This window comes from Carassius gibelio, chromosome A18 (genome assembly GCF_023724105.1).
Source record: "Carassius gibelio isolate Cgi1373 ecotype wild population from Czech Republic chromosome A18, carGib1.2-hapl.c, whole genome shotgun sequence".
NCBI lineage: Eukaryota > Metazoa > Chordata > Actinopteri > Cypriniformes > Cyprinidae > Carassius > Carassius gibelio.
The window spans coordinates 15,094,068-15,166,156 of NC_068388.1; the positions used below are offsets into that span (position 1 = coordinate 15,094,068).

Consider the following 72,089-nt stretch of genomic DNA (forward strand, 5'->3'; position numbering starts at 1 on the left):
AAAAAAAAAAAAACAGTTTGATTCAGACGCGCTGTAAATCAGTCGGCTTCACATTGAATCACGGATTCGCAGTATCATTAGCTCCTCGGTTCTTGAAATGGACGTGTCCGAAAGAAACGGTTTTTGGTTCAGTGTACTGATGATCCGAAAACCGATGCAACCGATTCTTGACTCGAGAACGAGAACCGCTCTTACTGGCACGTGCTGCACTTCAGTATCATCAGCTGCTCTACTCGTGTTCCATGTTCTGTTTAATAAAACTCAGTTTGTGAATGTGTCATCATTAACTATAAATACAGTACAGATATTTCATAAATCATTCCTTATTCCTATTAAACATAGAGTCTTAATTATTGTCCAACTTCCTTGAAAACCCCTTGTATAATCAATAACCTTTATTTATATAGTGCTTTAAACAAAATACATTGCCTCAAAGCACTGAACAACATTCATTTGGAAAACAGTGTCTCAATAATGCAAAATGATAGTTAAGGCAGTTCATCATTGAATATAGTGATGTCATCTCTGTTCAGTTAAATAGTGTCTGTGCATTTATTTGCAATCAAGTCAATGATATCGCTGTAGATGAAGTGACCCCAACTAGCAAGCCAGAGGCGACAGCGGCAAGGAACCGAAACTCCATCGGTGACAGAATGGAGAAAAAAACCTTGGGAGAAACCAGGCTCAGTTTGGGGGCCAGTTCTCCTCTGACCAGACGAAACCAGTAGTTCAATTCCAGGCTGCAGCAAAGTCAGATTGTGCAGAAGAATCATCTGTTTCCTGTGGTCTTGTCCTGGTGGTCATCTAAAACAAGGTCTTTACAGGGGATCTGTATCTGGGGCTCTAGTTGTCCTGGTCTCCGCTGTCTTTCTGGGCAGTAGAGGTCCTTTCTAGGTGCTGATCCACCATCTGGTCTGGATACGTACTGGATCCGGGTGACTGCAGTGACCTGCTGATCTGGATACAGACTGGATCTGGTGGCCACAGTGACCTCGGAACAAGAGAGAAACAGACAAATATTAGCGTAGATGCCATTCTTCTAATAATGTAGAAGGTACATGTTATGTGAACTGTTACTGGTTCCGGTTTACCTTATTAATGCAGCCTAAAAATCCTTTAACGGATTTGGATATTAAAAGCATATTAGTATGTTATGTGTATGCCAGGTTAAAGAGATGGGTCTTTAATCTAGATTTAAACTGCAAGAGTGTGTCTGCCTCCCGAACAATGTTAGGTAGGTTATTCCAGAGTTTAGGTGCCAAATAGGAAAAGGATCTGCCGCCCGCAGTTGATTTTGATATTCTAGGTATTATCAAATTGCCTGAGTTTTGAGAACGTAGCGGACGTAGAGGAGTATAATGTAAAAGGAGCTCATTCAAATACTGAGGTGCTAAACCATTCAGGGCTTTATAAGTAATAAGCAATATTTTAAAATCTATGATGTTTGATAGGGAGCCAGTGCAGTGTGGACAGGACCGGGCTAATATGGTCATACTTCCTGGTTCTAGTAAGAACTCTTGCTGCTGCATTTTGGGGTGTACTCACACTAGGCACGGTTGCCATGAACCGGGCCCGAGTACGATTGTCCCCCCTCCCCACTCCCCCTCTGGCCTGCACTCACATATAGGGTTTCAGCATTCGTGCCGGAGCACGCTTACGTCATTATGGTGCGACGGTTTCGGGATAAACAGGAAGAGCGGCGCTCTCTGAACACAATGGAGTGCATCGCTCTGTTTTCTTTGTGGATAATTTTGTGTTTGGTCCACAGCCTGTTGTTAAACAGATGTGTCGCCTTAGTGGCGCGAAAATTTTCACAATCGTGCTGCTCGTATGAGGATGTTTGCAAGGTACCAGATGAAGTGCAGCAAGGACTTTGCAGTTTTTAGTTTTTATGCGTTTTGCACCTCTGCCGTAGACCAAAGCGACCCTTTCCCTGCCATGTTGGTTTTGGAGCGTCGCAAAACCGTGATGCAAAGCGTCCTTTTCTGTGCTCCGGCACGGTTATCGCTCACACTGCATGCGAACCGTGCCCGAGTCCAACTGAACCGTGCCCTGGCCCACCTCCTCCAAGCGGGCCAGGGCCGGCTAATCGAGCCGCGCCCGGGCACGATTCGGAGCACTCACACTAGTCAAACGAACCGCGCTTTGGTGGTCAAACGCACTCGGGCACGGTTCAAACTGGCTAGTGTGAGTACACCCTTGGACTAGCTGTAGTTTGTTTACTAAGCGTGCAGAACAACCACCCAATAAAGCATTACAATATAAATGCATGGATTAACATTTCTGCATTTGACATTGAGAGCATATGCCATAATTTAGATATATTTTTAGATGGAAAAATGCAGTTTTACAAATGCTAGAAACGTGGCTTTCTAAGGAAAGATTGCGATCAAGTAGCACACCTAGGTTCCTAACTGATGACAAAGAATTGACAGAGCAACCATCAAGTCTTAGACAGTGTTCTAGGTTATTACAAGCAGAGTTTTTAGGTCCTATAATTAACACCTCTGTTTTTTCAGATTTTAGCAGTAAGAAATTACTCGTCATCCAATTTTTTTATATCGACTATGCATTCCATTAGTTTTTCAAATTGGTGTGTTTCACCGGGCCGTGAAGAAATATAGAGCTGAGTATCATCAGCATAACAGTGAAAGCTAACACCATGTTTCCTGATGATATCTCCCAAGGGTAACATATAAAGCGTGAAGAGTAGCGGCCCTAGTACTGAGCCTTGAGGTGATCGATATGATACATCTTCATTCACTGCTACGAACTGATGGCGGTCATATAAGTACGATTTAAACCATGCTAATGAACTTCCACTGATGCCAACAAAGTGTTCAAGTCTATGCAAAAGAATGCTGTGGTCAATTGTGTCAAACGCAGCACTAAGATCCAATAAAACTAATAGAGAGATACACCCACGATCAGATGATAAGAGCAGATCATTTGTAACTCTAAGGAGAGCAGTCTCAGTACTATGATACGGTGTAAATCCTGACTGGAAATCTTCACATATACCATTTTTCTCTAAGAAGGAATATAATTGTGAGGATACCACCTTTTCTAGTATCTTGGACAGAAAAGGGAGATTCGAGATTGGTCTATAATTAACAAGTTCTTTGGGGTCAAGTTGTGGTTTTTTTATGAGATGCTTAATAACAGCCAGTTTGAAGGTTTTGGGGACATATCCTAATGACAATGAGGAATTAATAATAGTCAGAAGAGGACCTATGACTTCTGGAAGCACCTCTTTTAGGAGCTTAGATGGTATAGGGTCTAACATACATGTTGTTGGTTTAGATGATTTAACAAGTTTATACAATTCTTCCTCTCCTATAGTAGAGAATGAGTGGAACTGTTCCTCAGGGGGTCTATAGTACACTGTCTGATGTGATACTGTAGCTGACGGCTGAATGGTTGCAATTTTATCTCTAATAGTATCGATTTTAGAAGTAAAGTAGTTCATAAAGTCATTACTTTTGTGGTGTTGGGAAATGTCAACATTTGTTGAGGCTTTATTTTTCGTTAATTTAGCCACTTGTATTGAATAAATACCTGGGGTTATGTTTGTTTTCTTCTAAAAGAGAAGAAAAGTAATCAGATCTAGCCGTTTTTAATCCTTTTCTGTAGGATATGCTACTTTCCCGCCAAGCAATACGAAATACCTCTAGTTTTGTTTTCCTCCAGCTGCGCTCCATTTTTCGGGCTACTCTCTTTATTTAGGGTGCGAGTATGCTCATTATACCATGGTGTCAAACTGTTTTCCTTAAGCTTGCTTAAGCGTAAAGGAGCAACTGTATTTAAAGTGCTAGAAAAGAGAGAGTCCATAGTTTCTGTTACATCATCAAGTTGTTCTGAGGTTTTGGATATGCTAAGGAATTTGGATACATCAGGAAGATAATTTAAAAAGCAGTCTTTTGTGGTAGAAGTGATGGTTCTTCGATACTTGTAACAAGAAGTAGAATTTACAATTTTGGCTATATGAAGTTTGCACAGAACTAAATAATGATCTGAGATATCATCACTTGGCTGAATTATTTCAACATTATCAACATCAATTCCATGTTACAGTATTAAATCTAGAGTATGATTTCGACAATGAGTAGGTCCTGAAACATGTTGTCTAACACCAATAGAGTTCAGAATGTCTATAAATGCTGATCCCAATGCATCTTTTTCATTATCGACATGGATATTAATATCACCAACTATTAAAACTTTATCTGCAGCCAGAACTAACTCGGATGTAAAATCACTAAACTCTTTAATAAAGTCTGTATGGTGCCCTGGTGGCCTGTATACAGTAGCCAGTACAAACATAACAGGGGATTTATCATTAACCTTTTGTTTCTCTGGATAATGTTATATGTAGCACCATTACTTCAAACGAGTTATACTTGAAGCCTGCCCTCTGAGAAATCCTGAAAACGTTGTTATAAATTGAAGCAACTCCTCCCCCTTTGCCTTTTAGACGCGGCTCATGTTTATAACAGTAATCTTGGGGTGTGGACTCATTTAAAATAATGTAATCATCAGGTTTTAGCCAAGTTTATGTCAAACAGAGCACATCTATATTATGATCAGTTATCATATTATTTACAAAAAGTGTTTTCGTAGAAATGGATCTGATATTCAATAAGCCAAGCTTTATCATTTGTTTATCCATATTGCATTTGTTTTTTATTTGTTGAACCTCAATTAAATTGTTAGCCTTAACTTGGTTTGGACGTTTTTTGTATTTTCTAGTTCGGGGAACAGACACAGTCTCTATAATGTGATATCTAGGTGAAAGAGTCTCTATGTGCTGATAATTAACTGACCTCTGTGACCGGAGGCAGCTAGCAGACATTCGGGTTTACCCAGTCTGTCTGCTTCCTGACCTGGGCCCCAGTTAGTCAAGTATAAACACTAAGACTATTTGCCATATTTCTAGAGAGAAGAGTGGCGCCACCCCAGGAGGGATGAAGACCATCTCTTTTAAACAGGTCAGGTCTGCCCCAAAAGCTCGTCCAATTGTCTTTGAAACCTATGTTATTCTGTGGGCACCACTTAGAAATCCAGCCATTGAGTGATGCCAATCTGCTATGCATCTCGTCACCACGGTAAGCAGGGAGGGGACCAGAGCATATTACAGTGTCTGACATCGTGCTTGCAAGTTCACACACCTCTTTAAAGTTATTTTTAGTGATCTCCGACTGGCGAAGTCGAACATCATTAGCGCCGGCATGAATAACAATCTTACTGTATTTACGTTTAGCATTAGCCAGCACTTTTAAATTTGCCAAGATGTCAGGCGCTCTGGCTCCTATGGTGGATGGTGTCTCTGTATTCACGTTCCGTACAATAGAATCACCAATAACTAGAGCACTTTCATCAGGTTTCTCAGTGGGTGCATCACTGAGTGGGGAGAACCTGTTTAATGTTTTGATCGGAACAGAAGAGCGGTGTTTTGACCCACGACTACGCTGCCTCACCGTCACCCAGTTGCCCTGCTGCAGGGGCTCTGTTGCCGGAACCGGACAATGTACAGGAATCCCTGAGCTAGACGCATCCAAAGCCGTATCCAATAATAATCCACAATATACAGATTAGAAACGTTCATAAAAAAAAATAAAAATAAAAAATAAATAAAATATAGTTATTTTATCACACTTTCCGATGTATAACAAAATAATCGAAAAATAACATGCATCCGCAGTTTCATCAGTTCATCAGTTCTGTTCTCAACCGGTTCTTGACTCGAGAATCAGCACATCGGTTCTCAAATCGGACGCGTCCAACAGAAAAGGTTCTCAGTTCAGTGTACTGGTGATCTGAAAACCGATGCAACCGGTTCTTGACTCCAGAATGAGAACTGCTCCAGCAGTGGGAATGTTCGTTCGTCATCTGGCTCTGCTCGGTGTTCATCTTCAGTTCGGTCTACACAGCAGTTCAGTCAGTGTACTGTTTGAGTAAATGAATTACTCCGGGATATTGATTTATTCTGACTCAGAGGGAGTGTCAGTCACATTAAAAAAGTTAACAGCTTAATTAATTTGTGTATTAATTCATTTTGGAGACGCAAACCATTTCAAACGATTCAGTTTGATTTGGTGAACTGGTTTAACCGGTTCACTAAGAAGAACCGGTCAAATTGAATGATTCATTCGCGAATCGGACATCACTACCAATTATGCCAGAATGGGGAGAGAGGTATTGTAATAATGTAAAATATGTGAAAAATAATGTATTTTTCAACAACATATTGAGAAAACCTTTTCTAGTACACTCTCAAAACAAAATCAAGACTTGTAAAAGAGCATATTAGGGCCGCTTTAAGTAAAACACAGTGCAGAATGTGCATCCTTAAAGGAGAAAAGCTCTATTTAAGGACTAAAGCTCTTCACATCTGGAAACAACAAGCATGAATTCTACTGTAGTGAAGATTTGTTATCAATGCAATATAACGGCCAATATCATGACAATTATTTAAAACTAATCGAGAAGGGTGGATATATTGTTGTCAACATTAAAATAAGATTAACCATGCAGCTCTAATCTACGGCTGCTAGTTACAAGTGAAATGTATTATGGCTAGTGTAGTTTGGAGAAATTTGATAACGCAACGTGTGCTCTTGCTTTGGTGTGTAATTCAGAAATGGAGAAATAACATTATTCAGGCCAGTCCACCCAGGGGTTTTTGCACACTCTAACTTCAACAACTTGCTTGACAGCACTGCACGACAGAATAAAATGGCATGCATTAGATAACTTTGTCTGTCTCATCATTGCACAAATATGAATTAATAAGGCAACAAAAGGGGGTGCTAATGCAATCTATTTTTTGCTTATAAAAAAGACTGTTGCCAAGTCTGCAGTTTTCCCACGGAATTGGGCTACTTCAACACTGTTGCCAGGGGTTGTTTTTCATGTCCATAGTAAAATCCCAGGTCCGAGTGTCCACTGTTATTTCTCACAGAGTCAAGACGTCATGGGTTCAATAACCAAAACAGTGACAGGTAACTAGAACATCATTTTAAAGTGACTTATGCGTCACATGAGTGTGTGCATCACATGGTCTTAATCTCTCAATCCTTAATATTTTTATCTATGAGAGTGTAAGTGTGAGTTTTGTGGTTCTGCCCCTGCCATTCCCATAAAGGTTGTAGTACTTTAATTTTAAGTCTGATCCAACAAAGGCAAAGGGCAGATATTAACCATATATGTTGTTTATATTTCTTGTAACTGGGATGAAGTAAACAACTGTTGCCTATTTTAACAAAATATGATTGCGTTAAATTAAAACGTTCATAGTACGTTCATACTATGGCAGTTTTTCAAGCATACCAAGCGGACCTGCTAAAAGAGCTGGATGAGGAAGTTAAATCTAATTACATCAAAGAAATTTGTAGAACTGCTGATTTGTCTCTCAACGCCACAAAGGAGACCAAATGAAATCAGGCGGTCTATGGTTGACTCTGTCTGAAATGAAAGAGGAAGACAGGGTCTTCCCCCTCGACACCCCATTTACTCTTTTAGGTCCTGTCAGTGAAGCCATCAATTCTTTCTTTGACAGGTTTCAGGAGACTCATTAACAAGTGGGGGTGTTTCATCGGTCCTTGCCTCAATGCTCTCTGGCTCATGAGGCTGTTGGACAGGAGCAGCCCCAGCAGTGTACTCTCCCCCTGTACAGAGAGGTGCAGAAAGTGAGCATCTTGACTTTTAAGGCAGTCACACACCGGACAAGAAGTGCCGCGTTGCATCGTGCCACAAGTAGGACAACTCAAGGTATTGCACACCAGACGCACACATTCTATATGCTGGAGCTCAATATCGAATCAAGTCCTGAGCAGCGAGAAGATCTTCCTCCACGTTTATGACTTCCTCATGTTGTCTTTGATTAATCTATGGTTGGTTGCATATAATTCTGGGTATTTCCCTTCGTTGTTGATTAGTTTTTCGTCTTTAGTGGTCTGCTACTCTGCTATTTAAATAACCTGAAGAGTGTTGTGATGGTTGTGCTCTGGTAAATCCACAAGTTGGCTGCCATTGACTTTGAATGTAATCACGACAGGCAAATACTGTAATATTTTGTGCATGTAAAAATGTCTCAAGAGAAAAATAAAAGATTAAAATGACTACGTTGATTATACATTTTATTATATATGTTTACATTTTATTCAAGCTGTAGAACTAATGTAGGTAGTATTTTGCAGCATTGTTGTCTTGGTATAATGTATGAATAATGGTTGGAAAGAAATATGATGTTATTTAATATAAAACTATGCAGATGGTGCTCTGTTTCCCCAGAGAATCAGATTGATTGTAAATGAATGCTATTCCTGTTTGTTCGCCAGCATCAATACATTAAAAGATTAGCTGCAAAACTTTTTAGACAAGTATTACTTAAAGTTAATAAAAATGTCTGGTGAAATGTGAAAGTTTGACGAAATCATTAGAATTAAGCTAGAGAAGCCGCACGGACCATTTGTCGGATCGGACCAGTGAATGAAGATGCTCGAGCGAGCTGAGCTCACATATCAGTCATGTGACAGACAACAGACACCGCGAGAATCGTTTGAATGAATCTGCAATTTGTCATTGAATTTATGATACATACGTTTTCAATTTTACTTGGACCTATGACTTCCAAAAATTATGAAAAAAATGAGGTGAAATAAGTTTATTGACACATTCTGTCCAAAAAAGCTTCCTTTCATTTACAGTGTACTTTTGTTCCTCCCTACAAGTCCAAATCAGTTACAGGGTAAAGGGTGGTAAAATTTACTCACATTAGCCGCAAATACTGCCACAAATTTTCTGGAGGGAGTGAAAACTGGTTTAGTCTGTCTCTTAGTGCAAATTATAGTAGATCCCCACAAAGACTGTAAAAATGTAAACTGTAAGCTTAGTTTTTTTTTTTTTTTTAACTGTTGCTTTTTCTCCACTTTTGTCATTTAAAGGCCTTCGTGCAGAAATTGTCTTTAAAACCCTTCCTGCCATCTGCACCATACCACACAAATGGAAAAATGGTGTGCACATCATACACGGAAATGAAGCGGTCTTTCATTGACATTCAACCTGTAAGTCAAAGCAACACTTAAAATTACAGTGTCCTGTGTAGTCAAGTCACCTTTGTTTATTTTGTATAAAACAAACGTTGTACAATACAAATCATTCCAAGAAGATATTTAGATTAAAAAAAAAAAATTATGACAGAATTTTATTTTTTGGGTGAATAATCACTTTAAAGGGGGGGTGAAATGCTCGTTTTCACTCAATATCCTGTTAATCTTGAGTACCTATCATTAGTAGGTCCTACAGTATATGTTTTATTATTATTACTTGATTTTATGATTATTTTTTGTTTTATTATTATATGTTATGTTCATTTTATTTGAAAGTCGTAATATTTGCCAAGTATGGTAACCCATACTCAGAATTGGTGCTCTGCATTTAACCCGTCCAAGTGCACACACACAGCAGTGAGAAGTGAACACACCCCCAGAGTTCGGGTTACAGGTCCAACCCTGATTTTTTTTTCCCAGGGCTTCTCTGGGCAGCCCCAACTGGGAAATAGTTGTGTGCATCTCCATTACACCTAGCCCATCTCTCCTCAGTGCCCTCAGGCAGCCGAGCTGTTAATGTGTGTTAACCTAGTGTTCCTGTGGCTCAGTGGTAGAGCATTGTGTTTGCAGCGCAAAAAGTTGTGGGTTCAATTCTGAGGGAACACACATACTGGTAAAAATAAATAAATAAATAATTGCACTAGAATGAATGCACTGTAAGTTGCTTTGGATAAAACTGTCTGGTAAATGCATAAATGTTGAACCCTGCCACCCTGTTTCAAAGTCTAATGTGGCCTTGATTCATACTCAATGCATCCGCAAGTTTGCTTGGGTGTGTGCGGAAAATATGACGTCATCGCTGTGCGTGTTAACTCATTTTCTTAGCGTATGTTTCCATGGTGACTCATCAATGTGTCAATCTGTTGAAAATGTCTTTTGTGCTCTCAGAATTACAAATGACATGTTCTTATAATCTGATATAGTGCTACTGGATCTTAGTGCTGGATCATACCTCATGGCTCAGCACCAGGGCTTAGCATTTTGTAAAACTGCATTTTTCCATCTCAAAAATATATCTAAATTACGGCCTATGCTCTCAATGTCATGTTATTGTAATATTTTATTGGGTGGCTGTTTCACATACATAATAAACAAACTCCAGCTGGTCAAAAATGCAGCAGCTAGAGTTGTTACTACAACCAGGATGCAGGACCATATTAGCCTGGTTCTGTCAACTCTGCACTGGCTCCCTATCAAATATTGTATAGATTTTAAAATCTTACTTATTAATTATAAAGCCCTGAAAGGTTTTGCACCTCAGTATTTAAACGAGATCTTATTGCATCATAGTCCTTCATGTCAGATGCATTGTCAAAACTATTTGATAAATTTAACTCCAAGTGGCAAATCCTTTCCTATTTAGCGCCAAAACTCTGGAATAACCTAACAGTGTTCGGGAGGCAGACACACTCTGTCAGCTTAAGAGCCATATCTTTAAGCTATCTTACACTTAACATATTTCTAATATTCAAATTTTTAGGCTGTATCAATAAGGACAACTGGAACTAGGAACACTTCCAATAAAACACAATGTACTTGCTACATCATTAGAACAATGGCATCTACACAAATATTAGGCTGTTTCTTTCTTATTCCAAGGTCACCAGGTCAGATGGTTACAGCAGTCACCCTTATCCAGTACGTATCCAACCCAGCTGGTGGAATGTCAGCGGAGACCTGGACAACTAGATGAGCCCCAGAGACAGATCACCAGTGAAGACATTTTCTCCTAGACGGCCACCAGGACAAGACCACAGGAACCAGATGAATCCTTCGCAAATGTGACTTTGTTGCAGCCTGACATTGAACTGCTGGATTCATCAGGCCAAAGCCTGGTTACAAAGCCTGGTCTTTTTCTCCATCCTGTCACTGATGGAGTTTTGGTTTCTTGTTAAGGTCACTTCTGGACTTGATGGCATAGGAAAATGATGTGTCATCAATGCAAACATTTAAATAGTTTCTATTTAATACTTTAAATCCTTTGACACAATCTTTATTGTTAAAAGCACTATATAAATAAAAGGTGATTTGACTTAACCATGATCATACTCAGAGTTGACTGAAGTTACTTCTTTTTTGGAAACAGCATACCTCAAGTAAGCAAGGTTTGGGTTAATCATCTAAGAATTCATGGCATGTGTGACCGTAAGTTAACCTTGCTTGTTGGGTACACTCTAAAACATTTTGAAATGTGGAAAAAACAGCTTAATTTTACTGAAATTGCAGGACCAGGTTCAGTGTGAATCTTATCAAGGACTCATGGCATTATTATAGGCCAATTCAAACTCTCTCAGCAGATGATATAATAAAATTGTAGCTCCTTAATAATCAATAATCCATTTTATACAACCTACCTTCATTTAGCAAGTGCATTTGCGCAAAAACATTTTTCAAGTTCAACCATTTTTGTTCCTTTAGTTCTGGATGCTGCTGATAGAACAGTTTATTCGCCCAGACCATTTATTTAATTATAATTAAAATAATATTAAATAACAGAATGCACAAGTGTCGGTGACCTATTAACCATTTCAATGGTGAGTTTAAAATATTCTAGCTGTTCCCCAAGAGTGAGTATTACAGTTTTTTTTGCCACCATTCTTTTAGGGTATTTCCATTGTTATTATGTCAATGTGTCATGCTTTTGTGACACACCGCAGCCTCAAAAACACTGTATGTGTCATGATACACTGTTGGAAAGAGCACAGAGAAATGTGGTGTATGATCAATCATCATCATTTAATCATCATCAAGAGACATCAATGGAACATAAACCCAATCAGAACATAATCAGGGGCTAAGCTCCACTCCACACTGTCTGTGGCTTTATCTATCACAATGGGCGTTGTAGCCAGCTCACGCTTCTGGTCTGATTGGTTGGTCTCTGCTTCCGGGGCGATCCTCCACTCAGTCGCTCAGCACTGTGCTTGCTCCTTGATAGCAGCGGGAATGAGCTCTCCGTCATTGGTGGGCTCGGGCTTTAGCTCTGCACAGTGGGGAGATGATGTACTGTGCTCTAGGTCCGGAGTTGCACTGTGCTTTGCCAGTGTCTACTCCACAAAAGATGGCAAAATACTTTCCAGGATCATCTTCTGATGACGGTACACAGAGCGCATCATCCAGGTAGCTGATGGTGTTGGCTAGCAGCAAGAACAATCTAGAATGCTGCTGTGCAAAGGCAAAAGACAATAACTTTAGACAAAAATTAGTTATTGATGTAATTTAGAACATTCAACACATCCTTTAGTCAATTTAGTTGTTTCTCCAAGAAAATAATGGGTCGACTCAATGTTAACTTCGAAAAACATCAGAGAAATCTAAGCAGAACACCATAGAGCACCAAACATTGTTTTGGAAAACAAATGTTTGAGTTACAGCGTCCTGCCTTTGTTTAACCACGCATCAAAATGAAGTTACGTGTCAGTACGAGTTATATAGTGTTCTGCCTTTTTTTTTTTTTACTGTCCATTTAAGGTCTGCCACATTTTAATAAAAAACAAGTTAGATTGCGATCAATATAACAATATAACCATATAACAAAGCACTGTAAAGACTAGATACCTTGGCAGCAATAAAACTGTGAATAACCTATAAAGAATTTTTTTTTTTTTTTTTTTTTTAATCCAGATTATTTACCAGGCTGTCACTTTTATTTGGACGCGTGTGGACTCCAATGCCACAAATTTCATAAAAGTCAATATAAACGCAGTTATGCAATGTCTGGCATTCTTTAATGTTACTGAGCATAGAAAATAAAATGGTATCTACGGCATTTATTACTATTAGTTAAGGTCTTTTGCATTTGTAGGGCCTTGAGAGCTTTGTCCCCCTGCAGCAGGAGAAGGAGGTATTCAGGGTAAAGTAGGGCATCCATAGAGGGAAAATGAAGGAAACAAAGCACTATGTAAAAACAAGAAACAAAACCGGAGGGTAGACATGGGAGTAACTGTTTTTGGTCAGGTCTTTTGTCATGACATGCTGTTATAAAGAGCTTAAGGGAAACGCGGAGTACAGTCAATAGTCTTTATTCCACAGAACACTGGGGAAATCCACACAATAGATGGTGAAGCAAGCACACATACATAATGAGTAGACTTTACAAACACAGACTGAACAGACTAGGATTTTAAACACTGGGGAAATCAGGGGAACACAGGTGACATCATTGGAGCATAATCAAACTAAACGAGGAAACAAACAAGACCAAATAAGGACAAACAGGAACAGAAACCTGGGCAAAACACGTCAGACAGTCCAAAATCCTGACAGTGTTACCAATGTATAACTTTTATTTTATTTTTCCTTTTTTATTCAAATATTTACTGATATCTGATATCAAAGGTTTCAAAATACACCTGCAGCACTTCTGAGATCAAAGAAAAACATAATAACATAAAAATAATAAAATTAATAGGTATCAAAAATCAGGCCAAAAAAATTAAAATCATGGAAAGCAGGGTAAATGCGGTACCTGAATGGGAGTTAGAGTTCGTAGGTGACCTCATAGATCTGCCTCTGTATTGGAAACAGAGGAATGTAGCGGGGACTCTGCTTCTTACAGGGCAGGTGGAGGCGCAGATCTCAGGTGGACAGCTATACTTGTTCTCCTGGATGGTATGTTGGAGTAGAATTACTCAAAGCATCTGTGAAGGTCTTCATCCCCCAAACTGCACATTGTAGTTGGACTGAGTCCAAGTGAGCTGAGTCCCACACTCTCCTAATCACTCAGAACCAGTGATCTATAGCTGTAACCTCCGATGGCTCTCCTATACACAGGAAGAGTGGCGGTTGATTGCCAAGTATGCACTGGAACGGCATGAGGCCGGTGGTGTTCTGTCGCAGGTAATTCTGTGCATACTCTGTTCCAGTTTTATAATGCAGCACATATGTCAGCCAGGGCAGTTTGAAGGAATTTGGAGGCCCCAAGCAAAATGGACATAGAGGCCCCCCGAACCCCTGCATGCACGCAAAGCCTACAGGAACCACAGCATAGCCATACAGTTTAAGTTCACCCACACTTTATATAAATAAAAAAAGGTTTACAGTGCAAATACTGTTTGAAAAAATAGTTTGGTGGGAATTCAATAGTTATTTGCACTGTTTTTGCACTGAGACTCACTGAGACTCCTGGGTCTCTTAAAATGAACAACTAAGTTCCCTTTTTAGAAAATTTTTATTTTTATTTTTAAATGCATAGAATGCAATGCATACATCAAAAATAAACATTTAATTTTTATCCATTGTTTTTCTGTCTGTACTTGTACTGTGAACAATGACAATAAAGTTGACAAAGGAATTAAGTGCATTTAAGTGCATTTAAGGTTTTAAATAAAGCATTTTCTGAGATGCACATTAAACATTAAACACAAAACATTAATTTAATTTATATATTAATTATTGAAAATTAAGCAAACGTAACTTTTTGGTAAACAAAGGGGATTTACTATTAAAAATAAAACATGGAAGACATTTTGTGTGATTAAACCTTAAAAAAAAAAGTTTGATTTTTTTGAGAAGTAGGCTATGTACATTTTGCTGAACAATAGTAATACATCTCTGGCAAATACTTGTCTAAAACAGGACTTTTATTTTGACGGGTTGACGTACCTTTACAGTTCTGGGTATGTGATGTGACGCTCGTTTTATTCAAATCAAATGGTCAAATGCTCATGAAGTGACTGTCAGAGCAGTTCTGGAGATGTTGTTCATGTGTTCTCGTCTTATTTAGTGATTAACACGCAGAACATGCAGGATTCATATTTAAATAGACTGTTCCGGCTTAATATTTACAGATATTAGTCCATATCTTGATTTGATGTAAGTGAAATTACCTATTTTTAATTCATTCATTCAAAATTTGGCAAATTACGTGTCATTCTGCGTTAAACTCTAAATTCCGTTTTTATGACTGGATTCTGTGATTCCCTCCGCGTTTTCTGCATCGCGGAAATCATAGGGCCCTAGTTGTGGTATGATCTATAATATCCTTTCTCTTCTGGCTTCCTGAAGCATAATTCATGACTGCCTAGGAGGTTTTGTATTTTGCCGGTAGCAGAGATCACGTGGTTGGCTGGCTGCTGTCAGCGACTATTGAGAGGGGCCCCCTTGAGGGGGATCCCGATAACAGTGTTATTACACGTTACTGCATTGACGCTCAAACAGTGTCGTTACATTTTATTTTTAACCAGTCGTTGTCTTGGGGCCCCAGGCCATCTCGGGGCCCCAAGCAATTGCTTGGTTTGCCTGCCTTGTCGTGACGGGCCTGATGTCAGCAGTGTGAAAGCATTCAAAAATATCTGAGAATGATGCAAAAATTATTACAAGCACCGACAGTGACAGACTGTTTAGTACTGTATCACATGTCTTCGACGAGAAGAGGTGATTGCTGCTAGTTACTGTATGATGACAGAATCGCAAAATTAACTTGAGCAATAGAGCATCACAGTCCCGCCCACAGCCGGTGCCAGAAGTAAGAATTCAATACAATTTCTGCATTGACAGTTGGGGTATAAGCCATAAAAACGTAACCATACATGGTAGATTTAAAACCAGCTACGGCTGTACTAAGCGATATTATATACTCATATAAACGCCGTAGTTCATGGGGCACTAACCTTGTTTTGAGATAAATGGCTTTTATTTGCGATGTCTTGGATACGTACTTCATTACCCACAATCCTGAACAATTCCACAATCCCACAGTGATGCATCTGATTGCTGGAACTCCTGTAACTGTCTGGTTAAACCCCTCGAAGGTCCGTGAAGACTGAAGATCATTAATAAAAAAAATAAAATAAAATAAAAACCTGTCTTGCGTTTTTGCACGGTAGACTTATCAGTCCATTTATGATCTCCTTGGCTGCCATGATGGCTTTTTTCAAGGAGGAAAACAAAAGTGTTCAAAGGTCATGTAGTTGAGTGTTGCGTGTCCGAGGGTCAGCTTGTGGGTTTTGTAAGTGCCAGCATGAGGGACTCTCTCTCTCTCTCTCTCTCTCTCACACACACACACACACACACACACACTATAATTTGCTGTTATACTCCATATAACTCCATATACAAGCCAGAAACTAAGCCTTTTTTTTTTGCACAGGCCTATCTAAAGGGTTAATGGTCCCACCTATTGATCAACTGTTAAAAATGACAAATGTTACCTCTTCCCAATAGGGAAAACCACCAACAATCAAGAATCTCTCACACACACAAACACTATAATTTGCTGTTATACTCCATATAACTCCATATACAAGCCAGAAACTAAGCCTTTTTTTGCACAGGCCTATCTAAAGGCATAATGGTCCAACCTAGTGATCAACTGTAAAAATAACAAATAGTACCTCTTCCCAAAAGGGAAACCCACAAACAATCAAGAATGAATGATTATATGGAGTGATGTCTTTGCAATCAAAAAATTTCGTTATGATGGAAGTCAATGGGGCAAAAACAGCCACCAACAACAAATGAGGGAGAAAAAAATAAAATTAATACTGCACAAAAACTAACAATGCATCAAAGCCAATCTTGTTACTAATCTTTGACATGCCCAAGACTGTAATAAAAGGTAATATATATATATATATATATATATATATATATATATATATATATATATATATATATATATATATATATATATTCAGTCCACTTTTAATTTTTAAATTGAAAATATGTAATTTTGTGTGTTTTTGTCCCCCCAAATCAGTGACATAATTTATGAACTTGGTAATTAAAGAGTTAAAATTTTGGATTTTTTTTATTTTATTTGGTAGTTTTGATCAGGACTGAGGTTGTTTAATAGATTTATTCCAAAAAAAAAAAAAAATTATCTGATACATTTTTATAGCAGTTTAATTTAATGGATGTTTTCATCCACGAACATAAAGAAAGGGTAGTGAATTTGCCCAGAGTGTACCGTTGAGTTTTTGAAAAAATTCAAAGCATTTTCCCAAAATATGGGTCAAAATAAGATTTGTCACCAAAAATCAATCCATTAGCTCAAACACAGAGAAAGGTGTGGCCAAAATAAGACTCAACTTTACCCCCTAGTGGACGAAAACTTCGCCAACAGCGCATAAGGATTAAATTTGGTCATAACAACATCTGATCACAAGTATCACAATTTCCTGTCGCATGCTTTACTGGTGCAAATTTTATTAAGCAAATGAACTGAGGTTGAATTGCTAGTATTAAAATTTATCTCAGGCTACGGTTTAGGATATAGTGTCAAATGCTGGTGTAAGACTGGACCTGGACCGTCTGGACTGAGGGATGACTTCTCCCTGAGAACACAAAGGACTTTCCTGATAATTAACATTTGATCGTACTTCCGGTTTGGAGATGTAGAGGACAGACGCGTGGGAGCATACCTCCGTATAATTTCGGGAAATTGTGTTAATTACGTCTTTATTTGCATTTGATTAACTCGGCTCTTGAGTCTATCGCCGCTACCGTGGCTAAACATACTTCTACAATTTCAGAGATGGAAACAACTCTCTCAACCCACTCGGATAACATCACCAGCCTAGAGCAAGACGTAGTGGAACTACGCTCCAAGTTCGCCCATCGCCCATCGCAGTCTCGGACCCAAACCTCGTCAAGGCTCCCGCCCTGTGATAGTGCGCTTTCACCGCTACATCTACAAAGAGAGAGTCTTATTATGGGCAAAAAAACACCGCAACATGACGTATCGGGGCCATAACATCAAGTTCTACGAGGACTTCAGCGCGGCAGTGGCGAAGAGGCGAGCTGCCTTCAACCATGTGAAATCCTTGCTTTTTAAGAAAGGGATACGGTTCGGCATGATCTACCCTGCCCGGTTGCGTGTCACTTTCAATGGTGTGACCCACACCTTTGACTCCCCAGAACAGGCGGAGTTGTTTTACGAGGAACGCATTTGCGACTCATGAGTGAGGGAGCAAGTGGAACGAGCACCGACATAGGTGAACTTACGATTTTCTTTGGGGGGGGGGGTGTTTCGTGGGGGGACCATCATTCTAAATTTAATTGTTTCTATTCTGTTGCTGGACTCTTTCGAGGTAAGGCGCGACGACACTGTTGAAATGGACCACAGACTGAACAGTACCACATATCACTCCATGAGACACTCCAGTTAAATGTGGACAGTGCTGAAGATTTTTTAATTTTTTTCATGTATTTATTTATTTATTATTATTTTTTTATTTATTTATTATTATTATTATTTTTTTTTATTATTATTATTTTAGAAAAAACAATTTCTATCTTTGCCTGCATTTTTTAGCTAGGAGATTGCATGGTCAGCTTGGTACAAATACTGGTCCAGTGTCACTCCAGATTGTTTTCATAAATAACTGTTTACAAGGTTTATTTTTGTTATTTTTTTATATATGGCGTATATTCTGGTTCATCAGGAGGCAGGACCTACTGCATGGTAAACCGGTTGTGTGTATTCCAGTCCTGCAGATCGTCTTGTTCTGTTATGACAAGCTTAGGAAGTAACTTGTTGGATGGTTTATGGTCTAAACAATGGCCATTGTGTTTTTGGAGGAATGTATTTTTTTTCTTTATCTACTGGGAGGTTTTTTGTGTTTCTTTCTCAAAGTTAATTTCAACTGGATGCTACTATATTGCTCATTGTGTTATTGACCAGGATGCTCATTTATTTCCTAATGGTTAACCTAAGTATCTCTCAGAGAGGACTGAGTGGGTCTAGTATTCGATTTGTGAGTTGGAATGTTCGCGGACTTGGGGGCCCGATAAAGCGAGATAAAGAGTGTTTTCACATCTCAGAAGTCTTAAGACTGACATCGCTTTCCTTCAGGAGACTCATTTATGTATAAATGATCACTTCAGAATGCGCAAACCGTGGGTTGGGCAAATATTCCATTCAGCTTTCAATAGTAAATCCAGGGGCGCTGCCATTCTTATTAACAAACGTACCCAATTCTTGCCTGATCAGATCATATCTGATCCCCATGGGCGTTATGTTATAGTAAGTGGCAAACTTCAGTTGTATTGGTTAATGTTTATGCCCCTAATTGGGACAACCCCAATTTTATGACTTCCCTTTTCTCAAAGATTCCCAACTTGGATACTCATCGTTTAATTCTAGAGGGGGACCTGAACTTAGTAATAGACCCCAAACTTGACCGATCTCACCCGAAAATACTTATACCCTCTGCCATGTCGACATTATCATCCATTATGAGTCAATTGGGCTGCATAGATGCTTGGCGCCTGCGCCATCCATTTTTAAAAGAATTTTCTTATTTCTCCAAGGTACACCAATCTTATTCCCGTATTGACTACTTTTTTATAGACAGTGCTCTTTTACCTGCTGTGAAATCCACTGAATATTCTGCTATCGCTGTTTCTGATCACGCTCCCCATATATTAGATTTAGCGCTCTTACCTGTCACCACAAAACAATAGAGATTTAACACAGGGTTACTAGCAAAAGATGAGTTCTGTAATTATATTTCAAAGAAAATTGGTGTCTTCCTTGACAGTAATAAGACTGAGTCCAAATCGCCCTCTTTGTTATGGGAAACATTGAAAGCAGTTATTAGGGGAGATATTATTTCATATAGCACACATCTGGCTAGGAAAAATAAACAAAAGCAGCAAGAGCTTATTGATGCAATTCTTAGCATAGATAGAGAATACTCAAGCTCTCCCAACCCAGAATTGTATGCTAAAAGGATCAAATTACAATCTGACTATGACCTTCTCTCTACAAATAAAGCAGAGTACCTTTTAAGACGGACCAAGGGGACATACTATGAATATGGTGATAAAGCCAGCCGTCTCCTTGCCCTCCAACTTAAACGTCAGTCAGCCTCAAATTTCGTAACACAAATATATGACTCTTCTCATTCCCTAACTACCAACCCAGCTGAGATAAACTCCACCTTCGCTTCCTATTATTCTAACCTGTATCAATCTGAACCCCCTGCAAATAGGACTACAATGGATAACTTTCTGGATAACATCGATATACCTACCATAGATCCTCATATTAAAGAGGAGCTGGAAACGCCCATAAAGCTGGAAGAATTAATTTCTTGTCTTAAATTAATGCAAAATAACAAAGCTCCAGGGCCGGATGGATTTCCGATTGACTTTTATAAAAAGTTCTCCCACCAACTTGCTCCTTTGTTATTAGACATGTTTAATGATTCACTGAAACGGGGCTCTCTGCCTTCAACCTTAAATCAGGCTCTAATCACGCTCATTCCTAAAAAAGACAAGAACATGAATGATTGTAGCAGCTGGAGGCCGATAAGTTTATTAAATTCAGACGTAAAACTTTTAGCCAAAGTACTAGCATGCCGCTTGGACCCTTGTTTACCAGATATAATTTCTTTAGATCAAACAGGGTTTGTTAGAGGTCGTCAACTATCATCTAATATTAGAAGACTTTTAAATATTGTGCTATCTCCTAACACATCCCAAGATGCTGAAATGATTATATCTCTAGATGCGGAGAAAGCCTTCGACCGGGGTCGAATGGGATTACTTGTTTTCTGTTTTGGGGAAATTCAGCTTTGGGTCCAAATTTATTTCTTGGATACAACTTTTATATTCTGCCCCTTCTGCTTGTGTGACAACTAACTTTCAAAGGTCTGAATATTTCCCTCTATCGAGAGGGACCCGCCAAGGTTGCCCAATGTCCCCCCTGCTCTTTGCCATAGCATTAGAGCCCCTGTCCATTGTTCTTAAATCTTCTGCATGTTTCACCGGTATTGTTAGAGCTGGACTGGAACATCGAGTGTCTCTTTATGCTGATGACCTGTTGCTATATGTTACGGACCCAGTTAACTCAGTAGATAATATTCTGCAAATCTTGACAACTTTCGGATTATTCTCAGGTTATAAGGTTATCAGTAAAACCGAGTGTTTCCCGGTAAATACTGCAGCCAAACAGATCTCGTCAGATACGTTACCATTTCGATTAGCTTATAACTGCTTTCGCTATTTAGGTATTAATATTTCTCACTCCCTCTCCTCACTATATACAAATAATTTTACAAAGCTGGTTACTGAAATTAAGTCTGATTTTGCACGCTGGGACTCTCTCCCTCTCTCTTTGGTGGGCAGAATCAATTCTATTAAAATGAATATTCTTCCCAGATTTTTGTTTCTTTTCCAGTGTCTTCCAATTTTTTTTATCTAAATCATTCATACAAATGTTAGACAAAATGATCTCAAAATTTATTTGGGCTGGTAAGAACCCAAGAGCGCGTCGAGCAACACTCCAAAGAAGCAAATCATACGGGGGCTTTGCACTGCCTAACATTTTATTTTACTACTGGGCCGCCAATCTTCAAAAAATCCATGCTTGGTGTAATTCTCCCAATTTAGACTGGTGTGTAATGGAAGATGCCTCTTGCCATCCCTCATCTTTGGCAGCTCTGCTTTGTGCCCCTCTAGCTTCTCGTTATCCTAGTTGTATTAAAAACCCAATTGTACTTTCCTCCTTGAAAATTTGGAAACAATTCAGGCAACACTTTAAACTTTCATCACCCGTCTCTTTAAGCCCTATTTGCAATAATCATTTCTTTCCCCCCTCCAACGCAGATGCAGCTTTTACTTTGTGGAGAGAGAGGGGTCTGGTTCGTTTTTCAGAATTATATTCAGACGGCCTTTTTGCCTCATTTAACGACCTCCGTACTAAATGTAATTTACCCCAGTCTCATATGCTTCGATACTTTCAAGTGCGGAATTATGCTCGTACACACTTTACTCCTTTCCCTCACTCTCCAGCGGAATCTTTTATCACTGAGGTACTCTCCCTTCCACTGGCTCGTAGTAAGATCTCAGTATTCCTTGACCTCATAGCATCTTCGAATATGTCCTCCCTTGTGAAGCTCAAGGATAGTTGGGAAAGGGAGCTTGGCTTTGATTTGACTGATGAGTGGTGGAGAGAGGCAATGATCAGGGTCAATTCTACATCTTCCTGTGCTCATCTTAGTTTGATCCAATTTAAGGTTTTCCACAAAATTCACTACACAAAAAACAGACTTAGTAGGCTATTTCCAGGCACAAATGATACCTGTGACAGATGTGGTTTATCTCCAGCAGACCATGTTCATATGTTTTTTTCTTGCCCCAAATTAGTCAATTTCTGGTCATGTTTTTTTAAATCATTAAATAATTCCCTCAATATCAGGTTAGAGCCTTGTCCACTGATATCCATCTTTGGGGTTCCTCGTACTTCAACTAGTCTCACTAAGAAAAACTCTGATGTTGTGGCTTTTGCCTCTCTCATAGCCCGTAGACGTATTCTATTACATTGGAAAAGCCCAAACACTCCTCCCACTACTTCTTGGTTAAGGGATTTAATGTCTTTCCTGTCTTTGGAAAAAATTAAATATTCCCTCAGGGGTTCAGCAACCAATTTTTATAAAAGATGGCAACCCCTCATAACATATGAAAACACCCTCTCCTCTCTGGATTCCAACTGAATCAATGGGACGCATCCAATTTGTTTATCTTATCAAGTCTTTAGTGAGCATGCTGGGCATCCTTTATTTAAGTTTTTTTTTTTTTTTCTCTTATGCCTTCCTTTTGGATTTTATTTTATTTTGTCTTTTTTAGTTATTTACTGATTTATCTTCACCTAACTAATTATTTTTTTATTGATTTTTCTTAGTTTATTTATTATTATTATTCATATTTTTTATCCATGTTTTTTATTATTGTATTTTTCCTCTCTCCCCTCTGTTTTTGGGAGATGTTTCCTTTTTTTTTTTTTTTTTTGGTTCTCTGTTCTAATGTACCACATAAAAAAGAAAAAGGCTGGAAAACAGCTGTAGCATAATTAAGTACTGTATTGATGCTTGTGAATGCTGGTTTCCAATAAAAATATATATATATAAAAAATAAATTAAAAAAACTTTTGATCACTCTCTTGAATACCCTCCATCATAAGTAACGGTGCCATCAAAGACACACAACACCTAGTAGTTCACACCTCAACATCACACTCCCTCCACTTAGTTTCACTCAGAATTGCCAATACTATAATATTCTGCATTAATGCAAGTGATATTTACAGTCATGTTTGGTGTCATTTGAATTGTCTCAGGGCAACTGGTACAATGGTCTCAACCTTAGAAATGGAGATTAAAAGATAATACAGATCCTAAGAGTTAAGAGATATTTTGATTACTGTAACGGGAGTGCCCTTTTCCAGGGTCTTCCATGTAAATTACCTTCTGTTCCCATTGAGGTGTAAACTAGTCTGGGACCTGACCTAATCAAATTCCAATTGTTAGTTTTTGTCTTCATCTCGGGGGATGTTTGTCTTGGTCTGAGGTATTTAAAGGATTGCAGCAAAAGGATCAGGGCGATTCTGTAGCCAGAAAGCCCTTAGTGTGGTGTGTCTCTTCACTTCATACTATGTATTTTCTAAGGTCAGGTATGCATATTTTACTTCTTATTATGTTTCAATTGGATATTTAATTGGCAGAACACATATTTACCTGACTGATAATAAATTGTTACATTTGATTTTATTCTGTTTTACTCTGTGACTATTGACTCTAGTAGATTACGTTGTATCCCTGTTAGCAACATGAGCACCCGAATGAACGAGTTAATATAAGAGTAGGAGTTAATTAGGATAATCAAATGTCAGAAGAATACTAATTAAAAAGGCATACAACCAATTGGCATTTCAACCTAAACTCTACTAAAATGGAGTCAGATTAAATAATAAAATGGAGTCAGATTTGAGTTTAACCTAAATTGAATAACTCTACGCGCTGAAAGACCGAACACGTATAGGAAACCTTTATCCAGCACCGGATACCTTCTTTGGGCCGAGTGCCTGGACCTTACACTGGTTATTCAGGAATCTATCCAACCTCTGTAACTTTTCGCTTTTCCTCACTGCTGTATGAATGTGTGAGTGTGTGTGTGTGTTCGTTAGATTAGTTGTGTGTAGTAGAGTAGTCCAATTAAGTGTTTTTTTTATTTTTCTGACAAGTACCTGGCTTTTGTTCACAAGTCACTGCCTTAAACTGTCGATCCAGTTACCTTGCTCATAATCAGTAATCATAGCTACATTATATTTTTACCGATTGCCATGGTAATAATATCTTGCTGCAGAATTGGTAAAATACAGTATTTTCCGCACTATAAGGTGCACCGGATTGTAAGGTGCACCTTCAATGAATTGGCCTATTTTAGAACTGTTTTCATATAAAGGGCACACCGGATTATAAGGCGCATAGAATGGAACATACTACAGTCAAATGTTTGCTCCGGATTATAAGGCACACTGTTGTTTTTTTAGAAAATTAAAGGCTTTTAAGTGTGCCTTATAGTGCGGGAAATACGGTAACCTACTCTAAACTCAATTTATCAGTGGATGAATCATTGATATAGTGTAAAATATTCTGAATAAAATATTAGTTGATTCCAAGTACTTTGGATTCAATTCCCTTTTTAGTTATGTGACCATAATTTCCTTTCACATATTTGGCTAGACACAGTGACTGAAGGGAGAAAAAAAATCTGTGGCTTGAGAGGTTCAAATTACTGGTGCCAAATGTTTAATCTTATCTACACTCCAATTTTGACCTCCGTTACTGGAACCACAAATAATAAACACAGAGACAAAACTGTGCTTCACAGTGCCATCATAGAAAGCAAACATAAATCTGCAAAATGTATTTTAAGGAATTCTTATCCAGAAAACATCTGCTCTGTACAACATCTGATAAACTCTTGTGCAGTCTGAGGTGCAGTTCTGTTATTGATGTAAATGCAAAAGCACCTCTATGCATGAAAGCTGGCAAGATTACTTGTAAATACCCTTTTTTATATACAGTACATGCAAAATCCAGTCTAGTCACCCATTGGTTGACTTCTAAACGTCTTTTATGTTTTCCATTCTGAATCCAAAATATTTCTGCCATCTTCTGGGGTGTATGTGAGAATTTACAGTGGATATTCCAGGCAGGGCCGGCCCTGACCAATTTGCTGCCCTAGGCAAGCTTTTACCTGGCGCCCCATGCATCACAGCCCATTTCACCCTGTCATATATATACATACACACACACACACACACACACACACACACACACACACACACCCACACACACATTACAGCAGAACTGTTTCCAACACTCATAATAAATCATCATATTAGAATGATTTCTAAAGGATCGTGTGATAGACTGGATGTCACATGTGACACTGAAGAATGGAGTAATAATGCTGAAAATTCAGCTTTGCATCACAGAAATAAATGATAATTTAAAGTATAATAAATTTAAAACAAATTATTTTAAATTGTAATAATATATCACAATATTACATTTTTTTTCTGTATTTTTGATCAAATAAATATGCAGGCTTGATGAGCAGAAGAAACTTCTTTCAAAAACATTAAAAATAGTAACGTTTCCAAACTTTTGGCCTGTACTGTATCCCCCAAAAACTGCACAACTGTAGAGTAAAACATTAATAAAAAAGTGATAATAAAAAATGCGTCTTAAAACTGACATGATTGTACAAAATCACAGTCTGGGGACTCAGAACTCAGAACAACTGCTAACATTAAGTTTAAGGTAAAAATAACTGCCATGAAATTATAGTATCTTACTGCTATGCAATAAATTGTTCTTTCACTACATCTCTTTACCTCCTCTTCTCTTCTTTTTGGCACTGTATCTATCGCAGACTATGCTCATTTATAATGTGTCATGTAAATTCGGCCTTCTGTCACAATCAGGAAACTTTCACCGTGTCTAGAACTGGCGCGAGCTGCCAGGCCCGCTTCTACGAGCTGTGTGTTAACAAAAGCATTGCTGTCTACATTGGATGCGGCGTCGGGCATGCTATACAACAAATTACCAACAACTGATCGTGCGCGCGCTCTGTTTCTGACGCACTTCCAGGCGGCAAGGAACTCGACAGGAAGTTGAAGTCGGGTGGGGGCTGCCATCTTTTAGCAGAACTTCACTTGCGTTAGCATTCCCATTGACTCCCATTCATTTTGGCGTCAATTTGACAGCGAATAACTTTACATATGAGGCGTTTAAAGACTCCGTTTGTCCATTATTTATTTCTAAAGATACACGACAATGTATAAAGGGCTCCATTACCTTCTATGTTACATTATGGCCCCGTATAAACAGTTTTTGTAAAAAATAGGCTAACGATTGCGTCATAACCACTCGACTCTCTGTCGCATTACCGTACAGACAGGAGGAGAAGCTCGCAGGCAATTAACTTAATATGGTGTACTGGCGTTTCATTTTAAAATACTATACAAAATAATTAATCAGAATACTTACTCCTGCTCACTCAGGACAAAGAACTCCCCGCTCAAGCTCGCCGTCTCTGCAAACCCTCATGTACATGATAGTGATGCAATCATTATCATTATTGAGAACGCATTCCTGGCTTTAGAAAGTGTCTGATTCATTGGCTTGAAATGTTGCATAATTCATGGAGACATTGGGCCGATCACCTCCATGTACTGCTAAAAAAAAATAAAAAATAAAACACTTATTTTCAACTTGAGCCTGTGTAGTGGGTTGATGGGTGTGTTAAGATTTGAAGATTTTTTACACCAGCAACAATTTTTTTCTCAACAAATCAAATGGAAGAAAATGTTTTGATTGCTGCAGTGCTGGTCTCTGATGTTGGTGTGCCTGCACTAGGCTTCTCAACCCATAAGTCTAAACCCTTTACACATAAAACACACAGTTCATTTTGAATTGATTTGTTTAAAAGTAGACATTTCAAGCTTTCTGTAGATATATTTCTCAAGTATGTGAGACACACCAATTTTAAGTTATTTCATCATCAGGAAGAAATTCAAGTGATCGAGAGGGTGACTCCCTGTCATGCATGCGTAATAATTTTCACAAAAACACTTTAACATGAATAATAATTCACATTTTGCATATGCATTACAAACTAAATCATTTTACATGCAATTATCCAAAATAAAACCAAACAAGATTTGTAATAGAGATAAAAAATTTAGACAAATATGTGACGAGTGGGGCGGGGCCGAGAGCCATGAGAACAGAGCAAGGCCGGTGGAGTGATTTGGAAATGAGCGACACCTGCACTACTCACCAGTCTTGAGTCCCATGGAGGACATCGGAAGGATAAAAGTTTTCAACTAATGAAGCTCTTATTTACATTGTGTGCGCATTTTGTTGATTATAATGAGAGAACATGAGTGTAAACGTGAGGACGATTTATTAATCTGTCCATTCTTTAGAGTGTCAATGATTTAGCTAAATCTTGGAGTTTTCATTTATTTATTTCTCATGGGAGTGAAATTATACAATGCCTCACATTTTACTAAAATAAAGAAAATAATTTAGAAAACAGGCAACAAATTCTTAATCTTAAAAATTAATGTAACCACAGATATGTGAAGAGTTCAGATGCAAAAGCCTCTAAATGCAATCTGAAATTTTCATCTAAAATTAGGATTTTTATCAGGCTCCTACATTTATGTTCAGTTATTTCACTTTAATAGCCTGGAAAAGGACCTGCACATTGCCATTAAAGTAAAATCTCAACCTAAGCATAGGAGCTTGATAAAAATCCTAATTTTAGATGAAAATGTCAGATGTATTCCCCAAGAACTTATCTGTCTAAATAAAGGACAGGTAAGGAATAACAAAGTAGTGAGTAACAAAATCCATGCTGTTTTATTGAAGGAATTTTAAAATATAAATTAAAATATAGGCCTAATATGTGAGAATATTGACATTTTGCATATAAATCCATGCAGCCTAGCTCACGAAAATAGACCTCTTTTAATGCTTTGATGCAAAGTAAACCACAGTTTCTTTGGAATAATATAACACGGAATTCATATTTTATAAATAATACTGCACACCTATTAAATGTGTCAAATCTAAAATATGGTGTAATACTGTGAAGCTTAGAGAAAATATAAGCACAGGCTCATAGGCTTGACATGTATCCTGTTTTAATTCGTTCTAAGAAATGCACATAAATTCATAAGTATTAAAACTTCCATCTATGAATATTAAATATTTGAAAATACAGTGTTTTTCTTTCAATTTCCCAACTGCAGCCATCAAATTTAGCACATCGGTGAGGCAAAGCTGATTTGCGAAAATGTTGTTTGATAACTTGTGGTTAAAGTTCCACTCAGCGGTCAAAAGCTGCAAATTAACTCTGCAGACGCTGTGGCAGCGGTGGTAAAACCATAATTTTGGTTGGCCACCTACTGTACATTCAGTTGGACCGCTCCCATATCAGAGAAGCACACCGTACCTTCATCAGCCATATTAAGTAATCAAGAGAGCTTGCAAGAGCCTCTAAAGCCGTGTTTCCACCGCAGGAACTTTGCCCAGAAACTAGGGACTTTGGGCTGGTACTCAGTGTGTTTCCACCACAGGAACCAGGAACTAAATAAAGTTCCGGGGAAAAAAATGCCCCTCAGAAAGTCTCTGTTGGCGAGGTAGTACTCAAAGAGAGGTAGTTTCAAAGTTCTGGAACTTTAGGGGCAGGACTTGGGCGCTAATCATGCTGATTGGTTGAGATTATGCAGCATTGTGATTTCAACCACCATTTATTCGGATCATTTTCAAAATATTACTGTTATTATTTAATGAAATGTAATTTTAAAGGTATTTCAGGCAAGAATGTAGTTGTTTAAAACGCAAATATGTGGTTTATTCATAAAGACACCGCCTATTTAAAAATGTGTTTCGCCGGTTTCGGAGACGGTGAGCTCCACGCGATCAGCAGGAGCTCAGTGCTTATGTATCCGCTGAGAGCAGTCTCACCTCGGCTAGTCCTTCTGATATGTGCCGCAGGCTCTGATGTCTCTTTAGTGGTAAAACATAAAATAACATTCGTTTTGGGTAAATCTAACAGATAATCTTTGGTCTGTATTCAATTTATCTACATGTTAAAATGAAATTAAAAAAGGCAAATTTATATAAAATTTAGTTTCATTGTAATGACTGTATATATACACATTTCCTGAACTAAGTACCTTTCTGCATTATGTTAAGATGAAAATGAAAGGAGTCAGTGGTATTTGATATCCTATTTCATTTTATTGTTAATATACAGTGAGGAAAATTGCAGTAGTCAAGACGAGCTGACTGATGTTATCAAGTATGCTGCTGTTTGCAGAATTACCAGATTTTCATCGTCTCAGACATCACACTCTCGAGTCTAATGCACAAAGTCTGAACTACCGAAGAAGCACGTCCAAAATCAGGATACTTTTTATTGAGAAACGCGCACAGACCTACGTCACCAGACTATTTGCCTAATCCTTCTGGTACTTTAGACCGCAGTGGAAACGCAGAAAGCAACAGGTCTGAGGGTAAAAAAATGCTCCTCTGGGAAAAAGTTCCTGGTACAAATGTACAAAACACTAACATTACAGTGATACAAACATAGTTATTGTAATGGCAATTGTACCATTAATATACCATAGTAAAACTACAGTTACTGTGGTAAAAACATGGTAAATGTCCCATTTACTGTGTTTTAACTTCAAATTTCGTTTGTTACTATTGTAAATTAAAAATTAAATTAAATTTGTGCATTTAGCAGACTCTTTTATCCAAAACGACTTACAGTGCAATCAGCCTATCAATTTTTACATATCATATGTTCCCGGGGAATCGAACCCCCAACCTTGCGCTTGCTTGCTTGCGTAGTGCTCTAACAGTTGAGCTACAGGAACACTATTGTACGTGTCGTGGTTACCATGATTTTACTACAAATACAACTTACATCTTTGAACCTGAAATTAATATAAAACGGATCGAAGGTATATGGCACGTCAAGTGACCAACAGTTTAATCACACTAGTTAGCAGCTGTGTTCATTTAGTTAAATGCAATGAAACTCAAAGACAGTCTCGGATGACCGATATAATACAGCGAATAAACATATGGCGCTAATCTGATTAATAAAGAAGACATTTTATAACAGGCATTAAAAGAGCGTATTTACGACTACTCACCCTAAATGTGGCACTTGTAAACTGATGGAACGTATCGCGATGTGTGCTGAATGAGACTTCTTGAACGTGATTTCATAGCAATAAACATCTTATGCACTTGCATCAGAAGATTCATGCTAACAGTTTCCCACTGAAAGCAATGAAGGTCGTTGTGCATCGATATAGTGACACCGAGGGGCACATTTGGCGTCTCCATATGACGCTAGAGGCGCTTGACCATGCTTCAGTTTTTGATGCCTTGAGAGTGAGAATATAAAAATATTATGATGTTAATTTTATGTTTTCTGAGTTGTCCCCATTAAATTAGGAAAATTTGTTAAATCTGAAGAAAAAAAAGAAAATAAATATGTCAATCATGTATTTACATACAGTATTGTTCAAAATAATAGCAGTACAATGTGACTAACCAGAATAATCAAGGTTTTTCTTATATTTTTTTATTGCTACGTGGCAAATAAGTTACCAGTAGGTTCAGTAGATTCTCAAAAAACAAATGAGACCCAGCATTCATGATATGCACGCTGTTAAGGCTGTGCTATTGGGCAATTAGTTGAATTAGTTGAAAGGGGTGTGTTCAAAAAAATAGCAGTGTGGCATTCAATCACTGAGGTCATCAATTTTGTGAAGAAACAGGTGTGAATCAGGTGGCCCCTATTTAAGGATGAAGCAAACACTTGTTGAACATGCATTTGAAAGCTGAGGAAAATGAGTCGTTCAAGACATTGTTCAGAAGAACAGCGTACTTTGATTAAAAAGTTGATTAGAGAGGGGAAAACCTATAAAGAGGTGCAAAAAATGATAGGCTGTTCAGCTAAAATGATCTCCAATGCCTTAAAATGGAGAGCAAAACCATAGAGACGTGGAAGAAAACGGAAGACAACCATCAAAATGGATAGAAGAACTCTCAGCCAATGATCACCTCCAGGATGATCAAAGACAGTCTGGAGTTACCTGTAAATACTGTGACAGTTAGAAGACGTCTGTGTGAAGCTAATCTATTTTCAAGAATCCCCCGCAAAGTCCCTCTGTTAAAAAAAAGGCATGTGCAGAAGAGGTTACAATTTGCCAAAGAACACATCAACTGGCCTAAAGAGAAATGGAGGAACATTTTGTGGACTGATGAGAGTAAAATTGTTCTTTTTGGGTCCAAGGGCCACAGGCAGTTTGTGAGACGACCCCCAAACTCTGAATTCAAGCCACAGTACACAGTGAAGACAGTGAAGCATGGAGGTGCAAGCATCATGATATGGGCATGTTTCTCCTACTATGGTGTTGGGCCTATTTATCGCATACCAGGGATCATGGATCAGTTTGCATATGTTAAAATACTTGAAGAGGTCATGTTGCCCTATGCTGAAGAGGACATGCCCTTGAAATGGTTGTTTCAACAAGACAATGACCCAAAACACACTAGTAAACGGGCAAAGTCTTGGTTCCAAACCAACAAAATTAATGTTATGGAGTGGCCAGCCCAATCTCCAGACCTTAATCCAATTGAGAACTTGTGGGGTGATATCAAAAATGCTGTTTCTGAAGCAAAACCAAGAAATGTGAATGAATTGTGGAATGTTGTTAAAGAATCATGGAGTGGAATAACAGCTGAGAGGTGCCACAAGTTGGTTGACTCCATGCCACACAGATGTCAAGCAGTTTTAAAAAACTGTGGTCATACAACTAAATATTAGTTTAGTGATTCACAGGATTGCTAAATCCCAGAAAAAAAAATGTTTGTACAAAATAGTTTTGAGTTTGTACAGTCAAAGGTAGACACTGCTATTTTTTTGAACACACCCCTTTCAACTAATTGCCCAATTGCACAGCCTTAAGAGCGTGCATATCATGAATGCTGGGTCTTGTTTGTTTTCTGACAATCTACTGAACCTACTGGTAACTTGTTTGCCACGTAGCAATAAAAAATATACTAAAAACCTTGATTATTCTGGTTAGTCACATTGTACTGCTATTATTTTGAACAATACTGTATCATATTTTTACTTATTCCATCATGTAATATACACCACTGTGCTTCTGACACCTGCCATGCACCTGTGGCTTGATCTAAAGGAACTACCTCCCAAACTGCAGATCCATTAAGAGATAGACTAAACATTGTAGAACATGAACAAATTACCCACTCATGTTCCTCAACACAACAGTCTATGGTAGAAATCATCGGTGGTTTCCCCTCAGCCCAATATCCATTTTTCCCTAATCTAATTACTGAATTTCCTTGTCTAATTCCCATTGATTGGAATTTTCTAACTGTCATTATGTTGCGCTTTCCATATTGAGGCCATACCATAATTAAAGGTAGTACTCTAGAACCTGTTAAAGATTTCTCATCTATTGCAATTTTAACTAATGGAATATGGTTGGCAGAAGTTAAATTAAGTTGATTACCAAAAACAAATAACAAAGATTCAGCTATTCGTTCAGGAACTTGACCCATCCGAATAACTTGAACATCTTCCACCATTTGATCCTTTAAATTTTGAGCTAAAAATAAACACGCTGCACGGTGTGTCTCAAAATTAGATGATTTTGCTAATGCATCTGCCAATTCCTTTGCAGCATTATTAAGATGTTGACCCACTGCTATAATATGTATAGAACCCTGAAGAGCTTCAGTAAGTCCTTTCCCTGTCATTTTTCCCACCCACTGAGTATATTTACTTAATTGACCCATTTGAGCAGTATTACTAATTGAATTGACAGAACCAAATACCCCCGTAATATCTCCCCATATACTTCGAGGTTTACGATTTTGACTACTAAGTGGATCTTTGGAGGTACAGTATTGTTCAAAATAATAGCAGTACAATGTGACTAACCAGAATAATCAAGGTTTTTTGTATATTTTTTTATTGCTACGTGGCAAACAAGTTACCAGTAGGTTCAGTAGATTCTCAGAAAACAAATGAGACCCAGCATTCATGATATGCACGGTCTTAAGGCTGTGCAATTGGGCAATTAGTTGAATTAGTTGAAAGGGGTGTGTTCAAAAAAAAAGCAGTGTGGCATTCAATCACTGAGGTCATCAATTTTGTGAAGAAACAGGTGTGAATCAGGTGGCCCCTATTTAAGGATGAAGCCAACACTTGTTGAACATGCATTTGAAAGCTGAGGAAAATGGGTCGTTCAAGACATTGTTCAGAAGAACAGCGTACTTTGATTAAAAAGTTGATTAGAGAGGGGAAAACCTATAAAGAGGTGCAAAATGATCTCCAATGCCTTAAAATGGAGAGCAAAACCAGAGAGACGTGGAAGAAAATGGAAGACAACCATCAAAATGGATAGAAGAATAACCAGAATGGCAAAGGCTCAGCCAATGATCACCTCCAGGATGATCAAAGACAGTCTGGAGTTACCTGTAAGTACTGTGACAGTTAGAAGACGTCTGTGTGAAGCTAATCTATTTTCAAGAATCCCCCGCAAAGTCCCTCTGTTAAAAAAAAGGCATGTGCAGAAGAGGTTACAATTTGCCAAAGAACACATCAACTGGCCTAAAGAGAAATGGAGGAACATTTTGTGGACTGATGAGAGTAAAATTGTTCTTTTTGGGTCCAAGGGCCACAGGCAGTTTGTGAGACGACCCCCAAACTCTGAATTCAAGCCACAGTACACAGTGAAGACAGTGAAGCATGGAGGTGCAAGCATCATGATATGGGCATGTTTCTCCTACTATGGTGTTGGGCCTATTTATCGCATACCAGGGATCATGGATCAGTTTGCATATGTTAAAATACTTGAAGAGGTCATGTTGCCCTATGCTGAAGAGGACATGCCCTTGAATTGTTTGTTTCAACAAGACAATGACCCAAAACACACTAGTAAACGGGCAAAGTCTTGGTTCCAAACCAACAAAATTAATGTTATGGAGTGGCCAGCCCAATCTCCAGACCTTAATCCAATTGAGAACTTGTGGGGTGATATCAAAAATGCTGTTTCTGAAGCAAAACCAAGAAATGTGAATGAATTGTGGAATGTTGTTAAACAATCATGGAGTGGAGTAACAGCTGAGAGGTGCCACAAGTTGGTTGACTCCATGCCACACAGATGTCAAGCAGTTTTAAAAAACTGTGGTCATACAACTAAATATTAGTTTAGTGATTCACAGGATTGCTAAATCCCAGAAAAAAAAAATGTTTGTACAAAATAGTTTTGAGTTTGTACAGTCAAAGGTAGACACTGCTATTTTTTTTAACACACCCCTTTCAACTAATTGCCCAATTGCACAGCCTTAAGAGCGTGCATATCATGAATGCTGGGTCTTGTTTGTTTTCTGACAATCTAATGAACCTACTGGTAACTTGTTTGCCACGTAGCAATAAAAAATATACTAAAAACCTTGATTATTCTGGTTAGTCACATTGTACTGCCATTATTTTGAACAATACTGTATAATATTTAACTTCTTTTTCCAACCAACTCCTTATTTTTGTAAAATTTCCACAATAGGACTGATCAAAAACAGTACGCAGAGACATCAAATTATAATTGATACGTTGTCGCACCATGTGGGCTTCATTTATCAAGGTTTTGGTTTCTTTTGCTAACAAGATACCATGAACTGGCACATTAGTTGTATTAGGGCATGTTTTAGCTTTGTTTGTCTTTTCTGCAGAGAGATAAAAACACCGTCCAATTTCCCCATTTTCTAGTTCAGTTTCACAATAATTGTTCTCATCTTCTGAATGCCATACTCTTAAATAATTTCCCTTGAATCTTGTCGTTCTGGAGGCAGTATCTCTTAAGAACCCCTCACATGGCAACACTATGGTATAAACACACCCTCGATCCAACGAATCCCATATTGTAAGCATGTGAGTACGATTCAATATGAAATTCATTTCCACATTAGAAGAGGTTATGAGGTCTAACCCCACAATTTCACATTGTTCTTTTGAACAAATTTCTTGTCTTTGACCACTATTAGAATATTCCCCATTTTGAACTGGCCAAATTACTCTACTTTTGTAACATTCATGGTGCTAGTTACATCCACCATAGATGCCCTCACGATATTTAGCAAGATCTTTATCATTACTTGGCACCCAATCCCATAATCCCCATTTGGAAATGAAGGGTAGAGTAAAATGTTGACCAGATTTCAGAGTTGCATTCCGAGTTATTCCTTGAACCCGAGGAGTCCATAAAGCTTGACTTCCTTGGTAAACACCAAATAAAAACAAGCATACCATTGATGTTGTGTATCGAGAATAACTTGCAACCATTTCTTATCAATGTCAATGGAACTGATTCCTGAAAAGGAAGCAGAGAGGTCATTAAACATCACTTCTTGTTACCCATGATACTGATCACTGAATGTCTCTGCTCTCAGTGCTCTAATACGGGACCGTGTGCTCTTCCGGGAGAAGTGCCCTTAGGACCCATATAAGGAAATTCCGCTCCATCTAACGTCACACAGACCCATACTCAAAAAAACTTTCCGAAACTTGTGACAAACCGGAAGAGATATTTTTGGAACAAAAATACTCCTTCAAACGTACAACTTAATTTTTGAAACTTTGTCCATATTTAGCATGGGAATCCAACTCTTTAACAGTGTAAAAAACTCAGTATGCATGAAATAGCATTTCACCCCCCCTTTAAGGATACATATTCATGTTTAGTATGTATGTGTTGGAATCTGTTTGCTTGAAACGTTTCTGACCATCAGTTATTTGTCAAATGTATCATATTCTTGTTATAGGAATCATGTCCAAAATTATACCCTGCAAGAGTGGGAAAATTCGGACCATGTGCTTGATAAGATAACATATGATTTATGATACCCCGAGCAAAGACAATATGTTGAGGTGCGGCCAAAAGGCCAGTTTAAATACTCAGGATACCATAAAATCTTGCTTTTAGCATGCTTTTAACTTGCGTTTAGCTTTTGCTATCAGTCATGCTGGCTTTTAGCTTTTAGCTTGTAGCTTTGCTTTTAGTCATCACTGTTAGCATTCTTTGTGAGCGTTTCCAGCGTCCTTCAGCATTTACCCCTGCTGCTACTTTGGCACGATGAGAAGAAACACCACCTAGTCTCATCAAACTTCTGTTCTTTTACTTTAGTTTATTTTCTTTTCTGTTTGAGAGTTTTGTGTTCTGAGTTAAGTTTTGTAATGCTGTGTCTGACCTCGAGTACCCGTTCAGCTTCAACCAGCCCACACAGCTCCGCATCGTCAGCCAACGCCCAATGACGGCTTCCCAAGACGCCAATCAGCGACATCAGGAAACCCCCTTTCAACGACAACAAAGGGAACCCCCTTTACACAGGAGATGCAAGTAACTCCTCCAGACATTTGTACTGGTGTATCTAATATAATTTTAACCTCATTGAGGAACTCAATGCGGGGGTTAAGTGATTGATGGCTGTTCATTTCTATGCAATTTCATGTATTGCTGTAAACTTGGGATTCCACATTTTCATTCTCTTAAACTTCCTGCAACACACAAAGTGCATGTGCTTATGTGTTAGATCAGTTTATGTCTTAGATTTATCTAATAAAGCCTTATTCATATTGAAAAGATAAGTATCTTGTGCATACAAGTTAATGTCTTAAACTGCCAATCTTGTTACTGTGCTAATTAGTGTTTTCACTATAGTTTGGATACTAATATCCAGTGCAGATTTGATGTTAAACGGCTTGTTCAGTGAATCGCAGGGCATCTCAGTGATCAGCCGTGAAACAGTGATTCTGTTAAAAAAATTCCCTTTAAAATCTTAAATGATTCCCTTTGAGCTAAATTGTTTCTCTCAACCACCATCTTTGCCTGAAGGCAGGTAAACACTCTGGATGTATACTTTACTATCAAATCTCCATGTGACTCAATTATGTATCAGCATTATGGATGCTCGTTTCCACCTAGCAAAAATAAACCAGGTTGTATTGCTATAGTTAATTATAAAGTCAAGATTATTAGACAGTCATGATACAAGTTTATTATGTTTTAAAAGTTACAATAATGAGATAAAAAGTTCAGTAAATTATGAGATATGAAGTCACAATTATGAGACAAAGACAAATTGTAAGAAATGAGAGAAATTGTTAGATACATTGTCACACTGTGAGATATAAAGTAACAATTACAAGAAACAATGTCCCCATTGAGCTTTTTATTACCTCTGAGGCAGAAATAAGCATAAGACTCCCATTTATTTTGTAACACAGAGATCCATACATTGCACTAAAAACTGTACACTGCACTCCTATGTTTCCTGGTGTTTTGTCTAAACAACAGTGTCCTAACATTATACAACAATAGTCATAGTATTTACAGTCTGTCTGCCTCCTCACTTCAAGCCTCCCACTCATGACAGAAGGCCTGTGGGAGAAAGCGACACAAAGCCATGTTCACAACCCACCTCACTGTCTCATCAGCTGCATGTCCTCAGCAATAAATTTTCCACACAGCATAATTGCGAAACTGGAAATTGTGTCCAAGGCCATAAAATGCTTTCTAGATAGGTAACGTGTCCCACAGTAAGCCAGAGTCTTTCTACCACGGCTGATCATTTTGAAACATTCGTTGAATTTTTCAACTCTGACCGGGCCACAAATAATGTGTTATTTTGGGCCCAAATAAAGGCCAGATGTATACATAGATTTCTTTTTGCCTTCCTGGTTGTTGTTGTTTCAATGATTTTGATAGTTATACTAAACAAAAAAGCACAGGAAATACGTTAAGTGTTAGTCAGTTTGGCACTCACTTAAAGATTACACCCACCTCAAGAGGAAGGGGTAGAGAAATCATATTAGCAGGAAGGGTGGAGGAGGATTGCAGGCCACCCAGCTCTCCCATGAAAACAAAAAACAAAACAACAACAAAAACTCTGGCTCAGAGAGTGCATCCGGAAGATAGCACTTGAACTTGTGATGGGAAAGTGGGAGCAAACAATCCAAACTGACACTATGATGGTGGATCTAAAATCACAAATGTTCATATTTATATTTTTTTAACTTTATTATTATAATTATTATTTCAAATAATACACACATACAATAACAGCAATGAACAAACAAACAAACAAACCCAAAGAGCTGAGAGGTAAACAATTACATTTAAAATCTATTATTCAGAAACTGCAGAATTGTCAGACTTGTAATTGAGATCACAGGTACATTTTTTCCAAAGAAAAAAAAAAAAAAGGCTAACTGAGATATTCACAGTTTCAGACCACCTCAGAAGAATAAATGTTTTAGACAGAAATAAAAGGATTGTAAATATTTTGAATCTATGAAAATATAGGAAACATTCTGTGGAGACAAACATATGTAGTAAATCCTGTGATTTTTTATTTTTTTATTTTGTTCATGCAGATCAGGGTTGCTCAAATCTTGTCCTAGAGGGCCAATAAAAAGCAGAGTTTAGTTCAAACTCACCTACCTGTGATTTTCTAATGATCCTTAAGACATTGATAGCATGTTCAGGTGTGTGTGATAAGGGTTAGAGCTAAACTCTGCAAGAAAGTGGATTTCGTGGGCCAGATTTGAGGATCCCTGATGTAGGGAAATTGAAGTACCTTTTAGACAGGGGTGCCCAAACTCAGTAATGGAGGGCCAGTGTCCTCCAGAGTTTAGATCCAACTTGCCTCAACACATCTGCCAGAAAGTTTCTGGTATATCTAGTAAGAGCTTAAGGGGGGGGGGTGAAATGCTATTTCATGCATTCTGAGTTTTTTACACTGTTAAAGAGTTGGATTCCCATGCTAAACATGGACAAAGTCAAACAATTAAGTTGTACGTTTGAAGGAGTATTTTTGTTCCCAAAATACTCCTTCCGGTTTGTCACAAGTTTCATAAAGTTTTTTTTGAGTATGGCTCTGTGTGACGTTAGATGGAGTGGAATTTCCTTATATGGGTCCTAACGGCACTTCTACCGGAAGAGCACGCGCTCCCGTATAGCAGAGCACTGAGAGGCTGAGCACAGACATTCAGTGATCAGAGCGAGAGCATCGCGAAAAGTCACAAAATAAGTGTGTTTTTGGTTGCCAGGGCAAGACAATCCTGCTCAGATTACCAAAAAAAACAGCATTAAGGGACCAGTGGATGGAGTTTATTTTTACAGAGCATCAACAGAGCTGTGCAAGTGTTTTTGTTTGTTCCCTGCATTTCGAAGATGCTTGTTTTCCAAACAAGGCCCAGTTTGACACCGGATTTGCACATCGTTTATTTCTTGAGGATAATGCAGTCCAAACGAAAAAGGGTCACGATCGTGTGTTTGAACCGCAGTCAGTGAGTAAAACTGCTTCAAATATCTCTGTGTTGTTAACTTAGCTATCGGCGCATAAGCACATCAAGTAAACAACATGCGATGTTGTCATCAAACTGCACTTTCCACATGTACAGCTTAAAAAAAAAAAAAAAAGACAACATAAAGTGGAACTTAGTCATTTTCCAAAACCGCTAAGCAAATATATACAGTTTCAATACATACCACATAGAGACGTCGTTTCTGATGCTGCTCTTGTTAAATTTCAGCCTCGGGATCTGATTCTGGAACATAAATATACGCTGAATCTGACTGTTAGCCATGGTTTGTTTGGGATGATGGTTTTTTCCTCATGATAATGTCACAGCTTCCAAACGCTCTCAACGCGAAAGCCTACTGGCGCTCGTGATTCTTTAGCTCCACCCACACGTCACGCCTCCAGACGGTCGTGTTTTTCCGGGAAAAATCGGTACAGACTATCTTTCTCTTATGAATATAATAAAACTAAAGACTTTTTGGAGTTATGAATGATTCTGTACTACTCTATAGGTACTCAAGATTAACAAGATATTGAGTGAAAACGAGCATTTCACCCCCCCTTTAAATTAGTTGCTTCAGGTGTGTCTGATTGGGGTAGAACATTCAACATGGTCAAAAGCCTTTTTGGTATCCAAAGATAAAATCATAGCTGTTTTTTTTTTTTTCTTTTAACTAATGTATGGCATTGAGAGCACGAAAACTGCCTGATCAGAATTTAGATCTTGAAGAAGGACCATTTCAAGTCTGCAGGCCAGTACTTTTGTACTTTTAGTTCACATTGAGAAGGCTAATAGGTCTATAGAGAAGCACCCGGCTGCAGCCAGCAGATTGAGGTGGGTGCATGAGGTGGGGCTGCACCCATACCTACTCTGATAGGTTCGATCATCTTTCATAGACATACATGATAGGAAATGTGTGCATAGTTGTTGTAGGATGGAGTATGTTGTTTAAAAAGCCAAAAATGTTGTGCAGTTTTACAAAGCCTTAATTATAATGCACAGAAAAAAAGAAATTAAAACACTGTTTTGATGCATAAAGGCACGTACTTTCACGTTAAGCGTTTTAGAATGTCCCAATGATCACTTTGTGAATTCGACTGTTCCAGAAGATTACATTTACAGCAGCTCTCTCATGATTCAGTAAATCGGACATAGTGAGTCGAGTTAACAATAAACAATGTTGCATTATATCATGAAGCATGTCTCCAGGAAGGAAGGATATTTCCTTTCCAAATAATGGCAGGCAGAACATTTTGATGGATTTTCAGCCAAAATCTTTAAAAAAAATTCCACATAGTAGTTTCAGGGAAGATCAACAATGAAATAATAACCATTTGTAATGTGTACGTACCTGGAAGTAATTTTGTCTTTTATAGAAAGGTCTTTGACTTGATGATTGGCGCAACAGGAATTGTAATTTGGGGAGGTGATTTAAACCTTCGTCTTAACCCTAACCTTGATGCATCGAAAAATGTACCTATGACTATAACACATAAAAAAGTGAATAGCCTGATGATCGAACTAGGGATATTGGATTTGTGGAGAGATTTTTACCCTTCAGGTCGAGACTATACGTTTTATTCTCACTCACATAATTCATACTCTCGAATAGATTTTTTTTTTTTTTTGTGTTCTCGAGAGACCGCTACAGATTTACCAGTTGTGATATTGGTTCTATTGATTTATCTTACCATGCCCCTATCTATTGTACAATACAAATAGAGGGTCCTCCACGAAACACACTTTGGAGACTCAACACAAGTGCTCTAAACAACCCCCAGTTTGTGGCTTTGATGAGTAAAGAGATTAAACAATTTCTAGATATTAATGATACTGGTGAGGTTGATTCATCAATTATATGGGACACTTTAAAAGCTGTAATTCGGGGAAAAATTATATCATGGTGTGCATATAATAAGAAAGAAAAACAATTAAGATGGTTAGACCTTAATAAAAAATTGCAGAATTTAGAAATGCAACATAAGAAGAGGCAATGCCCTAATTTACTCAATGAGATTAAGAAAACACGAAATGAAATAAATCTGATTAGTACACAGGAAATTGAGAAGAAATTTGTCTTTGTAAAACAAAAATATTATGAAGCCGGCCCTAAAGCTTCAAAAATTCTCGCTAGAAGATTTCAAAAAGAAAGAGCAGATTGCACAATTTACGAAATTTAAAATCCTGATTCAGGAATTATACTGTATAAACAAGAAGAATTACAAAAAGCATTTGAGAAGTATTATAAAAGTCTATATACTCAACCATTTTTAGAGAGTGAATCCCAAATGGAGGGGTTTCTTAACTCACTTAACTTACCTACTCTATCAGAAGAACACAATAACATATTAATAGCTGAAATATCAGAGAAGGAAATAAATGCAGCCATTTCTAGACTGAAAGCTAATAAGACTCCAGGCCCAGACGGCTTTCCCTCAGTTTGGTACAGAACATTTCGTAATGAGTTATTGCCAAGCCTTCTAAGGGCTTCTAATACAGTTTAAAAAAAAATCACAAATGCCACCTTCATGGAGTGAAGCAGTTATGTCCGTTATCCCTAAGGAGGGAAAAGATAAAACCGAGTGTGGTTCTTACAGGCCAATTTCAGTGTTGAATGTTGATTATAAACTGTTCACAGCTATCCTTGCTAAAAGATTAGAGTATTTACTTCTGCATATTGTACACACAGATCAAACTAGTTTCGTTCTGGAGAGACAAACTCATGATAACATTAAACGCTCTTTACATATCCTACATCATATTCAACAGAACAAATTGGAGGCTCTTTTGGTGAGCCTTGACGCTGAAAAGGCCTTTGACTCAGTCAGCTGGGCTTTTCTTTACAAAGTACTGGGAAGACTAGGGGTACATAACGAATTTGTTCAAATTATTCGTACACTATATAGTAAACCATCTGCAAGAACAAAAATTAATGGACACCTGTCAGAATCTATTGTACTACAGCCGGGTTCTAGGCAGGGCTGTCCTATTTCACCACTCCTTTTCGCTTTATATATTGAATCACTTGCGCAATGGTTGAGACAAACTTCAAGTATTAAAGGCATTTCTATAAATGGGGAAGTCCATAAAGTTGCTTTGTACGCAGATGATGTCTTGGTATATATTTCGGAGCCTACTGTCACGTTTCCTAAGTTGATGAACATTTTGAGGAAATTTGGTCGTTACTCGGGCTATAAATTAAACATACAAAAGAGCCAGCTTTTAACATTGAATTACTCCCATCCTAAACAGCTTTGTGAAACTTTTCCTCTTAAATGGGACCAACAATCTCTGAAGTACTTGGGTATTTCGCTACCAAAGGACATTTCTTTATTGGGAGAAATTAATTATGGCCCCTTATTAACTAAAATTAAGGCGGATATTACAAGATGGAATACAATTTCATTTCTTACTTTGTGTCAAAGAATCGATAGTATCAAAATGAATGTGCTTCCACGGTATCTGTTTTTGTTTCAGGCTCTTCCAGTGGAAATTTCCCAGAAAGAATTCTCAGAAATTGATAAAATTATTTCTAGATTTATTTGGCAGGGTAAAAGACCCAGGGTCAAATATAAAACATTACAGCTTCCAAAAGAAATGGGAGGCATTGCATTACCGTATTTCAAAGGACATTTTTATAGCCACTCATTTATGTGCTCATCAAAATTTCATGCTAGATGGAAAGACATTGATCTCTCAATAATGAAGGATCCACCAATCTATGCTGTTCTTGCTTATACAAATTTGGATAAACATATCAAAATGATTCAAAACCCTTGGATTAATACACAATTGAAAATATGGTGTAAAGTCAAGAGAGAATATAATTTGGATGACAAGATACAGATATTGCAGTGGTGTGCATTTGACCCTGGGTTCAGCCCCAACCAGATAGACAGCACATTCAAATACTAGATTTCAAAGGGTGTGACGACTCATAATGGGAATATGAAAGATTTTGACAGTCTTAAGAATGATTTTAAGCTTAACAATTTAGAATTTTTTAGATATCTCCAATTGCGGAACTATTTCCAGCAGAACATTATCCCCAAAACTGAGATAGATGACCCAATTTTGAAAACACGACCGGCTGGAAGCTGTATGTGGAAGCTGTGACATTGCCGTGGGGGAAAAACCATCATCCAAAACAAACCATGGCTTACAGTCAGATTCAGCCGTTTATTTATGATCAAGAAACTGAACGAGAGCAGCTGCAGCAACGACTCGCTCAGAGCGGGGCTCGAACCCGGGTCTCCGGCATGGGAGGGTAAGCACTAACAAGGAGGCAGAGATATTTTAAGCAGTTTTACTCACCGCCTGCGGTTCCAACACACGATCGTGACCCTTTTTCGTTGGGATTGCATCATCCTTAAGAAATAAACAATACGCAAATCCGTCGTCAAACTGGGCCTTGTTTGTAAAACAAGCATCTTCGAAATGCAGGGAACAAACAAAAACACTTGCACAACTCCGTTGATGCTCTGTAAAAGTAAACTCCATCCACTGGTCCCTTAATGCTGTTTTTTTTTTTTTTTGGTAATCTGTGCAGGGTTGTCTTGCCCTGGCAACCAAAAACACTCTTCTTTTGAGACTTTTCGCAACGCTCTCGCTCTGATCAGTGAATCGCTCTGATCAGTGAAATGTGTGTGCCCAGCCTCGCTATACGGGAGCGCGCGCTCTTTCCGGCAGAAGTGCCCTTTGGACCCATATAAGGAAATTCCGCTCCATCTAACGTCACACAGAGCCATACTCGAAAAAAAACTTTCCGAAACTTGTGACAAACCGGAAGGAGTATTTTGGGAACAAAAATTCTCCTTCAAACGTACAACTAAATTTTTGAAACTTTGTCCATGTTTAGCATGGGAATCCAACTCTTTAACAGTATAAAAAACTCAGTATGCATGAAATAGCATTTCACCCCCCCCCCCCCCCTTTTAAAGGTGCTATCGGCAAGTTCTATAAAGGGTTTCTGACAAAAAGGTCCCTCTCTACGGACTACATCAAAGAAAAATGGGAAAAGGAAGGACATTTCACAATAACTAATGAAGAATGGTACGAAGTATGTGAATCCTCATGGAAATGTACGAACTCCCATAAATGGCGAGAGTTTAGCTGGAAATGTTTAGTGCGCTTTCTCCTAACACCAAGGCAAAAGGTACACTTTGGCACAGGCACGGCCTGCTGTTGGAGGTTGTGTGGGGCTCGGGATGCAGGGCATTGGCATATATTTTGGGAATGTCCAAAGATTAAACTCTTTTGACTTGAATTTCAAAAAGCTTTAATTAGTATATTTAAGGTTAACAACATACCATTACAGTTTTCTTCAGTTTTTTGGGGACATTTTGACAATATGCATAGACATGAAGATAAATACCTGTATTCTATTTTGACAGTAGCAGCCAAAAAGGCAATTACCAGATGCTGGCTCCTTCCCGAGCCCCCCGCGATGACTGAGTGGATAAACATAGTGAATGAGATTTATGTAATGGAATCCATAACATTTTCAATTTGCATTAAAAGGAGCACTTTTGTTAAATTATGGAGCAAAAGGGTTAGATATATTCAACCCTTACGACCACATTTTGTAGAGGTTAGAATATAGAAAATAATCCTCTTTTTATTTATTTTTATTTTTTATTATTATTTATTTTTTTGTCTTCCTTTTTATCCCCTTTTGTACTTTGTGTCAGATATGTGCATGTTTTTTTTATCTCTCCCTAATTGTTCAGTTTGTTTTACTTTAAAAAAAAAAAAAAATGAAAAGAAAAGTGGATATTGTTTGGACATGTCTTATTGTAACATTTTGTCATGCTCCACTTTTTGAAAATAAAGAATAAAAAAAATAATAATAATATGGCAAAGGGACCAAAGAGGCGATGAGCCAATGAATGTTGTTTCCTATGTGGTGCAGATGCGAGAGTGTCGGAGAAGATGTCGGCACTGGCCCAATCTCATTTGGCTGAGGTGCAAACGCACCAGAAAACCTGGTATGATCAGTCTGCTCGTGAATGCAGTTTTGAACCAGGTCAGAATGTACTGGTGATGCGTCCCAGTAATGAAAGTAAACTGTTGGCTAAATGGCAAGGAACATTTGAAGTCAGAAGGAAACTTGGACCCACCACCTATGAAATTGTCACACCAGATATGAACCGCCCTAGTAAAGTAGTGCATATTAATTTGCTGAAGGAGTGGATTCCTCGTTCTGAGAAAGAGTTGCAAGTTCTGATGATTCGACATGTGATGGAAAGAGAAGACCTAGAGGAGCAATATTTGCCTCAGCAGGTTAAAGAACATGTTTATTTGGATCATTTGCCAAAAGATCACCAATCACAAGTGAGAGCTCTTTGCCAACCTGACTTTTTTTCTGAGTATCCAGGAGCCACAACATTGATTGAAAATGAGGTAGTGTTGAAAGGTGATGCTGTTGTTAAAAGGAGTTATCGAACACCTGAGGGGCTACAAGCCTCCTTAAGGAAAGAGGTTGATCTAATGCTGACGTTGGGAATCATCGAACCTTCTAAAAGTGAGTGGTTCCTCTTCCTGGTTTTAGTTACAAAAAAAGATTGAATCTTAAGGTTCTGAATTGATTTTAGATACCTGAATTCTGTCCCTAAGTTTGATTGCTATCCAACCCCCCGTATCAGTGACCTAATTGACCTCTTCGGTCAAAGGAAGTATCTGACCACCATAGAGAGTTGACTGCCTTCAGAACCCCATGGGGGCTGTTTCATTATAGGGTTCTTCCCTTTGGCCTTCATGGGGCTCGAGCAACTTTCACATTGGTGGCAAAGAAGGTCAAGGTCATTCAGCAGCGTCTTTTACCTCAAACACGGAAATAATTAAGATCATTCCTTGGTATGGCAGGGTTTTACAACCACTTTATCCCCAATTTATCTGGCAGAGCAGCAGCCTTGATGGATAAGGTGGGCTCAAGATTCCCCAATCGACTTCAGTGGTATGAGGAAGCAAGGATGGCATTTAATGACATCCAGAATGCCCTGGGGGAGGAACCTCTGTTACATAATCCTGAATCAAATAAATCATTAATTGTGCAAACAGATGCTTTGGATCATTAATTGTATGTTGGTCTGTTTATTATAATTCTATGTATATTTTGTTGTCAAATTAATTAATGAAATGAAATTATTTTACTGGTGTTAGATGATGTATGTGTCTTCCCCTGTGTATCTGTAATGGACTAGTCCTTTGTGTGTATATAAGTTCCCCAGGTGTGTCTATTGGGGGAATGTTGTTTGTTAGGATTGGTTCTGTTCAGTTGACCCTTTTTGTTTGAGGCCGAGACGTGACTGCATTTTCATTCAGTTTTTAAGTTATTTACGTTGTAACTTTGTTTGGCATTTAATAAATTATTTTCTTTATTCGGAGATCCTGCATTCTTTGCCCTTGACTGCTTGGTCCCTCACAGTTAAATCAATTTCCTCTAACGCATGATCTGATAAAACAATAGGCAAGACTGAACTGGATATACAAATTGTTTAGGAATAAAAAAAATAGTCTAGCCTTTCGGCAGTGTGGGCAGGTGTTAAATCCTGCTGGAAAATAAAATCAGCATCTTCAAAAAGCTGGTCAACAGAAGGACGCATGAAGTGCTTCAAAATTTATTGGTACATGGGTGCAGTGATTTTCAAAAAGCAAGCAGCAAGGCAGTCTAAGTTGAATGTCCACTTCTGAAGCCAGATTGGTTGCTGTCAAGGAGGTTGTTCTGTGTGAGATATGCAGAGACTTCTTGAACACAGCTCGTTCAAGTGTTTTTGTAATGAAAGGAAGAAGGTGAAACTGTTCCATACTTCTTTAAAAGAGATGGGTTGAGGGTGGGTTTCTTAAGTAGTGAAGTTATATGAGCCTTTCTAAATGATGAGGGAAAAACACCAGTGTGGAGGGATTTGTTGAAGATGTGAGTGAGTGCAGGTACAACTACAGGAGAAATAGCTTGAAGGAGATGATATGGAATACGATCAAGCGGGCAAGTAGTAGGGATTGTAGTAGATTAGAAAGGATGAGTTTGGAGACTTCTGCCTCAGAGAATGAAGAGAAGATTGTAAATGAGTGTATGTTTGCTGGCTATATGAGCTTGACACTGTTTGTGGTGTGGAAAATCGGCACAGATTTTAATTTTATTGTAATTTTTAATTTTATTAATGAAAAACGTGGCAAAGTCGTCAGCTTTTAGAGATGAAGCAGGAGGGAGAGAAGGAGGACAAAGAAGTGAGGAAAATGACATTACCAGAGAAGAAAGATAGGAGTGACTGATACACATTAAGGTCAGTAGTATATTTGGATTTGCGCCACACCCTTTTAGCAGCTCCAAGCTTAGAACAGTGTTTGTGTAGAACATCAGATAACCAAGGGACAGAAGGGGTGTTACAGGCTGGCCTGGAAGATAAAGGGCAAACAGTGTCTAAACAAGATGAGTGGAGCATAAAGTATAATTGGCACTATTAGCATCAAAAGATGGGGGAAGGAAGCGAAGATGAAACCATTGCAGATAGCCGGGAGGGTGAATGTGTGCGTAGGTTACATCGAAAGATGACATGTGGAGGGGTAAGTTATGTTGAGGTTAAGAGTGAGGAGGAAGTGTGTGGCGAGGTGGGCGTGGGAAGGCGGAAAGCTGCAGCGGGAGAAAGAATGTGAGGACGAGCGGTAATAAGGAGGTCAAATGATTAAAGATTAGCACCTGTTTGTAATTCCAGTGATTGGCAAGAGAGGAGTTATAAGCGCCCAGCAGACCGGGGAAAGGGAGAGATAGCTGGATCTTTGGGAGAGCAGGAGCTGAGCCGAGTCGAGTGTGTGTGTATATATGTGTGAAGGCAGAGAGCCGAGCCACAGTTTACTTTTGTTTAACCTGTTTTATTTTGAGTTAATAAAGAGCCTTTTTCGCCACCCCTGACTTCCTTGTCCATTGTCTATCGAACTGTTTTCCACTGGTTCCGAAGCCCGGGAGGAAGGAGGGACGGGCTGCCGTAGTACCCTCGCCGCTGGGATGAACCCACGGTGTCATCGAGCAGGCGTAGCAGTCGGGCGCCAGGGATGCTCAAGGCGGTGGGCTGGAGTGAGTTGCCAGGGACGGACGAGGGGCGGCTTCCATCTCTGAGGGACCGTCCGCCATGATGCGGAGGAGCAGGGAATGGGGGACTCCTGCCGGCTGCCCAAAACCGGTGGAGCCGTCACCGTCCACCGGGTGGCGGGGGAGTGTCATTCCGTCCACCGAGGGTCCAGTGACAGTGCCACTGCCAGGCACCCCTAGTTAACCCAGGTGGTGGAGGGCCAAGCGGCAGCGTGTCTGGGAACTGGAACAATTTTTTTTCTTTCTCCTCTCTCCCTTCTCTCCCCTCTATCGCTCCTAATCTTTCCATCTCCACTCTCTCACCTCGTCTGTCCTACCCCCAGGTTCCTACAGTTTGCTGGAGGGGGGGGGGGGGGGGGGGGGGGGGGTAGAGGGCAGTCTTGAGGGTGCCCCCCGGCCTGCGAGGGGCGATTGGGGTATGCGACGAGTGGGGCAGGGCCGAGAGCCATGGGAACGAGTGAGGCCGGTGGAGTGATTGGAAATCAGCGATTCCACCAGTCTTGAGTCCCACGGAAGAGATGGAAGGATATAAAATGGGAGCGACAGCAGTGAAGGACGAGAGAGGACCGGGCATAGGTTTTAGTTTGTGTTTTGGTTTTGTTTATGCATGGCAGTCGGCCGTGAGGTGATGTTGCGCTGTTTTGTGTTTATTTTGTAATTTAAATCTTATTTGATTGTCCGCCGGTTCCCGCCTCCTTCTTCCCACAAAACAACTGGGTTACACTGAGTCTTAGATGTTTCTTGCAAATGAGTAAAGGCTGTACGAATTGTACAGTTGAGATTGGGGGGGGGGGGGTCATTTCACCAGCTGGGCACAGCCCAGGAAAAGGTCCTTGAGAGTGATTTAGATCTTTAAACAAAGCCAATTTCAATACTTCTATTATTAGTCATTCAAAGCTTAATCTCATGGCCCTAACAGAGACCTGGATCAAACCAGAGGACACTGCTACACTTGCAGCACTCTCCAATAATTTCTAATTTTCCCACTCCCTTTGACCCAAAGAGGTGGAGGTACTGGTCTGCTAATCTCTAATGACTGGAAATTTAATCCTTTACCATCTTTGGGTAATAACAGCTCCTTTGAATCTCATTCAGTTACTGTTATCTACCCTCTTAAAATAAATGTTGTAGTTGTCTTTGGACCCCAAGGACCACTTAGTAATGGGAGATTTAAGTTAGGATAGTGCAAGAGCGGCCCGCCACACAAGGGCAGCCTTTACCTTGGTTAGGCCTGTTGGCACGGCTCCATCCATTGGACTGGATCTGGTGCTTCCTTTTTGGTGAGAACAGTCAGCAGGCTGGTGAGCTCCGAGTATTTAGGAATAAACCTTCTATAATATCCCACCATCCCCAGTAACTGTCTCACCTCCTTTTTGGTCTTGGGGAAGCTGCAATTGCTGCTCCCTTGTCAATTTGGGGACGCACCTCCCCATGATCCAAGTGGAAGCCCAGATACCGTACCTCCACCCGCCCTAAGGATCTGAGGACCGCACGCAGATGCTCCTTATGCCGCTGCCAATCATTACTGTGTATAATGATGTCATCGAGATAGGCCCTGGCGTACGTGCAATGGGGCCAGAGAATCTTGTCCATGAGACGCTGAAAGGTGGTGGGAGCCCTGAATAACCCAAAAGGAAGGGAGACAAATTGGTGCAACCCAAACAGTGTGGTGAAGGCCGATTTTTCTTTGGATAATGGCGACAAGGGGATCTGCCAATACCCTTTTGTTAAATCTAGTGTCAAATAAAAGCGAGCTGAACCTAACTGATCAAGCAGCTTGTCAGCTCGGGGCATTGGATAAGCATCGAATTTCGACACTGCATTCTCCTTTCGATAATCAACACAGAAACGGACCGAGTCGTCTGTTTTACGGACTAAATCTTTCGGGCTCGCCCAGTTGCTATGCGATTCTTGTATTACTCCCAACTCTAGCATGGCCGTTAATTGCTGTATGAGATTCATGCGCCCCGGCAGGGGTGAAAATACATCCGCAAAATCTGCTTGCAACTTGGCTACCTCTGCGAGCTGCCGCGGCGAGAGGTGATCTCCCCCAGGGACCAGAGCGAGCGGGTTGGTTTTGACAGCTGCTTCTGGTCCGAGATCATCCTCTGCTGAAATTGTCAGGGCTAAGTCAACCGAGGTCACCTCATTCCACCATTTTAGAAGATTGAGATGATAAATTTGACGTGAATTCCCTCTATCCGATCGCACCACCTCATACTCGAGATCCCCCACTCGCCATGTAACCACAAACGGTCTTTGGCACTTCGCAAGTAATTTAGAACTGGATGTTGGAAGTAACACAAGCACTTTCTCTCCCAGTGAAAATTGGCTGTGCTTGCGTACCCTTGTTATACAGCCGACTCTGTCTTGAGCCTGAAGCAATTTCTTCATAGACAGCCGCCCCAGAGTGTGAAGTTTTGCTCGAAGGTCCATGACATACTGAATTTCACAATGGCTGTTTGAAGGCCCCTCCTCCCAAGCCTCCCTAATGCGGAGATTGTGTGAAGCAGCACTGCTTCTGGGTATCGTGTTGCATAGTCCACGAGAACTAATGCAAAACGATGCCCGCATGCTGAGCGTTCTAATGGCCAGCTGAGGTCCATACCAATTCTCTCGAAGGGGACCTCCATCAGTGGTAAGGGACACAATGATGCTTTAGAAGTTGCCGGCGGATTTACCAGCTGACATTTCCAACACTCCGCACACCACCGGTGGATGTGCTCATGAATGCCCGGCCAAAAAAAAATGGGCCATGAGCCGCTCATGTGTCATTGCTTCCCCCAAGTGGCCTGCAATGGGACTACATTGAGCCACATTGAGGTTTTTTGGGACTAATAATTGGGTTATATTCCTTTTTGACTGGGTATCTTGGGTCACCCGATACAACCTATCTTTTATCATGGAAAAATAAGGAAAAGAGAGCGGTTGGTCAGGCTGGAGAAGCCGACCGTCGATGGTGCAGACCCAGACATACGTGTTTTTAAGCGTCTCATCACGAGACTGCTCCAGTGGAAAGTCATTTAGCTCAGGGCACATGTAGTCCACCCTCGCTCTCGTTTCCTCTGAGTCAGCCTGTGAAGGTCCCGCAACTGCATCCCCAGCCTGCGCCACTGTTTCTCCGTTTCCCTGCCCTATCTCCCAAGATGCTTCCGCACACAAAACCCCCAATAATTGTGTAAACGCTGGCCAATCTGTCCCAAAAATCAGCAGATGCCTAAGGTGGGAATTAACCGCCCCCTTCACTCTATGTGATTTCCCCCAAAACTGAATACTATCAGGCACTAAAAGGTAATCCACCAAATCCCCGTGTACACACCTCACTTTAACCTTGTGACTTGTATCCAATGCCCTCTGATGCAACAGGCTTTGATGTATGGAGGTTTGGTTACAGCCCGAATCCACCAAAGCTTGATATGTAGCCCCCTCGATGCCCGGATCAATGCTCCAACTTCCATCATTGGACACCGGTCCAGAAAATGACCCTGGTCCCTGCATCTCCAGCAGGCCAGCCCAGGCCTTCCCGCCGCCCCAGCAGCAGAAGGATAGCCAAAAGATTGTTGGAGAGAGGAGAAAGGGGCGGATGGACCAGTGGACCCTGCACCCTCCCTTATCCCTGGTCTGTTCCCCTGGAAGGCCCCACTCCGCTGTGGGCCTTGAGGGGGCACGTTACTCTGTGACCTGGGAACAGGAATAGGGCGAAAGGGAGAGGGAAGGGAAGGAGAAGAGAGAGAGAGAGCGAGGTTAGAAAGGGGCATGCCACCCACCGGGCACGCCATCAGATGGTCTTCAGCCAGCTGGATAGCCTGCGTCAGCGATGTCGGGTGGTGGCACCGGACCCACTCGGCCGTCCCCTGAGGTAGCCGAGCAATGAACTATTCCAGTACCACCAGATCGACCACTCCCTCGACATTGCGATCCTCCACCGACAACCACCTGCGGCAAGTGTCCATTGAGCTGTTGGGCCATCATGAAAGGCCGGCCGCTGTCCCCCAGCTCCCTTGAACGGAAGCGTTGCTGATGTTGTTTGGGGTTACGGCCAACTCTCTGAAGGATGGCCCGCTTCAGGTCATCATAGGCCAGGAGATTCGCTACAGGCAGCTGTTGGGCCACCACCTGTACCTCCCCAGTCAGCAGCGGGATGAGGCGCACCGGCCATTGGGTGCACTCCCAGCCACATGCCTCCGCTGTTCTCTCAAAGAGTCTTCTGCGCCACCCTGGTGAGCTTCATTCTTGACCGCATGGCTGTGGTGGTCTTCTGCGCCGCCCTGGTGGGCTTGTCTCGACCGCACAGATGTGGTGGTCTTGTGCACTGCCCTGGTGGGCTTCAGTCTCGACCGCATGGCTCCAGTTCCACCTGATCCACCCGGGATACTTGCCCTGTTGGCTGGTCCACCTCCCTCCTGGTCTCCTTGTTTATGTTTTTTTAACTTCCTGTCTCTGTTTCCCTCTGTTGCCTGGCCCTCCGTCCCTCCCCTGGTCCTCCGCCAATCCACCTCCCTCCTGGTCTTTGTGTTCCTTTGTTTGTTCTTGTGTTCAGGTGGAGCATCTGGTAGCTGCTCCGTAGAGGAGGGGGTAATGTCACGGTGTCTGGTCTTTGTTTTCCTGGTTGTCCACTAGTGCTCTCACTTCCCCATAGGCACCTCATCGCAGGCTAAGGTCTGACTAGTGTGGATCCAACAGTGTCGCAAAACATAAAGCTGCATTATTCACACTAGCAGCAGCTTTTGTTGCTGGGTGTGGCCATGGGCTGGCGATGAGGTTCTTGCGTATTCACACTATCCATATAGCAAAATAGCTGTGGCCCAGATCTGGCGCACATTTGACACTTTCATTTGGCCCACATATGATAGGAATGATGGAACTTGGGCGATCCGCTCCGGTTTACCAGATCTGGGCCACAAGGAAGCAATAGCAATGCCGCATGTAAGCCATGAATAAAACCATTGAAACAGAACTGGCCCACATCTGGGCCACAGTTAGTATTAATTCTGGCCCAGATCCAACACCTTTATTCTGGCCCACATACCACGTGGAATGATGGCACTTGGGCGGCCCTCTCCTGTTTACCAGATCTCGGCCACAAGGAAGCCATAGCATTGCCACATGTCAGCCGAGGAGAAAACAAATAAAGTAGAACTGGCGCAAATCTGGCCCAGTTATTTTGAATTCTGGCCCAGTTATTTTGAATTCTGGCCCAGATTTGGCCCAAATCCGATACCTTGCTCTGGCCCACATACCACGTGGAATGATGGCACTTGGGTGGCCCGCTCCCGTTTACCAGATCTCGGCCACAAGGAAGCCATAGCAATGCCACATGACAGCTGATGACTAAATTACAACCGCTCCTGTTTACCAGATCTCGGCCACAAGGAAGCCATAGCAATGCCACATGACAGCCGAGGACTAAATTACATTTCCAAAACTGGGAAGCAATCTAAACATGGAAAAAAACAGTACAATAAACACAAAATATGTGTATAGAAAATATTGTAGAAACGAAATAAAAACAAAAAATGTTTCCAGTAGCTATGTATAGGTTAGCTCATCCAAAAAACAAACTTGTCCGACATTGTAGAAGTGAACACTGCAGAACCTTGGCAACAGGAACAATCCAAACTTATAGGATTTATTGACCTCCTTGACTGGGCCCATCAGCATCATGACAATCTTGCAGGCCTTTAAAGGACACAAAAATGACTCAGTAAGATTTTAGAAACCAAATTAAACAAAATTTCCTAAACAAAATAAATTTACAAGAAAAAATAAAATAAAAACAAAAAACAAAAACAAAAAATGAAGGCATTGTACTTATTTTGTGTTATTGTAACAGGTACACTATGTAAATTTTTACACCATCTAGCAAGGGTGGCACGATCTGACAATAAATGCAAACATGCATGTAAGAAAGATCTTGACTAAGGGGAATCTAGTGCCTATGTCTTTTGGTCTGACTCCCCCTTGAGCCTAATAAAAAATTCAGTTCAATTCAGTTGACATTTATTTGCATAGCGGTTTTCACAATACATATCTTTTCAAAGCAAATTTACAGGGAGTGCATGTCAACATTACAATTTAGATTGGATAACGCAATCAGTTATTTAACAATCACGACATGCCTAAGACAGAGTGAGAGATGTGTTCATGAATTACCTGCATCTCTGCAGGTTCTTTCAACTAAAAGTGAAGCTGCAAGTTTTAAAAACTTCAAAAACAGCAGTATGTGTGTGCTTTATTGGAAGCATCACATAATATTGAATGGTGAGTAAATGGACTGGAACTACCTGCACTGTAAAAAAATGTCCCGTAAAATAACAGTAAAGAGCTGGCAGCAGAGACGCCAGCAGTATACCGTTATTTTTACGGTATTCATATGTAAAATTACTTTACGGTATTAGTCTGTAAACCAGAAAAACGGTATGTTTCTGTATTTCTATAATTTACAGTAAAGAGCTGGCATCAAAGGTGCCAGCAATATACCGTTATTTTTACGGTATTCATACGTAAAATTACTTTACGGTAGTAGTCTGTAAACCAGAAATACAGTATATTTCTGTAGTCACACTGTTAAATGATTTCACAGTCTAATAAAGTAAAAAAAAAGCAGTATATTTGTGTGATTTATTTGGAAACTAAAATAATATTGTTTAGATTGTTACTTTAACTTATCACAGTTTACTTTAGACAGGCACATCTACTGGGCCTGTCTACAATAAACTGTGAGAAGTTAAAGTAACAACCTAAACACTATTATTGTCATTTCCAAATAATCACAAAGATGTGCTGAATTACATTAACTGTATTATAAATAACATAAATTTAGAAGTTTCCTAAAATATCAGTCTTCATTGATATTTAAAATATCAGTCTCCCAATGAACTCCAGGACTAAAGACAATTGCTTAAGAATTATTGTGAATATAATGCAAAATAAGCAATAAAACTCCAAATCAAATACCTTTATTTAAAAGAACAATGGCAATGTCAACATGAATACAAAAAAAAGTTTGTCAATTTAAAAGATTTATATTTGTAATCTGCAATATATACTTCCATAATAACATCTGAACATGTGCAGAATTGACAACATTTTGAAAACATACCTAAGAACATTTTGAAAATGCGCATTAAGGCCATTTTGAAACTATAACATTTTAGCAAGATTAATCAATAACAGCATCAATAAAAACATTTAGGGATGAAACCGTAAGGTAGGCAACTGTGTCACTGCAAGCTAGACTTGCAGGTTACCTCTTAAAATTGTCCTGTGAGGTAGGCTTGTGTTTTTACATCTCAGTTGTTGATCAAGGAGAGATGAAAATCACTTTGGTAGTAGCTGTTCCTCTGTGCAGCATTATTCCAGTACTTCCACTGTCAAAAAACAACAAATATTCATAATAATAAATAAACTATACAATCAGGAATGTACAGCATACACTCCAAGCTAATGCTTATAAATTTAATAATACCAGTTCTCTTGTGGCTTAATGTGACAATGCCAGAGTGTCAAAACAAAGAGAAAAAGATTATAGAGCTCACCAATCTATATGAAGTTCCATTCAAAGTCAAGGAGATTCTTCAGTAGCGTGGCGACGTGTGTATTGACTGCAGAAGACTTCTTCTGGACGATTACACCTTTCTTCTTAGAGACAACCTTGCCCCTTTTGGCCTTTGTCCCTCTCTCTGGATTTATACCAATGAAGCGTCTGAAATCAAAATAGTCTAAGATCACAGTGCGGTTGCAACAAAATAATGTTTTTTGTACATGCAATTAAATGCAATGAATTGCATTGCATTGCACAAATAGAGTGGATTGAATGACATCAAATGGAACTATAATGAAGCCTATACCCTCTGTTTGTGTGAGTGTGTGTAGATGTGTGTGTGTGTGAAGATGTGTGTGTGTGTGTGTGTGTGTGTGTAGGTGTGTACTGAGACTTGAAATGTACAGTACTAATAACCATTTTATGCAAAAAAAATACAAACACATTGATTTAATTGTATATATCCATATAATGATGACAGGGAATGAAGGGGGTTTACCTCTGAATGAATTCCAGAGTGCAGGCTGCCTCTTCTTGATACTGAAGGTTGAAAATGTAGTAGATTGCAAAAATAGTAGCAAGTCCCATTGCAAATGTTGGTGTGATGCCCTCAGAGATTGCACGGCCCTCAAAGGTGATCATCCAACCCTTAATTGTGACTTGCCCTGTTGCACCTGAAACTTCAAGTCATAGCAACATGGGAATAATTGTTACCATGTGTAAGCATTTGTAAACTCAAGATGAATAGCCGATATAATATACAATGTGTCTATCAATTAATATAAATTAAATGTATATTACCAGGCAGTATCAGGCGAGGACTTGCAGGAAGACTGAGAGTTGTCTTAACGTCAGCTGCAGTGGCAGACACCTGAAGGGAACAAGTACATTATCCTTATCATAATAAGATTTTGAAGAAGAATATTTAGCTAAAGAATAATAATTTGTAAACACTAGGATAGAGTAACCAAGAGGTGAATGAGGTAGGCTTCTGAAGTACCTACAATCAAACTGCTAAATAAATTTGGCATTCAAAATTTAAAGGGTAACAATTTAATTTTTACAGGTCTTGGGGAGTTCTACTGCAGACGTCTAAAACGTAGTATGAACCCTTTTGGGACTCTAGGGGGAACTGCACATTATATGATAAATTGCCTCCAGGGATGTCACTCAGTGGTCAAGTTGCATTGTGGATAATGTAGGCACCAGGTTATGAAAAGGAAGAAGAATGTGGAATAAAAAAGTTAATACTTGTGTTTCTGCTGTATTGATTTGATTATTTGCTTTTAAAACATTCAACGGTGTCATAGTAGGGCAAAGAAGACAAGTTAAATACTTGTTAAAACCTTGCACCTACTTTACCCATAATGCAATTTAGCAACTGTGTGACAACATGGAGGTAAATTATCAGTTTACACACAGCTTGCTCTAAGCTACAAAATAATTTACACTTCTGTTTTCACATATGTAGTAGTACTCCCCAAAACTAGTACACACATTAGGCGTCTGGACACTGAAGACTGGTGGAGTCACACTTTAAAACACAGGGTAAGAGAGAAAAAATAAAACTTACATCTGTAAGAAGGATCAGCCCAGTTATGTCCTCTCCAAAGTGTGCCATGAGCAGCTGAACAACACGAAGTGCCATCTCATTATCTTCACCATTAGAGAGGATATCTTTGACATTTTTGTTGGTAGGTTTTCCCCTGAAGTATTCTGTGATGGCTCTTCCACATTCCTGCATGATGAGTTCCAAGCTACGAAGCACATTGATGTCTGTGAGCAACTCAAAATGGCCGTATATATACCTTGGCGTGAAAAGAAAAGGCCATTTGCTTTTCACATCTTCAATGTCAGGTGGTGGAATTGTATTTATATGGCGATGTTGTAGAGAGAATGTGAGCTCCATTAGATTTTTTACTTCTGCTCTTTCTGCTCCACCTGCTCCCTCCTGTCTATAAATCTCCTCCAGTCTCTGGCGGTGCTGTTCCACAGTTTCATCAGTTTCTTCTGGGGGCAGCTCTGGCTGAAATCGTGTACATCCGTATGTGTCAGTTGGACCCCTCTTGGCTGTAGAGGATCGGTGGAATGAAAAGCTTCCATCACGGTTCAAATTCTCAATGCGGTTTTTCAATTGAATCAAAAGTGATGTGTAACCTCCACACAGAAGTGACCCATCTGGTGCAATATCAGCAAAACTCTTTGGGTACTGCCTGATGATATTTCGAACCACAGTTAGGCATTGTGCGCGAGTGGGGTTAGCCTCATACCTTCTCATTTCATCCGCGAGTACTCGTACCATCTGACGTCGCTCCATTGGTTTAGGTCTCTTGCCATCTGCAATTGCAGAACGAATTTCCTGTGGCATTTGTTCCCAAGGGACCTGCAAAGTTTCTGGCCATGTTTTCAGTATCTGAGATGTGGAAGGTCTGTTGCTTGGTTCACTGTTTCTTGACTGGCTTGAACATGAAGAAATGGCTGATAGCTGTGATGAGCTAGAATTAGGCGGAGTGCATAATGTTGGTGATGAAGACCCCGACACCGACCAATCACTACTCATTGGTGACGAAGTTGGAATGACTTGTAAATCCAATGTAACTTTCTCGGTTTCTAAAAAAAAAAAATATATATATTTAGGGCACATCACTAATAAGCTATCTCAGAGTCACTGCAGACATTTGGCCAAAAGTCTTCTAAACTCTCGTTATATATCTCGGCATATTTGAAAAGTTCAAAGGTGCATTATATAGTTTCAGAAAAAGAAATTCCACAACTGAATAAACAAGAGAATATAACAAGAAAATGTCACACTAGATTAACCATATATTACCTAATTTGAATGCATCCAGGAGTTTTCTGCACTGGATAACAGGTAACAGATCAGCAATGTCTTTCTGTTGTACATATTTTAAGTCTTCTTTTGACTCCAAGCCGGAGCTCTGAAGTTTCGATATTATTTGCCACTGAGTCTCTTCAGACAGGTTTGGCAAGGTCTTGCAGATTATCTCTTTGATTTCTTCACTCATGTTCGCCATCATTCTGGACTAGAGGGAAATAATGGTGAAGAATTATCAGTGGTGTTCCATGCACAGTGTACTCAGGCAAGGGATAGTAATCAAGCAGATTCTCCTGATTAATACAATTTTAATACAGTTTCTCTGCATCAGTGTGAGGCTGTAAACACCCATGTCAGGAATACGCAGGGCACGATACTTTTCAGCTATAAAATATACTGTTGAATCCTTATGAACGAGAACCACTTAGATTTTTCCAGTAACAAGCCCTTCATCATCATGATCAATCACAATGATCATGTTCTTTCTGTATTTTGTCCCCTTCATAGTCACTTCATTGGCTATCAGAGTGTTTGTGGACTCAAAATTGTGATTTGCAACTGCTTCTATGATTACATCATTGTAGTCATCTGAGAAAAACTGTGTGCCCCTGTCTACTGAAACATCTGGAGGGAAGAAGGCACCTGCACTCAGAAAGGCCTGCAGAAGCTGATGTCTCTCTGCAAGAGTAGAACATGGATTCTTAAAGTTGCGCAATTTTCTCAAACACTGCCTAAAATATGTGTGTTTGCTCTCGAATCTTAAAGTCCATAGGTGAATAAGTGGCCCAAACTGGATAATGAGCTCAGGATAATGACTGACATAATGATGTTTGGGCTTAAGTGGTTTGTCAGGAAAGGTTTGAATTCAGCAAAGTAAATATTCATCAATCAGAACTCTTAGGTAGGCTATCTGGCCATTTGAAATTGCAGGTGCACAACTGAGATCCACGACTTCTCTAAGTTGCAAAACCAACTGCCAAACTTGGTTGTCACTTGGATTTTTTACTTTGTCTCCGATCAAAATAGGCAACATTCTTAGCAAACACCAATTCTGCACAGCATGTCCCCCAAGTTTTCCACCGTCTGGATTAACCTCACACGGTTTGTCATTAGCATCCCTACCGAGATACTTGAACTGATTTATTCGTTGATTCAACTCAAGATAGCTAAACATTTTATCCACCTTAACAAGATGATTAATGTACAGTGCCAGATCAGAGGATACAATACCTTCAAAAAGATCATGGCCAAGACATGGAGGCAACCCTGGCTGACATACATGGAAGTATTTGAGTGTATTAAACGCGGAGTCAAATTTAACACCTCCACTAGATGTAGACTGTCCTTCAATGCTCAGAACTTGACCACTATATGATTGTACTGTACGTTTTGTGCTCTGGATAAGAGGATCTGCATGGAATGCGTCTCTGCTGATATCACAATATCTGCAGAAGTGCGAACTCTTGCTGAAGTTCTCCACAAAGCCTCCTATGTTATGTGAGCCTAGGTTGTCACCTGCAATGGCACACAAAGTTCCCTTGTAAACATTTCCATCGGACAGGGTAACACCATTGAGCTCAAGATCTTTAAGGTCATTAACAAGAGTGCCCATAACCAAGTCTTGACCAAAATACTTAAAATCGTGTTCTTTACAGAGAAGAACAAGTTGCATTTGATCAGTGCTGGATCTGTTGTGTGGCATTAAATCTGCTAGAGTTAGATACACTGCAAGTATCTTATGTTTTTTCTTTCCAGATCCCAGTGGGTTTACCACTTCAAATGCATCCTGATAAAGGATCAAGCTCAGTGATGAACTCTCCGTCTGGAAGAGCACATTCTCAGACATATTTTTGCCATCCCACACATCCTTAAGCATATCCTTCAAACCAGTACTGGAGTGTACTTGCTTATATTGTTCCTGCACTGATTGGCAATGGAATAGAGAATCAATTGTCTGTTTAATAGGAACATACTGGACAAAACACTCTTTGCCTGCCTCATTCTGACATAGACAGATCTGAACTGGCTCAACATAGTTGAAGCTGTTCTTGAAAACATTTTTTCTTTTCTGATCAGTTTTCAGTGGCCGAGTGTTGCAGGTCCTAAAAAGATCCTCAGTTTTCATGACTTCAATCACATTGTTTGTGTCTGCTTCAGAAATGCCAAGTGTAATCAACTTCTCTTTGAGTTTAAAAAGCAAATGTGACTGGCTTATATCATGTATTTCCTGAAAATCATCAATAATTGTTTGGATGACAGAGGATGGAAGCAAACACTTTGCTTGCAATTTCAAATAAAAAAGGGCAAAATTTTTAAAGAACTGTGATTCATCAGCACTTTCTGGGTAAATCTCTTGTTCATCAACTGCATCACCGGGAGGATCAATCTGCATATCAGACTGATCTTGTTCACTCACATAGGAAACACCAGGATTCACAATGGATTCAGCCAAATTTTCCTCAGCAACATTTTTATGTTTCCGACTAATTTATGTTAAAACTGTAAAGCTATTGCTACAGTGTCTGTAAGGACACGCAACTTTTTTCCCCTCTCTAATGTGTGTTTTCAAATGAGAGTAAAATGCAGTCAAAGTCTCACACCTTGCACTGCAGATATCAACATGACATGTTAGTTCAACACCAGACAAAGTAGGCCTAACTACACGTTCATTATGTCTGTAAATGTGACACTTAAATGTTGAAATTTTTTGAAAAGTCTGACTGCAATCTGGCAAAACACACTTAAAGGTTAAATTAGGTGTATTTTTATGAATTCTCATGTGCCTTATGTATGTCACTATTGTGGCACAATTATGACAACAGATCTGACAGGGGAACATTTTGTTATTGCCCGATGGTAATTTCTTATGGAAAATTTTCATCAACAAACATGCATTAGTATTGATTACGGCTGCTGGCTAATTTTTTGTGAAACCGTATCAGTCTTCATTCAGAAATGTTTAACCTTTACCGAGTTTCAATGTTAATATTGTGAAAAAAACCCACAGAAACGCTTTGACAAAGCCTATAGCCTACTCTAAAACAGTTGAGAAGTTGGCTGTGTGAGACACGCAGCGACAGATAAAAAAAAAAAAAAAATATATACATTCACAAAGAGTCCAGAAAGACAATATTTTCACACCAGTTTGGCATTTAAATAGAAAAATTCAAATTCTTGACGATTCAACTGTCTTTAACCGATCTACAATTAGCTTAATTTTCTTGTTAACTGTTTGAAAAAACACCTTTAAAACCAAATAAAACTCACCAAAACCATCTTGGTTAGCCGATGTACAAATAATCCTATGGTTTGGTTGAAATAATTCCTTAATCACTGGGCAAAATGTACCATTTGGCTAATTATTCCAGTATCCTAACACTATTTTCCTGCTGCCTTCATCTGTCGATTAGCCGCTCTCTCGCTTGCCGGTTAACAAGTGTTGTTCCTCGGAAGCTTAAGTTCGGCTAATGTTAATGAAATTAAATAAAATACCACCCAAAAGTAATATTGTTTTGGCTTTTCAAATCTAAGCCCCACTGTCAAATGACGTTCAAATCCCTACCAATACAAGCTCCTATCAGTTTTATATCAAGCATTCTTGGCAATAAGGATAAAAATTGAATTACCGTTTAATTTGTAGATGAAAGACCCGATGGATGTTGATGAAAAACACTCGACGATGTGTGCAGCGCGTCATCTAAATTGTGCGTCCTCTTCTGGAAAATCTCCTATCCAAATGATGGTTCCCATCCAGAAGTAAATGGCAAATTATTTCTGTATTTGTAAAGAAAATTTACCAAAAGCAGTAGCCTCAATTTAAAAAGATTAATGCTGAATCAAGCTTTTGACAGCGTGCTCCAAATTCCCCAGTCAACAGGCAGTTTCCAAAAAATACTGTATTGTCCTGTAATTTAAAACATCATCATACTGTTTTGGGCCTCTGTCTTGTTGCTCCAATTTAAGCAGCCCAGAATGCATTGTGAACTACAGTACTAAACTGTTTAACATGAAAACAGTATTTTATTGTTGAAAATCGGCTGTAAATTTACAGCAATTGCTTACAGTGTGCTCATTAAACAGTTTGGTAACACTTTACAATAAGGTCTCATTTGTTAACATTAGTTAATGTATTAAGTAACACAAACTATGAGCAATACATTTTTTACAGTATTTAATAATCTTTGTTAACATTAGATAATAAAAATACAGTCCTTCATTGTTTGTGTCAGGATCTTGGCAAGGAGGAACTCAGGTGCAGACAGGATTTACAACACAAACAGGTTTATTCACAAAAAGGGGAAAATAAAAACCCACGAGGGGGAAAACAAGGGCTAGGGTAAACACTAAATGATTCTACAAAACACAATAAACAAGGTAAACAAAGACTGAACACTAACTACTAACAAACACTCACTGCAGGACAAAAGACTTCGAGGAGTTTCAAGGACAAGGTACAATCACGAATGATAAACACATATGAGGTACACAAATCACAATGAACCGACGCAAGACAGAGCACACTTGGAGACCTAAATAGGGGAAACAATCAAGACACGACAGGTGGCACAGATAGGACAATCAAGACACGACTAGGTTACAAGGGGGGCGGGGCAAGGGAACGAGACAACACAAGCACATGGCCCAAAGACAAGGCCATGCGCTTGTACACAAAACATGGGTCTGTCATGATCCTGCCTCAAGACTAGGAAAAATCAAGGACACGAGGGCAGAATCATGACAGTTTGTTCATATTAATTCAAAGAGCATTAATGTTAACAAATTCAACTTTTGATTTTAATAATGTATTAGTAAACACTGTAATTAACATTAACTAAGATTAATAAATGCTATTGAGGAATTGTTATTTCCTAGTTCATGTTAACTAAAGTAGTAAACTAATGTTAACTAATGAAAGTTGAAAGTTTTACCAGTGGTTTTAATACACACCTTAAAGCCATTCAAACTCATGCATTTTGACAGACCGTGGTATAGTACAAATTATTACATACATATATAGTAAAAACACAATGTTACTGACTTATAGGTTTCTTGGGCACTCTTTCGTTTCTCTATTTTTCTTCTCCCTCCATCTCGGTCTCATGCAAGGTGAAGCCATTTTTTTATATAGAATTCTATCTCTTGATCGGTGGTCGTTGTTGTTAGCCTGCTGTTTCTGACAGTTCCTAAAAGTAGAGAACATTGTAAAAGCATGGATGGAATATACAACTTTTAAAATCTTAGGACCCAATTAGGAACAACTTTAATGCCTGCTAGGAAGATCAGACTGTATGATGCCACCCAGGCCTGTCAACATGTGCAGCATTATTTTTATGGTCCATCCACAACTACCCCCTGGAACTGTTAAGTCTTTCCTTAGAATTCCACAAAAGTTCATTCTTACAAACAAAAGTTCATTTACAAACAGTAAATGACTAAGAAAGCTTTAGAGAATGCAAAAAGTACACTTCACAATTTACTTTTTTAATTAACTTTTTTTTTATTATTATTACATAATTAGGGTTTGTTAAACCTAGCATTAATATATAGTGTGCATCAAACATTCATACAATGGAGAATGGACTTATAGACTGATGACAGCACAATGTGACACTTACCAGTAATGACATATTTCAGATGCAGTCTGTGGAAAGCTGTTTTGCCATTGATGCCTCGCAAGTTGAGTTGTTTGGCAAGGGAGTTGGTAAAACAGTGCTTCATAACTCGCCAAACGCTATCCTTAATGTCAACTCCTCCAATGACGCTTAATGCAGTAATCTGAAAAAGATAAATTACAAGCCACAGATACATGTTTTATATCAACATTACTCACAGTAACACTATTCATAATAATAATAATAATAAAAAAAGTCATCACTTCTCCCTTAGTTGGCATTTAGGACAGTCTCATTGTTGGATTACTGGCTCTCTTAACCTGTTTTCTACTGTAGGACTGCCACTCTATCACTGATGCAGTTCCATATTCAACTGTCAAGGTGATACAGTGGTAGTGCTATAGCAGAAAACAGATCTGCCATTTTGGAAACTAGCTGGCTGAAGACAGCGATGAAAATAAAATGAAAACAAGGCAAATTTTACCAATCAATTCCTCGTCTCCCCAACAGTAAATGACTAAAATCAAAAGCAACATCTAACCAGCATCCAGAAGGGAGGACAGAATCACTGCTGTCCAACTCAGGTGGTCATGAAATGGAAAAGTCATTGATGTTTACACATGTAAAAGTTTACTCTGCAGTACATACATTCTGCAAGTTTAACGCTTCAATGCTCCCTAGTTTAAAATATGAATTTTAATAGATTTTTGGAGACATGTCCATTAATATATGTATGTAAAGCAAGAAGGTGCACTCCTATCTGTCCATCAATTACAAGAGCGATATACGGCTGCAAGATGTCGAGAAAGACCAACCAATGTTGGTCTGTCCCTGGATGTGGACAAACTGCAACTCCAAAAACTGGGCATACTCTTCTAAAAGAATGAAATGTTATAAATGCATGTCTGAAGATTATTTTAATATGAATTGCCTGAGCGATTAAGCAAAAAAGTTTTCATTTGTTCATGTCATTTCACACCGAGCTGTTTTTTTAACTATGCTCAACATGCTGGCGGTTTCCCCAAATATTCTGTGTAGAGATGTACAGTAGTGCCAAGTATTTTGTCCTTGGAGGCAATGCCGTTTATAGATTTATTTATAATTTATAAGTGTGTTGTGATAAACATGAAATCAGCGTTTAACACTATTAAGAGACCAAGTATGTCATAAGGGTCTTTCGCACCACTTTAGTTTCAGAACTAAATGTACAGTACTAAAGTACCGGGACGATTTTGCGGGAACTCTTTCCAAGAACCATTTAAAGTGTTGCATTTGCACCGAGAGTGTGTACTAGGACTCTAGGACTAGTAGGTAAGCCAGTCGACAGCGATGTCATTTTTGTGCGGCGTTCAACAACGTTAACAACAGGAGAATGGAGGACACTGTGATCTGAGCTGTGTTTTTGTTGTGTCTCGCGGGTTTCACAAAAATGGACATGGAATGTCGATGTATACATAGATTGATTGAAAGAACGGTAAGGAGGATTAAGAATCTCCAACGACAACTGGCAGTGCTACAAGTGCCTGCACTTCAGCATCCCTATATTTATTGCTGTTCGTCAAACTTGCGAAATAAGTGGACACAATGTTTACAGTATGTTACACAGCGTTTTAAATTATGGGCATTTTTGAAAACGTCTGGCCAATCAATGTCTACTTACGTCATGGGTTGTACCAGTTGTGCTGGTTAGACTCTGCTCCGGAATAGGAGCTAATTTGGTTCTCTAAAAAGGCAGTTCGGTACTAAAATTGCGATTTACAGGTGCAAGCATAGGCAGAGTTTCTATTTAAAAACTTTTTTTAAAGCATTGTGCTTAGCTGATTACAGACATATATATTGATTTCTTAAACATAATAACCAATCAGATGCATTTAAGATAGAATCCACTCACTGCTCAAAACATCAGAGTTTTTGTTCAGTACTTTGTTCTGCATGCTGGCAAAACCTCAAATTATAACAAAGAAAGTGTATACATTATGAAAGATTTATTGTGCAGCCAGCTTCATTGATTATAAAGGAGCTTTGTGAGATCACAATGAACTGAGATGTCAGTTATTATTAAGAGAGCACACTTTGCGCAAATTCAAAAACCAAGCTTGCAGTAGCCTATGCTTGCTTTTATGCTACATGTTATGAGTGGTTTGTGAATGTTGAGGCTTTAATAACAAATTATTTATAGTGAGCATTTATGTGGGAATGTGTAGGTTTTGGAAATGTGAAAAAAAATATGGCTCAGTGGTTCATGTAGGTTGTCAACAAACCAGAAGGTTGGTGGTTCAATCCCCGGCTCCACCTGACCAAGTGTCGAGGTGTCCTTGAGCAAGACACCTAACCCCAGCTGCTCCCGACGAGCTGGATGGCACCTTGAATCGCAGACACCGCAGTCGGTGAGTGAATGTGTGTGTGAATGGGTGAATGTGAGGCAAATTGTAAAGCACTTTGGATGGCCATGTGGTCTGTTGAAAGCTTTATATAAATGCAGTCGATTTACCATTTATGCGGGCTTTTGCAATCGGATCGGGTGCGGGACAAAATGTTTTTTGGGGCAAAATGTTTCAAAGAACAGTAAGGAATGGTGCCAGTTGTATTTCCACTTGAGCCTGGTACGGTATGGCACAATTACAAACCATTCTTGGCCTGGAATTCCCAGCATGTCTGGCTAACAGATTTCACCACTTGGTCCCCTGTGCGTTGCCTGGCTTTCAGCTTCTCTGTAGCTGGCTAAGTGTGTGATCTATTTGAGTGAGGAAACTCAAATTAATAATAAAATTAATAGAGAAATATCTAATCATCTTCCATAAGGTTGATATTTACATCTCGTATCTTCTGTAAACTCTTTATTTACCAATGCAATAACTGATGCATTGGCATTACAATCCAAAGAGTGGCTGTAATCAGCCCCACAGTGGAAATGAAATCATATCTGTACTGGCTGGTCCAGATCAGCATGAATGAGAATGGTTAAGCAAAGAGAATGGTTTGGTTAAGACAGTGGAAAAAGGGTGTGTGAATATATACAGTACATACATATATACATACCTATATGTAATTTACAGACAAACAATACAAACATTGCATAAATCACGAGCAAAACCACTTTAAGTAGTTCCTGGCTGTTTTTGACTTTCATCTTGTCATTGTGGTTCAGAACTTGTCATAGACCGACTGGGTTCAGGACTTATTGCAGACCGTCTGGACTCAGGGCTTGTTTCAGACTTCCTGGACTCAAGGCTTGTTACGGACCATCTGGGTTCTGGGTTTGTCATCTGCTTGTGAGGTTCAGGCTTTTGAACCCATCTCTTTATTGCAGACTGTATATCAAAGTTTGGTCCTTTCATCTTTGGGGCTGGAGGCAATGCTCTTGTTTGCTTGACCGTATCTTCATCATCACTGTCACTCTCAAAGTGAATGTTTGGTCTTGTAGTGGTGTAAATGGTGTGGTGGAGGGGAGAAAAAAAATCAATCACAATTAATTTTAGTCAGTTTTACAGATCAGCTTCTGTCTAGTCTGGTACTGTTTTAAATACTGCTGTTCCTGTTTCTCCCTTGTGTCCTACTCGCCCACCTGTTTCCCTTAAGCACTGTCAAAGTTTCGTGTCATTAACACTTTACTTTAAGGTTGTTTAGTTATATTGGTACTGAGTAATATTAATTATATTACTGATTCCATTGATTCCATTACTGATTCCATTTGCTTGCTGTGTTAAAATTGTCTTCACCTCTATGTATCCCTCCACCTTGAAATGTATATAAACTCCAAAGTATCACTGCTTTGGTTAGACTTTTGGGGCCCTATTTTAACGATCTGAAACGCAAGTGTCAAAGCGCGAAGCGCAAGTAAGTTTGTGGGCGGGTCTCGGCGCTGTTGCTATTTTCCCGGCGGGATAAATGGCTCTTGCGCCCAGCGCAAATCTAAAATGGGTTGGTCTGAAGTAGCTTCATTATTCATAGGTGTGGTTTGGGCGTAACGTGAAATAAACCAATCAGAGCGTCATCCAACATTCCCTTTAAAAGCAGGTGCGCAAGTTCCATTATGGATTGCTATTATTATGGCGTATTTACCAGGCGCACGCCAGGGGCGGTTCACAGCCGAGGAGACTGATGTTCTTGTAAGAGCAGTGAAAGACAGAGAAGTTGTGTTGTATGGGGATGGGAGAAACCCACCCAAAATAGCTTCGGTTAAACAGGCGTGGGAGGAAATAGCCACAATTGTTTCATCGATTTTTTTTCCTGGTTCTTGACGGACAAACCAATTTGTCAGATGTCCTTATATACATATATGTCTTGCCACTATTGGGTAAACAGGTCTGATCCTTAATTACTACAATTAGCCTGAATAATTTGTAAGCTAGATTTATGCCTATTTTATGCCTATCATTGTGGCACACCACAATGATTTCCGTCATCTCATGTGTTAATATTTTTTTAGTGTAACAATTTATGATTTGCAAAAATAACTGTTGCATCTGTGTAGATTACATGAGCAAAATGTGTGCGCGTTGTGCACGCTATACATTATGGTCAAGCATGCGCCCTTAAAATAGCATGATGAACAACGCGCAACGCGCCACTGACTTTAGACTAGTTTTTTTCTGGTCAGTGGCGCAATTGTTTAATGGAACAGCAAAATAGCACCAGGGATTGTTTGCGCCGGAACACGCCTCCTTTTTTGCGCTGAACCGCCCAGGGAGCGCAAGTGCATTCACTAGTTTAGCGACATGCTTCTGTGGAGGGAAAAGCGCGCTTTGCGCAGGTGCAAAATAGGAATGACACATGCGTCGGTGTACAAAGTCAATTGCGCTGGGTGCAAGATAGGGCCCTTGATGACTGTAGCACTAAGCAATTCTTCTCAATAAAGAATTCTGCTGAAGATTACCCAAGAGTCTCCTGGTCTTTGCTTCTGAGTTTCCAACAATAGTCAGGAATTAATATTAGGAGGTTAGTATTAGGATATTTTGCTGTGATCAAATAATCAGCCCATTTTTGAAAACATGAATGATACTTCATTTAATTCAACTAACACTAATGATGATGGAAAACCATGCAACTATGTTTTTGTATATAAATATTTGTACCAAAACTTACGAAAAAAAATAAAATAAAATACTTCTCTTAAGATATATTAGTCTCAATTCCTGAGCACTAATAGATAATATTTGAGACCGTGAACATGTCGGGTCTCGGGGCTAATCACCTGCCTTTTTGGTGTGTGTGTGTGTGTGTGTGTGTGTTTGTGTGTGTTTGGATCGCTTGTCAGCTCACCGCGTCTACCTGTTTGAGTTTTCCCCGCCCTCCTTGTTTCAGTGTTGGGAACCTTAATTGCTCGCCACCTGTTCCCTATGTTCTTCTAATTTTTTCCCTCTATCATTCCCTGTGTTTCTCTGTCTATTGTCAGACTGTTGTTACTCGTATCAATAGCTCCGATCTTCTAGCTGTTCTTGGCACTCACCTTGTCGTGTCTTGCAGACATGGGGACTTGTGACTTGGTGACTTGGACTCGAGTCGACTCGAGTCGCTATTTTTAGGACTTGAGACTTGACTCGGACTTGGAAGTTAAAGACTCGGGACTTGACTTGACTTGAGACATGATGACTTGAATGACTTGAGTGTTAATCACATCAAGTTTTCAGTTTGATTATAAAACATATAAATTATTTTTTTTAAATAAAGTTGATTAGTCAGCTGGAGCGCAGGCTGAGAATACCGTCGTGACTGGATCAGGACACTATCATCAGTCATGCCCTCTCTACCTTACACACACCACGCCCACTTAAATCAGATATCACATCACATCAACATGTCAGCCTGAGAGGTACCGAGGGTCATCGCTTTTGTCTTCAATAGTTCGCGCCTAAAAACGCGTGGAAAACGCTAGTCGCGCCGCTTTCTCCTTCTTTCCAAAGCGCTCGGGCAGAAGTGCTCCTGGGGCGTCTGTCGTTGCTAAGCATCCATGACACGCTCTCTCTCAATGAAGACGTGGAAATTCCAGCAAAGGATAAATGGATTTGCAGCACTAAAAATCGCTCGCAGTAGCTCTGCTACTAAATTCATTTCAAAATAGCAATCCATATACAGCTATGAACAGCTGTTACTTCATCTTAGCTGGGCTTTCAACCTTGATACGGGAAAGGATGAAGCTTGGTTAGTTATTGTCACATGACCTGCGGTGCGCTTGCGGCATTCTGAAAAGTTTAGATGTTTTTAACTCGATGCGGTGGGATGCGCTCGTGCGCGTCGTGAGCGCGTTGCTTCCATTATGAGGAAATAACGAATTTGCGCGCGCAAAAGACGTGATGTGAACGGCCCCTAATGAGCCGCTAGCAGGCCGTCAAAAAAACGCATTCCAGGGGCGCCGCTAGGGCTGGGCTAAGGGGGCATAAGCCCCGAATATTTTGTTACCTTGTCTTTCTTATAGAGCAAAACAATTAATCAGAAAAACAAATGTAGCTGCCGCGATTACCCAATCACGAGAAGTGCATATTACATATACATACATATATATATATATACATACAGTACAGAATATAAATATGACGTATTTTCAGTTGTTTCATACTTTTTTGTTATGTACAGTACAGACCAAAAATTTTGACACACCTTCTCATTCAAAGAGTTTTCTTTCATCTCTCAGGGAACTCCTTCAAGACTGTTGGAAGACCATTTCAGGAGACTACCTCTTGAAGCTCATCAGGAGAATGCCAAGAGTGTGCAAAGCAGTAATCAAAACAAAAAGTGGCTACTTTGAAGAACCAAGAATATTACATATTTTCGGTTGTTTCACACTTTTTTGTTATGTATATAATTCCACATGTGTTCATTCATAGTTTTGATGCCTTCAGTGTGAATCTACAATTTTCATAGTCATGAAAATAAAACTCTTTGAATGAGAAGGTGTGTCCAAACTTTTGGTCTGTACTGTACATAACAAAAAAAGTATGAAACAACTGAAAATACGTCATATTTATATTCTATACTCTGAGAGAGAGAGAGAGAGAGAGAGAGGGGAGAAATGTAACAGTTTAATGTTGTATGTAAACTGTTTGAGAGAGAGAGAGAGAGGTGTTCAGAGAGGAGTCTGTTGGATGTTTAGTTTTATGGACTCAATGTTGAAAATGTAAAACATTTCAAACACTGTTAGCAGAAGTGAAAAATAAATAATTTTAGTAAGTTACAATTTTGTTTGATTCCATGATGTATTTTACTGAACATGAGTATTTACCATGCAAATCCAAATTATTTTAATTTACAGACAGTTACTTATATCTTGTCTTTTAACTTTATTAAGATCAGATTCTGCAGGTAAAATAACAATATTAAGGTGACTTGACTTGGACTTGACTTGACATAGCTTGTGACTTGACTTGACTTGACTTGCCCAAGAAACAAAATACTTGGGACTTACTTGAGACTTGAAGGTTAAGACTTGAGACTTACTTGAGACTTGCACATTTGTGACTTGGTCCCATCTCTGGTGTCTTGTCCTCAGGCTCCAGTGTGTTTAGCTGATTTCTCTGCCCCCTGTTCTCACAAAGCGCAGAGCTCTTGGAAGCTTCCAGTCCTCATCACTCCGGTCTCAGCGGACATACGAATTACTGCGGAACGTTACTCATCGGCTTTGATTCATATGCTTCGACTATTCATCCAGTCACTACGAGTAATCCAGTTAACGTGACTC

The 72,089-nt window shown here is 39.4% G+C and overlaps 1 protein-coding gene and 1 long non-coding RNA gene across 2 annotated transcripts; both read right to left on the reverse strand.

The window, feature by feature from the left end:
• Nucleotides 1-11,839: 11,839 nt before the first annotated feature.
• LOC127934040 (uncharacterized) lies at nt 11,840-26,444 on the reverse strand. Its single transcript, XR_008147672.1, has 3 exons — nt 26,396-26,444; nt 13,579-13,873; nt 11,840-12,275 (listed from the first exon to the last, which is right to left on the reverse strand). It is a non-coding gene; the product is annotated as an uncharacterized LOC127934040 (long non-coding RNA).
• Nucleotides 26,445-52,212: 25,768 nt separating this feature from the next.
• On the reverse strand, nt 52,213-58,526 carry LOC127934122 (uncharacterized). The gene is made up of 2 exons (XM_052531287.1): nt 57,540-58,526; nt 52,213-52,590 (listed from the first exon to the last, which is right to left on the reverse strand). Exons 1-2 carry the CDS (start codon nt 58,524-58,526, stop codon nt 52,213-52,215), a joined length of 1,365 nt encoding a protein of 454 aa, XP_052387247.1.
• Nucleotides 58,527-72,089: the final 13,563 nt, after the last annotated feature.

Excerpts from the sequence above, each read along its gene's own strand:
- LOC127934122 (XM_052531287.1), bottom strand. The coding sequence starts at position 58,526 with ATGAGTAGTGATTGGTCGGTGTCGGGGTCTTCATCACCAACATTATGC. Across the intron at positions 52,591-57,539 it reads GGCTGATCCTTCTTACAGAT|TGCACCCAATGGCCGGTGCG; the intron begins GTAAGTTTTATT and ends TGTGGCTGGGAG.